Source organism: Gavialis gangeticus, unplaced genomic scaffold (genome assembly GCF_001723915.1).
Source record: "Gavialis gangeticus isolate Ggan-Ray unplaced genomic scaffold, GavGan_comp1, whole genome shotgun sequence".
Taxonomy (NCBI): domain Eukaryota; kingdom Metazoa; phylum Chordata; order Crocodylia; family Gavialidae; genus Gavialis; species Gavialis gangeticus.
The window spans coordinates 5,001,958-5,062,954 of NW_017729001.1; the positions used below are offsets into that span (position 1 = coordinate 5,001,958).

At 47.5% G+C, this 60,997-nt stretch overlaps 1 protein-coding gene across 1 annotated transcript; it reads left to right on the top strand.

Moving 5' to 3' along the window:
* Window positions 1-7,863: 7,863 nt before the first annotated feature.
* Window positions 7,864-25,069, top strand: CABP7 (calcium binding protein 7). Its single transcript, XM_019506624.1, has 5 exons — window positions 7,864-7,885; window positions 8,170-8,313; window positions 17,816-17,928; window positions 19,891-20,044; window positions 23,378-25,069. Exons 1-5 carry the CDS (start codon window positions 7,864-7,866, stop codon window positions 23,503-23,505), a joined length of 561 nt encoding a protein of 186 aa, XP_019362169.1. The 3' UTR covers window positions 23,506-25,069.
* Window positions 25,070-60,997: the final 35,928 nt, after the last annotated feature.

The window sequence follows — 60,997 nt, forward strand, 5'->3', positions numbered from 1 at the left end:
TGGGCTGTACTTGTGGGTGCCGCTTGGTTTAGTGGTCCAGTGTTCAGTGGAGAGCAAGTGCAGGGTGTTGAGGGATGGAGTTTTGTGCTTGTGGCAGTGGGCTGTTACAAAGCAGATAGGCAGCTGCATTGGTCCTGGTTTCTCAGTGCATGGATCTTCATCCTGACACCTACACTGCAACAGATGAGCTGGGCCGCAGCTGTGCAGTTTACTGTGGCCAAAACTGTGTCTGACAGGATGGGGTGTGGTGGTCTGGCCAGGCACAGAGGGAAGTGCTAGCATTTTGTTCTCCCCTGATATTTGGGGAGCCAGCAGTACAGAAGATCTGGCAGGATCCCGAGGCAGTAATTGAACTGGCAACTAGCAGGAAGTTCCCTCAAGAGCAGGGGATGGAGTAGGAGGGGAAAAATCTTCATAGCTCTTCCCTTCTCCTACCAGCATTGCCTCAGTCTCACCATGTCCAGCTTTTGCCACTTCCTCCAGGTTGGGTTGTCTCAGTCTGTGGAAACTGCTTAGTGCTCAGGTGGGTCTGCTCAGTTTAGGGCTCTAGAGAGTCTAGACATCTTGCAAGCTGGGTACTGCTTTTCTGGCCCTGCTGGTTCTGAGTAGGTTACCACATCATCCAACATGGGGTTGATTGTATGGGACCAGGTCTTAGGCAGTCTTGCCTAATGGTTATGCCACTGAGAATGGTGGGGGCCAGGGGCCGGTCAGATTTCAAGAGCCAAATTACTAGGTCTTGAGGGATATCCAGGAGTAGAGTCCATAATACAGGCCAGGGTCAGGATCCAGGTATCAGATGCTCAGTTACCAAATCAGAGGGACAATCCACAGGGTGAAGTCTGAGAACAGAGCCATATTGGGGTCAGGAGCCAGGAAACAGATCCTCAGGGAAATCCAAGGCCACAATCCAGAAACAAGCCAAAACCAGGGTCAGGAACCAGACGGCTGACCACAGCAGACTAGGTCAGAACTGTTGACTGGCTTGGAGTCTGCTGACACAGGTGGGACTAAATGGGTGACTGCACTCCAGCAGTCAATTGGGAATCCAGCCTAGGCTGCCTAGGCAATTAGCCCTAGCTGGCCTGCCTGATTAGGGATTGTGATCTTTGTGACATAAGAAAATAAACCCTGACAGTGTGGGTTTTCAGGCTGGGAGTCACCAACATGTAGCAGAGGGTCCTGACTTCTATGATCAGGTGATATATCACCTGGACAAGGGAAAAGAGATTGATGTCATATGTCTGGACTTTAAAAAAAACCTTTGATCTGGTGTCCCATGATCTCATGGAAAAATTGACCAACTGCAGCCTCAGCTACATCACAGTCTGATGGCTGGGGATTTGCTTCCGAGGTCAAACCCAGAGAGTGGTAATTGCCAGGTGATCACCAAGTATGGGCGCACACCACTGCACCCGGTTGACATTCCCTTCACGTGCTGACCCCAGTCAGCATAGTTGGGTCGGTTCTCTCTCTCTCTCTCTCTCTCTCTCTCTCTCTCGTATCTCACCTGCCATGACTTTGGTGGTTTGCATAAAGGTGGGGAGGGGTGGTGACTCCCTGACCCAACAATGACTGGCACCTAATTCATGCTGCCAGGTCCAGTTCCGGTGCAAAAACAAAAAAAAACAGGAATCAAAAAAAAGAAAAAAAAACTTGTCATCAATGCCAAGTTCCCTCCCCAACTGCAGGGACTCAAGGCAACCCCTCTCTTTACTTGTCTTCACCCCAGACATTTAGCTGCCAGAGTTGCGGATAAGTGGGGCTCTTTTCCTTCCTTTGTAACTGCCGCTGCACTGGCTTAATTGACCTCCCACAGCTATCAATTAGCACAAAAAACCCCCCAACAATGGAAGTGCCTCTCTTTCTTCTCTCTCTCTTTTTTTTTTGTGAGAGCTCCTCCAAGCTTCTAAGACCAGATCAGTCTCTTGCCCCATTCCTGGGGACTTCAGTTTTGGGCAGCAGATGGCTACCACCCTATCTGCCCATGTCATCCTGTCCATTCACTCACTTCTCACCTGGTTCCCCTCTCCGTCCTGGAAATAGATCCGGCCGCTTAATTATGCCAATTCTCCTCACCTGGCAAGGTGGTAAAGTCAAGCCGGGGCAGATTGGGAGCTCCCGCTGTAGCATGACCACACTGCGCCAGCTGGGCATGTGCTTTTGGGCAGGGGACTACCCTGCGTAAGTAGCCTCCAGTTCTTCACAGTAATCGATGGAAGTAAATCATCATGGTGCACTGTGACCAGTGGTGTCCCCCAAGGCTCCGCCCTTGAACCTGCACTCTTTAACAACTTTATTAACAATGTGGACATTAGTGTCAGAAGCAGGCTGGCCAAGTTCGCTGATGACACCAAACTTTGGGGTTAAATATCCACAACTGAGGATAGGCTGGTGATTCAGGCCAACCTCAACAGACTCAGAAAATGGGTGGATAAAAACCTGATGACATTCAACACCAAAAAATGCAAGGTACTCCACCTTGGGGAAAAAAACCCACATCACACTTATAGGTTTGCTAGCACCATGGCTGAAAGGGACTTGGGGGTCATGATTGAACACAAGATGAACATGAGCCACCAATGTGATGTTGCAGCTGGTAAAACAAACAAAAGTCTGGCTTGCATCCATAGATGCTTCTCAAGCAAATCTCAGGATGTCATCCTCCCACTGTACTCAGCCTTGGTGAGGCCGCAGCTGAAGTACTGCATCCAATTCTGGGCTCCACAATTTAAAAGGGATGTGGAGAAAAGCTTGAGAGAGGCCAGAGGAGAGCCACATGTGTGGTAAAAAGGCAGAAGAACAGGCCCTATGATGAGAGGCTGAGAGCCATGGGACTCTTCAGCCTGGAAAAGCGCAGGCTCAGGGGTGATCTTACCTTCCTAAGGGTGTCATGGAATTTCCATCAATGGGAGCCCTTCAGTCCAAGTGAGACATCTTTTTAAAAGCTTTGCTGTCACTTACACCTTCCCCCAGTCCCTTCAGCATGTAACTTTTACCAGTGTAGACCTCACTGAATGCAGTCCATTGAACTTTACACTCAGGTTCTGTTGCATCAGTTTGCTGCAAAGGGCAAGAATAAGTTAGACTGACCAGGAAGAGAAGGGTCAAGCCTTCATCCTCACAGCCCTCATCTGGTATGAAAATGATTCCCCTCTCTCTGTCCTGAAGCATAAAGGTTAACTTTGTGTTTATGTAGGTCATTCATGAAGATATTAAATGAGATCTTCATAAGATCACTGCCATGCTCAACCAGACACCTCCATGTGGTTCAGTCTAGTACCGTTCAAATGCTACCTTTGGCTTACAGTCCCTCAACCAAGTTTCTAGTCTATATCAGCACTCTTAACCAAGCCAAATTCATTTTACAGATAACATTTCATGAGAGGCTCTGTTAAACACTTTACTGAAATCCTTCTGTATTATAGGAGCTGCATTCTCTTCATCAACTAATTTGCCATTATATTAAAAGCAAACAATCAAGCTTACATAGCAAGATTTGTTCCTTTATAACCCATTCTGCTTAATTGCTCACAGTTTCTTGCTCTACTTGCCTTAGTGATTTTTTTTCTTCATATATGTTGTGTTTAGGATTGCAGACATTGATGGGTTGGTAATGGTTAGGATCACTCTTTTTTTTTCCAATCAAACTCAAATTCTGCTTGCAGTGATAGTGAGTGGGTAGGTTTTTTAGCCAATTCCCTTAACACCAAGGGATTGTAGCAAATGGAGCTAGAAGAGACCTCAAGAGATCTTTAGTCCAGGGCTGTCCACACCCCACTTCCCCCTCCAGGGTAATGGCAGGAAGCAGAAGCTGGAGGAAGGAGAGGAAGCCTGGAGACTCTGGTGGCCGGGGAAGGGGGTTGCAGGGTGTTTACAGCATAAACAGGAGGAGTCAACAGATGGCCAAGAGCGGCATCCAAACCTTGGAGAGGCCATGGTGGGAGTCTATGGGCCACCAATTGGACAGCCCTGATTCTAGTCCAGCGCTCTGCCTCAAGGTCACTGATGCCCACAATCTGCAATACTGGCTACTTACATTCATGAAGCCCTTTCATCCCTAGCATGAGTCTTGCGGCTCTGTGCAGCACTTTGCGGATGGGAGTGGAAATGTGTAGCTGCTATCCATGCTGTACCTGTTCCCTGGACATGGGCTTGGGGCTGTGAATCCATCATCTTTCGTCAGCACTGAATTCCTTTGAAAGAGGGAGAGCTGAAGGCTCACATTATGCAACTTCTAATTTATGTTTATGTTGCTCTTTATTTCAAATAGCCAATTTCTCACTTGATTTATCTGCTCTTTTCCTTTCTTTCATTTTTCTTCCCTCTAGAAAAGCCAGAGAGGGAGAAAGATGAGATCAAGACACAGAATAGCCAAGTGGTTAAGGCAGTCCCCAAAGCAGTGGGAGTTACAGGTCTGCTAAGAGGCCAGGATTTGAACCTGGATATCCCACATCACTTTAGCCACAGGGCTATTAGATCTGTCTTGGAACAATTCTTAGAGCTGTTTACATAGCGTAAACTCTTACATATTTATTGGGTAAATGGCAGTGACTACAGCCTAGTGAGCAGTGTACTCACCTTGGACGTGGTCACTCCCATGTGCTTACAATCAACAGCTTTAATCAGGGAAAAGAAGGACTTGCAACTAGCCCTTCTTCATCCCAAAGCAGCCTCTGGTCCCTGGCCATCCTGTGGTTATGGACCACCTTTCAACAGAACAAAAACAAAATCTGAAACCTCAACTGTTTTCATGAAACAGATGCCATTTTCCATTCAGATCTGTCTGGGCTCTTCTGGCTGTGAAGCAGGGACCATAAAGCTCCAGGATGCAATAGTGTCTCAGTGGTGGATGCTCTCCCGGCTTATCATGGATGTGATGTCATGCCTCAGTGCTGTGGTGCCTGGGTGTTGCACCGTGAAACAGTAGAGGGGATGCAGTCCTGCCTCAGTGCAGGAGGTGCCCAGGTGTTGGACTATGCTATAGCAGAGCAATGCAGTCTTGCGCTGTTGCTGGAGGCTCCCACATGCTGGGCTGTGACAGAACCAGGATTGCTGTTGTGTCTCGGTGGCAAATGAGACCAGATTCCCTGCTGTAGTCCAGGCAGGAAGGAGTCAAGGCAAAGACCTTGCAGTGTAGGTTGGTGTCTGAATCTCTTTCCCTGAGAACCTGGTATAATTCTTCTTATCGACATTTATGGTTATGGAAACAGTAATTGAGGGGAGTTATAACTGTGTGCACTCACTGGCCATGCCAGCATGTCCCCATTCCCACGTGCCCAGGGTCCTAAGTGGCCAGTCAGGACTGTCTCTCCCAGAGGGAGATCCTTGGGGTGAGGCTTGACTCATCCCTGGATAATCACCTGCTCCTTCCTCAAAGTCACTTTCCCAAGGGGGTGGAACTTCTGTAACAGGTGGGATCATGGCCTTAGGAGCACTCGGTGTCCCTGGGGATCCAGGCTGGATGCAGGTGCTGATGTGCTTGAAAGCCACTCAGCTGGATGAAGGTGCTGCCATCTCTATATAATGTATACTCTATACTCTGGGTATAGAGTTCCCAGCCCTGTACTGCAGGGGAGTTGCCTCTCAGACAGCTGAGTAGACAGGGCAGAGGGTGGGAGCTGTGCTGGAAGGCTACAGAGGAACTAGGCTGTGGAGAGGGCATGGACCAGCAGGCCAAGGGAATAAAAGCAGATGTGATGGGAGGGTACAGAAGGCAGACAGGAGCTAGCAGGAGAGAGAAGGAGGAAGGGCACAGAGTGAGGAAGGGCACAGAGGAGTATAGGGAAGAAGCTCATAAGTGTGCTGGTGTGGGTAGGGAGAGAGAAAGGGGCAGGAAAGGGGCAAGGGGAACCGCTACCTGAATGTAAGGGTGGTGTATCACCAGGATCAGGTGAGTGAGCCACAGGCAGGAAGAGATCTAAGGTGGTTGAGGGTTCCCTCCCAAGGCCCAGACTGAAATATCAGCCCCCTTTGGGTGCCTATAAAGCACCCTCTTTCCTCTCAAGCCCTACAAACTGGCAGGTGGATGCAGCTCTATCTTGTTCTGAGCCTATGTACCAGAGCAGAAGGCTCAAGGTCCAACAAAGTGAGGTGTGAGAGATACTATAATCTCTCCAAGGTGACTGACCCCACTGGCCTGGCATTTGTGGGGTGTGATGGCAGTCAGGGAGAGAAGGGAGGTCAGATGCCAAATGCACTGCTAGTGCCCATACACACACCCCTGTGTACACACCTTCACATGGGCACATGACTCCCTTGTGCACACAAAGTACATCAAAACACATACACCTCCATGCAAATATTCACTCGTTCTCACACATGGACACAGATTCATTCCCATGTCATGCTGACACCCACGTACAAATACCAGGCAGTCCCATTAATTCTCTTGATCTCCTGTGCACACGCGTGTATGCGCACGCATGCACACACGCACATACACACACACTCTCTCTCTCTTCTCCTTAGCAGATTCCCTGGGAGTCCTTTGGGCATGTCCCTGCTCTAGAAATGCAATGTCTAGTTATTAATTAGAATAACAGTAATGGGAAATGAGAGATAATTACAGACAAGTGCCCAGAGAGCAGCTGATGAGACAGGGAGGCTGATAGTTAAGTAAAGACATAACGCTGCCTACAAACTTAATCACCTGCATGGAATCAGGAGGGTGTCGTTGTGTTCACACACATTGTGTTTACAGCACAGCTCTCCAGCTAAGGCCAACTTCCTCCGAGCCTGAGAGCTCCCACAGAGCATTTGTGCCTTTGTTCTGCCCTCCAAAATGATGGGTCCTGTATGTGTCACATAAAAGCCTGGATGCTTTAGCCCCTGCTCTCCTTACAAATTAGGCCTTGTTACAAAGCCCTTTCTAAACCACAAAAAGTTTGGATTGAAGCCATCATGCGTGGCTAAGTGTTGAGACCTACAGGCCCCTCCCAGCTCTGCTATCAACTTACTGCACGACCTTGGACATGTCACTTTCCCTCCCGGTGCCTCAGTTTACCCATTTGTAAAATAGGGACAATGATCTGGACCCTCCTAGGCAGATGTTTTACAATTTATGCATTAAGGGCCTGCTCATTGCAGCTGAATGATCGGACCCAAGAAGCTGCTCTATACTGCTAAAAATGATGCAATCTAATTCCCTTTATTAGTCCTATTTTTACTTTCCTCTAAAATTTACAAAGAAGGACACCTAGAGCTTGGAATTGGTAGCCTTGCTGTGGGTCTGATATATCTGTTTCCTATCAGTTCTCATGTACATAGAATAAAGGGTTCTGTGGGTGAGAGGCACCCTTTCAAAGCCAGCTGGTACAGGCTGTGACTGTTGGGTGCTCATGGTTTGAAAATTCACATAGACTATACTTTTCAAAATGTTGTTCACTCATCATTTAAAAACTCCACCAGGTGCAGGTGGAACAGCATGGACACTGCTCTATGGTTTTAAAAATGAATCTATTAAAATGTGATAAGACTGTTTCAAAGGTCTGCATCTAAATGGCAGGTGCTGGCTGTTGGCAAAAGGCAATGAATATACTAAACTACCAGGGAATCCAACACTTGCAAGAAGATTTGCCAGAAATCATTGTGACAATGCTACTATTGTGCCCAGTTCAGCCAAGTCATGGCTGCCGGAATAATTTTTAAGACTGGTGGCTTAGTTCTTTAGAAAATGGTTTTCTAATGGCATGTACTTGCTGTAGACAGAATACCATTCAAAGAAGAAGGGAGGTTTAAGGGCACTCACCTTGGACTTGGTTCAATTCAGGACCTCAGTTTAGTTCCCTACTCTGCCACAGACTTCCCTTGCCACCTGGGAGATTCCCTTCACTTTATTTCCCCATCTGTGTAATGGGAAGAATGGCTCATTCTGCACAGAAAGGTTGGGAGGATTCAGTCTATTAAAGGCTGGTATGGGAGTTGAGTGAGAGTCCTCTGTGAATAGAAGACACCAAGCTGAAGCTGTGCTCTCCCACTGGGAGATACTACCCAGGCAAGGCAGCTGATTCTTCCAGTGAGTTTGGCAGGGGGGTCTGATTTGCTTTGGGGAGGAGGAGGGAATCTTGTTTCATGTCTATGCTTATTCCTTGGGGTCAGAGCCAGGACTATCGTGCATGATGGGGCAAACCAGCTGCTGAGCATATTTGCTCTCCTCTCTCCCTGCAGAAATCCGGGAAGCTTTCAAGGTGTTCGACCGTGATGGGAATGGCTTCATCTCCAAGCAGGAGCTGGGCACAGCCATGAGGTCTCTGGGCTACATGCCCAATGAGGTGGAGCTGGAGGTCATCATCCAGCGGCTGGATATGGATGGTAAGGCTTGTCCTCTCATTCTTCCTGGGATTGTCGTAGGTCTTGGGATCTTTCTGGGACCCACCTCTGTTTCAGGCAGCATCTTCCATGGACCTATGGGTGGCAAGACAGGACAGAGCTGTGCTGTGCAGGGCAGGGAGCTTCGTATGTCCTCCAAGATCCCCCCCATCCCCTCAGGTTCCTTTCTCTCTCCTCTTTCAGCCCTTTCCCATCACCCTTCTTTCCATCTGTGCTGCCTCTGATCCTATCTCCTCTGCTTTCAAGTCACGTGGTAAATTCAACCCTGGGTTGCAAGTCAGAAAGCCCACCAAAGGGAGGCAGCCAGCACAGTCCTGCTGGGGCTATACCACATGGGTACTACCTCCCACTAATGGATGCAGCAGGATTGTGAGCAGGTGTGGTCAGCCTGGGAGATCAGGAAAAGGGGAGGTGAGCCCAGAAATACCTTAAGAGTGATCCCCCAACCCAAATATTGAGGCCCACCATTGTGTGCAATGTGCACTTCCTCATGTCAGCCTGGAGGAGGAGAAGTAGCAGAGCAGGACTCTGCCCTGCACAAAGTGGCGCTTCCCTCTCCCTCTCCATTAAATGACTCACCTGCTCTCAGACCAGCCATCTTTCCCTCTCTCCCCCCTTTTCTCTGCTGTTTTTCTCCATCCTTCTCTCTCCCCATTCTCATGTTTGCTCTCTCTCCATTACCCCTCTTTCTTTCATTTTCTCCCTCTTTCCCCATCACTCATCTTCCATCTCCCACATTCACAGTCTCCATCTCATCCCACAGTATGTATCTGTTTCCCGCTGCTTTCTGACACCCCCTGCCAAGCCCCTCCCCAGACATACAGGCAGTCCCCATTGACAAGAAACTCCCACAGATGCATCCTGCAAAAGAATTATGGCCTTTATCTCTGTCCTTCTCCTTATCTGTCTTGTTCCCTCCATCTCTCTCTCCCTTGCGCTGTGCTCCATTCTCTCCCCCTCTGCTTCCAGCTTAGCTTGTATGGGAATGAATATAATATCACTGCTGTAAAAGGTGACAGCACCATGAAATACACTCAGGTGCCCGAGTAGGGCTGTGATTGTCTAGGATGGGACGTGCTGTCAGGGCTGCCTTCCTCTGCAGCCACTCACTACCTCTGCCCTCTGCAGAGGAGTGTGCTGTGCTGTAGGCTAGCTAGACCTTGTCTCTGAGTAACTGGACCAGCGTGGAAGAAGAATGCAGCTGATCTGCAGTCCGTGGGGTGCAGCTCCTTCCCAGTTTTGTTACCATCTCCTCATTCCAAGCACATGATCTGCTTTTACACTGCTATATTTTAAATGCTTGTTAAAGAGACAGGAGGTGGCCAGTTTAAAATCTAGTATTCAGATTTTGCAACAGGATTTACAAAATCCTAATAGGAATAGAAACATTTATATAACATACAGCAGATATGTGTGCCTTATCACCCTCCAATGACTCATCCATCACTGGATAAGTAGCCTACTATGGCTACTAGCAAATGTTATTACTTCTTGAGAGAGAGAATAGTAGAGAGCTGTGCAGTAGATCTGAAAGGGCTCTAGGTGTGCTGAAGAGCCATGGCAGGGGCAGCTGCTTGTGTACAGGTGTATGTTTTTATTTGAATGAAAGTGATGTTTGAAACCAGACTTCCTTTTACAGTATATGGGAAACACGAGCATCAGCATGGTGTGCTAGGGCATGGGAACCAGGATACACCGATTTCACAGTCAAAACTGAGTGCAGGGAAGTAATAAGTCACACGAATAGTAGAAAATAAAAGAGTTCAAAACCATTCACAGTTAATCTAATCTTAAAAGGGTTGCTAGTAACAGGGGTAAAGGGGAAAGTGCAAATACCTCTATGTGCTTACAGGGACTGTGCTCAGGAAGTCAGCCGCCTGAGCCAGCTGAAACCATTTAGTCTAGGTTTGTTAGTGCACAGTACAGAAGTGGGGCAGGGCAGCTGGGCACCAGGGTCAGAGGCCATGCAGGGGGGTACCAATGACTTCTGGCTGCTGATGCCCATGATGTGACTGTGCAGCTGCATGGCAGCTGCTATTTTTCTGCCTCTCCTTTAAGTCAGCATCCAGGGCTACAGCCCTGGTCACCTGCTTTCATTTTGTTACCAATGTAATAGCTCCCTCCTGCCCACACCTCTCAGAACAGGATCTGTCATGCAGTCAGCATCCCGCTCCATGACAGCTGGGTCCAAGCGGGGACTCAGAGGGACCTGGTTAGTAGCCTCGGGAAGCCAGAAGGAACTCCAGGGTCTGTCTGCACTCAGAAGCCTCTCTGCAGCATTCCCTTTTCAGTCCTTATGGTTGCCCTCTGTCCTCCTGTGAGCACCAGGAGGCCTCTCACTTCCCCTTGTCTAACTCCGCATACCAGGCAGCACAGTGTCAAGCGTCTTGTGCTATTATCATGGCTGAACTCCTCCCAGAACTTGCCCCCTCTCCTTCATCACTGTAACTTTCTCCCCTGAAGACTATCCCATGGGTGCCTGCTCTAATGGCAGCTCCACCCTCTTCCAGAAGTCTTCTCTTTTCCCCTACCCCACTGCTGCAGAGGCAGCTCTTCTAGGTCCAGCATCTCCTTCCCTACCTTTACCTTTTACTGCAGCTGCCTCCTCAGCTCCTCATATTCCTGTCCCCAAACCCTGAGACTCTCTCTACTTCCTGCCTTCCAGGCATCTTCTCACCTGCTGCAAACCTCTCCTCGCACCCCAAGTCTTCCCAAAAGCCTTCTTTCACCCTCTCTTCTCCCCCAGGGAGAAGGAATGTCCTTCCGCTCATTCTCCAGCCCTGGGTCTTGTCTCTTTCTCACCTCCACTGGGCAAGGCAGACAGTATCTCTGCTGCTGCATTTGTACTAAGCCGGTGTCCCTACAATGTTCTATGAATGTCTACTATAATTATTAATCATCATCAACATCATGTCCGCTATAATGCTGGGCTGTTACCAGTGTGCAGCCTGGTTCTCACAGACTGCAGATAATCAGGTGTCCTTTCTCCAGCCCAGCTCTACCACCCGGGCTTTGCTCTGATGCACTCCTGACAGCCCAGCCTCTCTGGACAGTCAGAAGTACATCTGGTGTCCCAGTCAGGGCCCAGGCTGGCAGGTGTCCCAGTTAGAGCCAGGGCTTGACTTCAAGGTGAGCAGCCATATGCCTGAGACCTAGAGCTGTCAGATATGTTTCCTTGCAACAGCTGATAATGTTACTGATATAAGCTGCAGGGAGTTTGCTGCCAGCAGCGCCCCTGCTAGCAATACCTATAGGAGGAATAGGAATATGAAACCCTGGTCTCAGGTCTTGGCAGATATATAAGGGAGGAATCTTGGGGTGCGATATGGCAGGTAGGTAAAGGAAGGACTTGGGGTTGCACCTCCGGAAGTCACAGCACTAATCAAAGAGGTCTTAACATAGTTTTGAATTCTCTGTGCCCTTCAGATTCTGGACCCTTCTGGGGTTGAGTGGCCCCTGGTATAAATTACAGCAGCTGAGGGGTTGCTTTACTTTATAGCTGCATCCTCACAGCCACCTCCATGCTCTTTAGTGGTTTGGACCCTGCTATTAAATAGAACAGCCCAGGTGGTGCTCTAGTTTACAACTGCTTCCTAAGAGCTGCTTGAGGGCTCCTCCATTGCCTGAAGCATCCAGCGTCTGCACAGCAGCATGCTTGTGTTATGGATATTCTCTTTCCCTGGTCTCAGCATCCTCACTATGCCAAGGATTGCAGTGTGTGGATGCTTACAGCAGCCCTATTCCATACCTGTAGTGGGAAAATTCACCCTCAACCCCTTTGCTGCACAGGTCAGCCCCTGTATGCTGCCGCAGCATTGCTTAGGGGCTGGGGAGAGGGACAGAACCACGCCCTTTACTTTGCCCACATGGGATGGGATTCCTGTCTCACTGATACAGGTGTAAATGCAGAGCAGCTCCACTGTACAAAGAGAGAATGACTGCGAGCAGAACCAGCCTCCCTCCTTGCTGAATCACATTGGAGCCTATTCCCATCACTCTTTACTGATCCTCTTAAACAGCTTGTTAATTTATTGGATTTTTTTTTCTTCTAAAAGCCTTTTGGGCAGGGCTGCCAAGTCATCAGCTCCCTTCATTATTCATTTTTAGTGCTGGCTTGACAGCCCTGGAGACCAAAGTCCTTTTTATCCACAAGACAGATCCAGCACAGGCAAATGCAGGGCAAGTAGCACAGTGCATTTGCCCCAGCCATGTAGATCAGCCATGCCACAGGGACTCTGGCTCCAGAGAGAGTTGACTTCCAGGGATCTTTGGTACTTGGCTGGTGCTACAAAGTAGCTTGTTAATGCCAGTCATGGGAGAAAGGGAAGTTATGCTGCAAAGCCCCATTCCCTTGGATCTAGTGTGAGAGCATTTCCAGGCCCAGTGCAGCCCCACCCGCAGCACCACAACCTATTCATCTTCCCTCTTCCCAAGATCTTTATCCTGCAGAACAGAGTCATCACATGATGATACAAAGCTGTGTTCAGTCAAGCCCACTGGAGGTGCAGGCAGCATGAAGTTGCTGTGAAGATTTCAGGTTAGGACAGCAGCATGTATAACCACCCTTCTGGTCTCTCTGAAGGAAGAGGAGCCCAGTCGAAAAGTATGGCTTTGGTTTCTTATGCCAGACCTCATCACACAGCCTGGGGAGGATCTTGACCCACCAAGATAAGACCAGAACGTGACCCCTTAGAGTTTGGCGTGTCCTGATTCTAGCTCTTTATAGGAGCCAGCTAAGTTTGTTCCAGGAGCAAGGGGCTCCACCCACACGAGCAGCCAAGCCACGACAAATACAGCCATGCACTTGCGGTGGAATGACTGCGTGCACAAATACAAACTGGGGAATGGCTGGCTAGGCTGCAGTACAGCAGAAAAGGGTCTGGGGGTTACAGGAGTCCTTAAGTTGAATATAAGCCAACAGTGTGCTCCTGTTGCAAAAAAGCCAACAGCGAGCCTGTCTATGTGTGCTGTTAGTGCATGGTAAGGTTACTGGGCATCAAAAAAGAAGTAGTAAATAGCCTCCAGGGAAAGGGTCTACATGTGCACTGGCTTGGAAGCAAATTTGTTCTCAACTGGAGGAGGTAAGACAGGGATGTTCCTGCCCCTTTGTCCTGTTCTGCCCCATTGCAGCAACCAGGGGGAGCTCCAGGCCCCCCAGGTGCTAGCCTGAGGCTGGCAAGGGGCAGAGGGCCAGTCCCAATCCCCACATGGGGGGAGAGAGCTGTCCCAGCAGCTGGGACTGCTGCATCCCAGCCATGTGGTGATCAGACCCAATCCACATGTGACTGGGTGCCTAGCAGCCACGTGGGGATTGGAGGGGATCCCAATCCCCACATGGTGGTGAGAGGCATACTCTCCTGATCCCCATGTGGCTGTCCCCACCAGACAGGGACACCTCTCTCTGCCACATGGGGATCAGGTCCTGACCCACTCCCCACCTGACTGGGATGCAACAATCCTAGCTGCCAGGACAGCTCTCCTGGCCACGTGGGGATCAGGATGGTCCCAATCCCCATGTGGCAGAGTGACAGCTGCCCCTTCAGCTAGCACAGCTCCCACCACATGGAGCTTAGCCAGGCAGCAGTAGGTCCCCTGCTGTCTGGGCCAACCAGGAGCAAATTATGCCTGGCCAGCATCTACACATGCACTGCTATGCAGTAGCTAATGGACAGTTAATCTACTACCTGTATTTTCAGGTAGTAGATAACTGTGCATTAGCCTATTTTACTGCACAATAGCCTAGCACACAGTTAAATAGTGATGCTTTACTGTGCAGTAGATTAGTCTACTGTGCAGTAAAGCATCTCGTGTGGCCACAACCAGTGATTCTTCCACTCTGTTCATCACTTGGTGAGGGCCTCAGCTGGAGTAGTGTCCTGTCTTGAGCTCCACACTTCAAGAAGGATATGAACAGTTTAGAAAGAGTCCAGTGCAGAGCAGCAAAAATGATTGTGGGCCTGGGAAGCAAGATGCATGAGGAAAGGCTTAAAGACCTAGAATTATTTAGTCTGGAAAAGAGAAGACTGAGGGGGATTTGCTAACAGCCTTCAAATACCTGAAGAGTGATTATAGAAAGGATGGAGATAAACTATTCTCTGTACACATATGGGGACAGGACTAAGAGCAATGGCCTCAAGCTGCAGCAGAGAAAATCTAGGTTGGAGATTAGAAGGAACTTTCTGACTATGAAGGTGGTCAAGCACTGGAACAGGCTGCCTAGAGAAGTTATAGCATCTTATCTCTGGACATTTTCAAGGGCAGGTTATCTTGGCTGGGATGCTTAAGTCAGGGAATGGGATGATCCTGGGGCAGGACTAGATGACCTCATGAGGTCCCTTTCAGTCCTACTTTCCTGTGATCCTATGATGAAGAATGGCTAAGAGCTGGGGTAAAGATGGGACACGTGGTATTGGGAGCCAAACACCACTCCATTTCCAGTGGAGATTCAACCAAAGCTTGTCAACTTCTTTCCCACCTTATCTGGTTAACCTTAGTGGTGTCCTGTTTCCCCTTGTAGCAACATTTCTCCTGCAGCATTAGAGGTGCTGACTGGACTTTCCATCTTCCCTGGTTCCTACCCTGGGATGCTGATCTCTGGCTCAGCCCTTGCTGTGAGGCTCAGGCCTCACTAGTGAAGTGTGACTAAATTTCTCATTACCTTTTGCTGGCTGTGGTTCACAGAGCCCTCAGATCTATGGTTTATTGACTATGAGTGTCCCACTTACTGTTGGATCGGGCTGCTGGCTGCAGTTCTGGAGAGGCCCAGTTTCCCCCTTGACAGCTGAACAAAGTTATCATCAGCATAAAGGAGATAATTAACTCTGGCATCCCCTAATAATTACCCAGAGGCTGCTGACTCTTCTGGCAAAGGCACCAGATCACAGGGGTAGATAGTTACAAATGCCAGACAGAGGCTGCAGCCCAATCTTGCAGGTCTCTCATGTCCCAAGGTATCAACTTTCCTGCTGTGTTGAGCCCATAAGCAGGGTATCATATCATATCTTCTTGGATGGGGTGGGAAGGAACAGAGCAGGGGGAGGCAGTGCCAACAGAGGCTTTCTATAGTTTTCATGGCATCCAGGTATGTATGTCTGTCCTGTCCCCCTTGCTACAGTACTGCGAGGCAGACGGTGAGGATTAATTCACATGGGCATGCCAAGCACTTTAAGAAGGTTTGCCTGGAAGGCAGTAGAGATGGGCAGAGGGTCACAGCTGTTCAGGGACACAGGTGAGGTTGATGATATAAGTGTCTCTCCCCAGTTCAGGATTTTCACCCTCAGTTGTGCTCACGTGTCTCCCACTCAGATCTTTTTTGCCTCCCTTTTCTCAGCTCTCTCTGTCCTTCTCTCTCCTTCATCCTGTTCTGTCTCTCTGTACCTCTCTTTTACTCTTTGAGTCCTCAGATATGGAGACTGCACTCAGGTCAATGACTGACCATGCATCTCTGCTGGGACTGGTGGCTTAATTTGGCGTGTCCTTGTGGCACACGCAGTCCCTGCTTCCAACTTGCAGGCCACCTGCCCTTCCTGGCTACACAGAGCAGGGGCAAGGACACTTCAATGTAATAGAAATGTGGGGCTGGAAAGGGCCTCCTGGACCGCTGAGTACAGGCCTCTGCATTCTCAGGCTGTTTTTAACCCCCCCACAAAAAACCCAAATCACCACTTTGTTTGCTCACCCACAACTACATGGAACTATGTCTGCAACACCAAGAACACTCCATAGTGTGCTACAGGAACGGGAGATGAGGGAATTGCCAGTGCCCTGCCACTGCTATGATGGGGAAGTAGATGGTTAATATATATGTGACAGGCAAGGATTTCGGTGGGTGATATCTTTTATTGGACCAACTGCATGATTGAGATAGACTTAGACAAGCTTCTAGATGCAGTGCATTCTTCATGTTGGTATAAGGCCATAAGATCCGCTACAGAGGAAGGCAGAAACCCCTGCAGTCTTTGCCAGTCTGACCTAGGGAAAAAAAATCCTTCCTGACCTCAAGTGGAAGAATAAGATTCCTTAGCCAGGAACCTCTGGGCTTCTGGCTCTTGCAGGCTTATCATCACACCCCAGTCAAACCCCCATAGTCTTAGCTGTGGCCAATGACAAAGGAAAGTAAAATCTCCCCATCCAGAGGTGGATGGCATTTATGGAGCCGGGAATACCTTTCTGGCCCCAGCTGGCAACCAGCAAAGTCCTAAAGCATGGGATTAGCAACAGCTTCTATGCTACAGAGCTACCTTTATACCCCAACCTTGCATATAGTTTTCCCATATGGGCCCTATGTGGAAGCCTCTATTTCCAGAGATCCATTAATGGAAGACCTCCAGGGCTTTATTTTGAACTCACAGTGCTCAGTGTTGGCATCCTGCTATGCAATTGATAGGCAGTACTCCAGTTGCCCCAGCACCCCCTGGGCCAGAAGGGGAGGGCTTGTGTGGGGACAGGATCATCAGTTAACACGCTCTTAGACCCTCTCAGAACTGCCAGTATTATATTGTCAGTTGGAAGGATTTCAAACAGATCCTTTTCTGCCTTTTCTAATTCTTGCATGGATTTGCATTCTGATTCTTTCAAACTAATTAAGCAAATAGGCCCCAACCACCATTACCAACATTTCATCTATTTTTTAGAGGTATACAGAAACTCTCAGTAATGTGTTCAGGAAAAAATTCAAAGAAAAGTATTGAGGTAGGGAAGAACAGGCACAATTTCCTAATGACAGAAATAGATTATGTGGTTAGGCTCTAACTTCTCACTCTAAGCTTCTTGGATCAGGGCCCATGTCTTGGTTCTGTGTTTGTGCAGCACCTGATATACATTGGGGTTCTTGGGTTTTTTTGAAGGGCTGAGGCTTTGGAGAAAAATTGGCAGTGGATTGGCACTTTGACAGAGGGAGAAGGCAGGTCCCTCCTGTGCGTTCCACCTCCATTCATTCTCCAAAAGCTACCTGGAGGGCTTCTGGAAGGCTTAATCACTCCTTCAAAGGATCCTGCACAGTTCTGGGTGGATCTGAGCTAATGCACCCAGGAGAGGGCAAGTCACCCACGGGAGGAGGCGGGGAAATGAACCAAAAATCAAAGCAAGTGCACTGTGACTGGAAAAGTGACTCCAAAAGAGAAGGCAGGGAAAGCACTCATACCACCCGGCAATCAAACAGAAGGGAGAAAAAATGGGGAGAGAAGCTACAAAAAGAGAAAAGAGGGAAGTGATGAATGCAAGTGAGAGAGAGATGGAAAGAAGGAAGGAGTTAAACAGAAAGGAAAGGGAAAATGGGAGGAAAAAGGGAGAGATGAACTCAGAAGAGAGGTGGAAGAAAGGAAGAAGAGAGACAAGACAGAAAGAGGAGGGGAAGGATAAGGTAAACAGCTGATGCTCAATGCAAAGGGAGGGAAGGAGGGAGCCAGCCTGGCTCCACTGGCCCAACCAGGGGCTGCTGCTCTCCACGCTGTGGAGCAATAACTCCAGTCTCTTTCTTTCTCAGGGGATGGGCAGGTGGATTTTGAGGAGTTTGTGACGTTACTGGGTCCCAAGCTCTCCACCTCGGGGATCCCCGAGAAGTTCCACGGCACAGACTTCGACACTGTCTTCTGGAAGGTAGGAGGTACCCCTTGCCCAGGACTGTCTCCATGCTCTCCCTTCTCCCTGACACCACTGCAGCCTCATCCTTAGATCCCAAGCCTTGAGCTAGACACAGTCCTCCTCGGAGACAGGGAACACAGAGGAATGGCAGTTCTAGACATGACTCTAATCACAGAGGTACAAACCACTCCTGGTCTTTCCCTCAGATCCCTGGGGATCTGCCTGGGAAGGAGCAGCCAGTGCAGTGAGGGGATGAAGAGAAAGACGTTACTCATAAGAAGGAGGTCTTGCTTAGCCCAAACCTCACCAATGCTCCTCATCTATAGAGACCCACCAAAAGCCATTGACCCTCTCAGCTGCAGTGTGCTCCCAAGTAGATCACTGTTATCCAGAGCACCAAAGTGGCTGCTGACGATATCGGTGGGATCAGGTCAGCAGGCAGCATGAGCACTGGAGCAGGATGGATAAGAGAAATGTTGTCCCTTACTACAGGAGTGAGGGCAAGTGAGATGCACAAGAACAGCTGACATGATGGAAACTGGAATGTGTGCTCTTATCACACTTAGTAGGGCAATACAGAAAACATCACCAGTGGCAGCTGCTGCAAAGTGGACCCAAATCTCACCCCAAATCCCCCACCTCCTGTGCATACAGATCCCCACTATGTAGCTATTGATAGTTCAACACCAATATGCTAAACACATCCCAGCTGAAGCGACATCACTGTTGTGCAGTTAGCAGACTCACATGACAGCCTGGTCTGTTCTGAGTCTTAGGGAGCAGTTGCTTAGCATCAAAGGCTGCATTTCACTGAGACATTTCAGTTTTCACTAGCCTGACCAGAGTATCCTAAAGGAGCAATGACCAATGACCAGCTCCTCCACTGTAAGGCCTTGCCCCAACACCTGTGTCTGCAGCTACCTAAGCCTCATGGACAGCAAAGGCTTGACAGTCCTGGAGGTGATCAGTGAGAGGGAAATCTGGCTTGGACCTTGCCTCCTTTATCAAAGGCCCCGCCAACTGTCTCTGTGCCCCTGCATTACACTGCAACAGGAGCCTCTTTGCAGATGTAACTTAACATGTGCTCTTAGAGGACCAGGAGTAGCTGATAGCTGCTGATCATATACATCCTTGACCTAACACCACTGATCTAAACTGAGGTGCAGCAGGTTAAATTCTGGCCTCTTTCTGAGCAGTGCCATTCCCTGGGAGCCAGATTCTTCTGGTTTTTGCACTCCCCTGGCACTGACAGTCAGAGCAGTGTTCAGCCTGGCATCCCCTCTGTTTTACGCAACTCCTCGGGCCTCCCTAGATGGGTCTCCCCACAGGCTGTTGCTCACAGCACAGCTCTCCAGGCAGGCGCTGGTTTGAAGTTTCCAGTTTGGGGCTAATTTTTGGATCATCTTTTTCCTCTTGGTGCATTTTGCACTCCAAAGCAGGGATGGTCAGAAGGGAAAATGGAGCTCAGGCAGGGCATTTGTCTCCAGCTCTCTGGGAGCCTGGTGTCACTAAGTGTGACTAAGGGTGTGGGGGTGGAAGGGATGGCAAATAGTCATCTTGTGTTTGCAGGCAGCACAGTCCCCTGCCTGAAGCACCTCTGTCACGTTTGTATACAGTGCTGTGCCCTGTTGCTTTGTTCCTTCAGCTCATTCTGTTCCCCGTAGCATGACGTAGTTGTTGACCATGTGACAGCTCTGACATGACTTGTGACAGGCAGCAACTCTTTGATAACTATGACCCATGCATGATGGGGACCACTGTGCTGAAGTGTGAGTGGATGGTGGCAGTGACAATCTGCACCCCTTGTGAGAAGGGGGCTGGTGCTTAAGGGTTGGGCAGCCCATGTGAGGGCAGCCCTGTAACATGCAAAGAGAAGTCACACGATGCCCATGCAAGTTTCCATGACAATAATGCCAGGGTTGCATTCCCCCATGAGAGAGCCATAACTTCTTCGTGATCTTTCCCCCTCCACCACAGTGCGACATGCAGAAACTGACAGTTGACGAGCTGAAGAGGCTGTTGTATGACACCTTCTGCGAGCATCTGTCCATGAAGGACATTGAGAACATCATCATGACTGAAGAGGAGAGCCACATGGGCAATGCTGAGGAATGCCCCGTTGATGTAGAGAGTAAGTGCCCCCTTCCACCAGCAGCTGCAGACACAGGCAGAGCTTCTCCTTATTGGTATTTGCCCTACAGTCATGGACCTGAACCCTATGGTGCAAGATGCTGTATAGATACGGGACAGAAGGATAGTCAGGGTGCCCAGGAGATCACAGTTAGATCAAGGCAAACAGCCATTTTTTTCAGATTTTGGGAAGTTCCAAAAAATGTAAAAGAATTCTTTTTCAGGTCAGCCTGAACTGAAATGCCAAAGAAATGGCTCTGTGCCCCATTTCGCGTGGTTCTGAACTTTTTTTTTAAAGAAAACAGAAGGAAATTTCAAAAGCTGTTTGGAATAAGAAGCTGGAACTGTTTGTTTAGCAAATGTTGGAGCAAATTGTGTTGATCATTCTGTGCAACAACTCAGTGAAACCAACCCAAATTCACAAAAACATTTCGCTTGTCAAATCTGCATTTTTTGCTGAAAAAAATTGTCAGCCAATTTTCCCCCAGCTCCCTTCACAGCCTGCCGTGCAGGGGCACCCAGCTCCATATGTGGGCAGTCACAATGTGCTGTCTCTGCTCCCACTGTGACACCAGCCCTCACCAGCCATGTTGCCCCTAACAAGCCTTACCTGTGGAAGAGGCATGACTGACTCCACTGGAAGCAGGATCTGGGTTTGCTTTGATACAGCAGAAGCTAATGCAGGGCTGGGTAACTTCAGGGAGATGCACCATCCTCCTTGACCAGCTACCCTCTCTTAGCTGAGGGACTGAGTGAAGTGCGGGTTGGGACGGCCAAGTGTTCTGAGGGCAGTCCTGAGATGTATGGCTTGGTGCCATGTGCTTTGTCCCATGCTCTGACCCAGGGTCAGTTTTGTGCATGCTGTCTGGGTGGCCAAGTGATGCCAGGATGTGTGGTGCCACCCACGGGAATTTACTGATCTTGAACAATTTCTTGAGTAGGGCCTCTGTCCTCCCTGCTGCTCACATGGTACTCTGCAGCTACTGCACTTGGGATTATGCCTCCTTCTCGTGTCCCAAGCAATGTGACACAGCCCTATTGGGTCTTAACCTGAAAAGAAACATTAGTAAGTTGTAGGTGAAAGCCATTTGTGATCCATTAAAAGGAATCAGTCGAACATGACCCCCAGGAATGCCTAAGTCTGGGAGAAAAGTCCTGGTTGCCCTTCCACAAGGAGTGGCACTGAGTGCAGGTGGTACTAGGTCCTATGCAGAAGGCAGTTTCCCATCTTATACACATCTGTCCATCAAACTGTCTCATAGGATAAAAGTGACCCTAAGCTGACAGTGACAACAATGATTACAGGCCCAGAGAGAATGACCTAGGAGGAGAGACTGAAGGAGCCAAGACTGTTCAGTTTAGAGAGGAGAATAAATGAGAGGGCTCACCATAGTTGTATCCCACTCCAGAGGTGGCTGCATTTTGGCTTGAAGTTATACTGCTGCCGTGTAAATGCCTAAGAACATTAACTGGTCTGTAACTTATTTTACTGGGTGATTTCCTGTACTCTGATTGGCTGCATTCCAATTTGTTTGACTGCACTGTTATTCTGAGGGATGGGGGAATCTCACTGAAGCATGAGCTTGAAATCCACTCTGTCCTTGTGCCAAAGGCTGTCCTCAGTGACCCAGTTGCAAATGGGTACCTGTTCATTCAGCCTGGGGAACTGAAGGCAGCCAGACATGATGCTAGTCTTTGTGCATGTCCCTGGCATGCCTTAGGCACTGTGAGCTGGTAGAGTTGGAGGACATTTTCTTGACAATTATTTACCAAGAATTGTTTTCTAAGCAAATTAGCTCATTCTAATTAACTGATAGCCATTGTTAAGCAACACACACAGGAAAGTGCATATTCAGTTCAGACTTAGTACACCAAAATTATGTGACTATATCTACTCTGATAGGCTACTATAAGCTCTTCTGCTCTTACTGGCTTCTGTGCCTAATATCAGGTCTGCAAATAGGACTGGTTGATACCAGGCTTCTTTGCCCCCATCCTACTCCTCATCAAACTCAAAAACAAGTCAAGTCCCCATGTTCTGGGCACATGGGCAACACACAGACCACTGAGCTGCCATGATCTGTACACACCCCCTTCATGTCACTGCCTTCTGTACATAAATCTCCTGTCCTATACTCTCAAATTAAGGAGCGCTGTTCTAGTCACTCCCACATGCACACACCACAGGCAGCACAGTTGCTAGTACATTTTATGCATAAGCAGTAAAGGCCTCTGTATTCCACATATGCCTGGATGGTGGAGATAACTACATTTGGTGCAAATGTGGAGCGAACAGCTGTGCTCATCCCATTCTGGGCACATGTAGCCGTGCTTCACACCACACTGGCTGTTGCCGTTCCCGTTGACACAGAAGATTGCTGCAATTCCTAAACACGTTGACCGTGGAGGTCACAGAACTCCATGCATACACCACAAGTCCTCTGCCACTAGAAGCGGCACATTTTCTACACTAGTTCACTGTGGAAGCCATGGGGATTTTCATTCATAGAAAATAGGTTGACAACCTGTGGCCCATGGGCTGCAGCCATTAAATCCAGACCCTGGAGAAGGGGCTTTGGCAGTGTTTGATGACAGGGAGTTTTACCTATGCCACACTGAGACTGGGTGTCAGGGAGAAGTGGCAGCAAGAAGTGGTGGCCAGGTCCTAATGGTCGCCCACCCTCAGCCAAAACAGGGTCATTCCAGCCCGCTGCCAGAAAACATTACCAATCCCTAATATAAAACATAGTGAGTTTACTGAGTACTCTGGCACCACCAGCCTTGTGGGTGAGGAAGATGGTGACACACCATCTTCCCCCACCTGTCTCCCAAGCATTCATGAACCAAGCAAACCAGATCAACTGAGTCCTATTACCCCAATTTTTTTTCTTTTTAATTAAGAAAGTGGCAGTTCTGTTCTGGCTCCAGGTTGCTTCGAATGTTAATACAGGAAGGAACCACTTGGTGCCGTGCAGGAGAGCTGCTGCTCGGCATGCCAAATGGCAGCGGGCTGTGGCAGGGCTCCTTAGCAAACCCGTCAGCACCCGTCTCGCATCAGGGAGCAACCCTCAGCAGCACTTGCCAGACAAGCAGGATGGTGCTTCATGTACGAGGGTCTTCCTAGCAGGTGGGCTGCAAGCTACAAGCAGGGAGGGCACAGGGATGTCTGAAGACACCCTTGGGGTGCAGGTGGGGATGGATCCTCCACATCAGCCTGAGAATGAAGGGCTGCAGGGGACATTAAACTAACATGCGTCCTCTGTCCAATCCCTCCCTTCCTGTTTACCCCTTGTCCCTCTTCTGCCCCCAACCTCCTTGACTGCTTTCTCTGCAGCCTGTTCAAACCAGCAGATCAGGCAGACGTGTGTCCGGAAGAGCCTCATCTGTGCTTTTGCTATCGCTTTCATCATCAGCGTCATGCTGATCGCCGCCAACCAGGTGCTGCGGAGTGGGATGAAGTAGCTCAGACAGAGAGACCGTCAGCCAGAAGAACAAACACAGAGATACCTATATAAATATAAATATATATATATATACACACATATATATATATATATATAAAAAATATATATAATCTATACACCACGGGGGGAGAAAGCAAACTGTTTTCCTCCATGGCACACGTCTTGGGGACACCCACCGGCTCCTCACTGACATCCTTTGTTTCCCTCCTCCGACTCCGCCTCTGATGGGAATGCCCTTCCTGGAGACAGGGCCCTTTGTCTGCAAATCACCTGCCTTGCCCTGGGGCTGGAGAGGTCACCTGGATTCGCATGGCTGTTTGCAGAACATTTAAACTAAAAGTGCATGCAACGTGCATGGACCCCCCTCCTGTCTGAGTGATGCAATAGCGTGTGCTTTTATAACTGGGTACTAGGATCCTATCAGATATATAATATATTCTATATCTCTATATTTATGATAAACCAAATCGTCCCTTAAGCAATACACACTCGTCAAGATTTTCTATTGGAGATTTGGGTGTTGCATGGACCTCAGTAACAAGGGCTGGATTCCACCACTTGCTGAAGCATCACCACCCCAGAACCACCTCCATGCTTCTAACCTCCTCCTAGCAGGCTCCTTCCCAGAAATTCACACTCTTCACCATATCTACCCCCATCCTGTCATTAAGCCTGCTCTGTGCAAACCAGGGTATGCTGCCAGTGGAAGGAGACAGCAATCGCTGCTGGTTTATAGTCTATTCTGTATTGTCTAGTCTGTATTGCAGCTCAGTCCCTGCTGTCATCAGAGAACCCACACATGGGACATTCCCTAGCTATTCTTACCAGGTGTGACTGGTGCTTGATGGGCATCAAAGCACCCTGGAGGAGTTCACAGCAGGTGTGACTCACCTGATTTTGGCCTTGGAAGCACCCCTCTGACTCAAGACCTCACTGTCTCTTGGGTATGGTCATCATCACTGTCACTAGAAGCAGTGCCCAATCCATCGTACATTCCAGAGAGGCAGCGTGGACCACTGAGCAGAGGACTAGAGTGGGACTTAGGGCACCTGGGTTCTCTTCCTGCTTCTGCCACGGACCTGCTGGAGGACCCTGGGCAAGTCCCTTCCCCTCTCTGTGCCTCAGTTTCCCCATCGTAAAATGGGGGTGATGATACTGACCTCTGTTGTAAAGCACTTTGAGATCTACAGTTGATAAGAGGTGGGTTATTAACCAGCAGGAACTGCTGGACCCCACTGCTATTAATCAGCCATCCCCAAAGGTTGCTGGCTATAAGCTGCCTTTGAGCGCTGCTCCACCCCAGTTCCAGAGACGGCTGCCACCTCTCTGGTCTGGTAAATGAATGTCCTGAGGGAGCACTTCTGAACTGCCCTATACCCACACACACTCACCCTGGCTCCCATCACCTGTACCTGCTCCCTGCCCATATCTGTATCTGAACACTGTACATGCTCACACACCCTCTAGCCTGTATGTAGCATCCACCTGTTCATCAGACTGGTTTGGATTTTGGTTTTTCATTTTTTTCCCCCAACCCAAATAAAAATGTAATTTATAAACTGCTTTGGGCTCTTTTGGATCTGGCTGCGATGGGCGGCAGGTTGAGGGGAGGGGAGGGAGGTATCCTGTTAGATGATGAGTCCAGGAGTGGACCCCATGACATCCAAGGGGCTTTCTATAGGCTGCATCAGAGTCTGTGTGTAGGCACAAAGGCAAGTGGATGGAGAGAAAGTGAGCTTGGGTGAAAGGAAGGGCTGGAGAAAGAGGCTAGCTAGTGGGGCAAAGGGGTGGGAGATGGGTGTCTCAGGCAAGTGAGGTATTTTTGCATGGTTGCAAAGGAAAGTGACTGGAGTGAAGGTCTGCATTGATATGGCCAAACCCTGAGTGTTGCAGAGGAAGATTGGTGGGCATAGGGAGTATGCAGTTGTGGGTGAGGAGCATGGAGGTAGGAGTGCATTGGCAGTGGGAGGTAGGCTGGTTATCCAGGGTGGGGAGAGGTTATGTCGGTCCCAGTTCTCTGCAACTGGCTGTACTCTGAGCGACCATGCCTTTGAAAGCAGTGAGTGGTTTCTTAAGATAAGCTCATTAAGCAACCCCAGTGAGATTTCTATGCCATCATATCTCAGAACAACCTCATCCCATCCCCATGTGGCAGCAACATGTTCTGTAACACAGAGCTGCCTTTGCCAATACAGCATCTGAAATCACTCTGATCAAACTGCACTCCTGATTGCCCTTCCAAGTTGACTGGAGAACAGTGTCTCTTATCTACATAGGGTTTGTGCAGTCAGATTAGACAACTGGCTTGAAAACAAGTCTCATGATGACATCATTTCAGAACATGACATCAGCAAAGAACAACCAACAGCTTGTTCTCCCCAGGCATGTCAAAACTAATAAATAAATGAGAGCTAATAAATGATACTTAATAAAGGCATCAGCTAAGTAACTTTCAGGACCCAAAGTATGGGTGCAGATCAATGAGGATAGCTGCAGAGCCCAGGGATCCCAACAGCAGGTATCTGTTAGAAGCTTCTGCAGCATTTTCTTTCTCTGCCCCACTCTGCATGAGGGACAGAGAGAAAGACCTTTGAGTGCCCCAATACAAGGGCACATAACACAGCCCCATAACAAGTCCTGCAGATCTGCTCCCGGGATTATTCTGAACGTGTATTAAAGAAGTGCAGTATGACTCAAACCAGTCCCGGGAGAAAAGACTAAATCCCAGGACTCCTCTCCACAGGTAAGTGTCCTAACTACCAGAATAGAAAACAGGCCCTCTCATGTGCTCTCTCTCCCTTGGGCCCAATGGATGTTGAATCCTTTTCTATACAGTAGCCAAACTCCAACATGTGGGTGGTGCCCCCATCCTGTTAAGGCCTAGTGGTTAGGACCTGCCCCTGGGGCATGTGGGTTGGAATCGTTTCAAGTAGAAGTGAGAACTGACCCCATGTCTCAGTTCCTGGGGGAGAGATTTAACCACTAGCCTTTGCCTCCAGCCACATTTTAAGAGAAATCAGTGGCATCAACTGCATTTTGGAGGGAGCCCAAAGCTGTCAGCACATACTGGGCTTGCTCTGAGGATGCTTACTAAGTCAAGCCCTCAGGGGACTCAGGCAGAGAACACGTCAGTCCTGGATCCTCATATGGCCCAGCTGTAAGCTTGACACCAAGGAACTCAGCTCAGCTCAGCTCCATCAAGACAGGGGCAGTTTTGGACAAATGCTGGGGCATCACTGAGAGGCTTGGGGACTTTGCAGGTCACACAGAAAAGCTGTCTGGCAATCATCTGCCTCCAGGGCGTAGCAGCAGCAGAGCAGGGGTCTCCAAGATTGTAGTTTTGGACTTAGACACATTCCAGCTAGTCCCACTTCCCACTGCTTCCCCAGGCTGTGTTGGTCCCAACACCTGAGCTGGCTCAGTCAGAACTAGCTTAGGCCTCTGCACAGCATTGTGCCTCTGCTCCCCATCTGCGCAAAGAAGATAACAGCACTTCCCTGCCTTGGAGGGTGGGGGGCTGAGAGGAGACGTACATTCGATGGAAAACTCTTGTACAGCAGTGATGGAGCCTGTAGATAGATTCCATTATTGAGACCCGTTAAGGCAATATGCTTATTCATAACAGTACCTCTTGGGTGCTATTCTCAGTTTATAGCCCTCAATCATCCCTAGAGGAAAGCCTGCTGTGGACCAATGGCAGTATATAGCCCTTTCACTAACTATTCTCTCAATGTACAGCATCCTAGTCATTAAGCTTTGTTAATTTTCTCTCCAGCTGCAGATTTCACCCTTATATAGAAAACTGGCTCATTTTCACCATAAAAAAAGAAATCATTTGCAATAGCAGAAGTGCCTTAAATATAAAAAGCACAATGTGATTCCAAGGGTCACAGTTTGGCTGGGACTGCAAAATTCCTAGACTCCAACTGAAGGCATTTTGGTTTTTGAACTAGCTGAAAGCAAATTGGAAATCTTTTCCTTCTGGTATGAAAGAAGAGCTGGGAAACTTCATGGATCAGGGGCAGAGGGTGGGGTATGAAGTACGTGCTGCTGCCAGTTTGGTTCCAAGTAGGTCCTTGGAGAGCATAAACTGCACCATTTAATGATCCAGAGCAAGCAGGTGAAAGAAGCTGGTAGGTCTCAGCCCAATTCACTCCATGACAATAGACATGTCAACAGAAAGACAAAGGGTTTAAAAGTACTGTGGAAATTGAGCTGCACTCTTTGTGTTGTGTCACCTCTGGTCAGGACTGAGGCACTGGCAAGGGACAACGTTATTAAATCATGCATTTACAACAGCAAATTTTGAGAAGGATATTAAATGTGGCACTTCAGGGTTTAATAATCTCTAATTACCAGACATCAGGATAAGGGCTGATGCGGGGAGACATATTACCCCACATCTGATCCTGTAGGGGGTGAGTTCATGGACCTTCCTCAGGAGCATCTGGTGCTGGCCGCTGAGTGAGATGGGCATTGGCTCTGATGCATTCTGGCAATTCCTCTGCTGACCATACTGTGAGTAAATGGAGGATTTCAGCTTCTGCAATGATCAGTGGTTGGGTATGCTCCACCAGAGTGAAATTCAGTGTGAAATGTAATATGTTTATTTTAACTAGATTAAATGTTGATTCCTACACTAAAGGGACTAGATATTACGTACTAAGATTGTAAGTATTACAGGGATCATTTGCTATGCAGCTAAACAGGCCCAGGATCTCCCAGATATAAACACATACATGCACCACAAGTTTGTAGGGGGTAGCTGCTGACTGTACCTGATATAACACACCTTATGTACTGGTTGTTGTGTCAACAATAGTTTAAGTAGAGGCTACTAGCTTAATATACTATGCCCTTTCTGGCATAGGGACTCACCATGCTCAGGAACGTGCCAGGTAAAGCATGCTAACCTGTGCAACACACCAGGTACAATGTGTCCGCTGAGCTGTTGAATGTACCTGGTACAGTCTGGGTATGCATTGTATGCTGGTCAGTGAGGAAAGTATAGCCATGTAGGATTGACCTGCTGTGCTTACCATACTGAGGTACTCCAGTCACAGCATACTTGCTGTGCTGCCCAAATCCCCAGGGTGCGTGAACCCAGACATCCCACTGATTGTTCACTTCCCAAGCAAGGAGCAGCAGCAAGCGCATTGATGCTCCAGCTCTCATCTGCTCTGCTATCGATCCCATGCTTCCCTGTGTAATACGCAAACTGTGAAGAATCTGATTTTTCCCTAAGCCTTGATATTTCATGTTCATGTTTGATTAATATTTTAGGGTTATTTGCCTTACAAAGTACCTAAAGCCAGGGAACATGCACTGCAAGCTACTAGAGAGAGGGAGCATTTGCCAGAGCTAATGATAAAATCGTGGAAATGGAGGGAAGGTGAACCCAGGTGTCCCAGCACAGTTGAAAAAAGGCAACAAAATATGGGGAGCCTGCCAACCAGAAAGGGATTCTTAGCATGACTGGGACCCCAGACAGGCCTGGAATTAGATAGACAGAGAAGCCTGCAGACTGCTTGGGGCCACCATATGCATACTTGGGTTGGGAGCTGCCACACCAAGGCAACTGTTGCCCAGAAAACTAGTCCTATTGTCAGGAGATCTATCCATTTAAGAAGGCACCATTCCTCACCCAGCATTACACATATCAGAAGTAGCTGCCAAGTTTACTTCATCAGATTCTTACCTGGTTGTCCTTCTTTCCAGCAGTGTGGGCAGTTTTGGGGGAGTAAGGGAAGATCTTGGGGAGCCAAGGCCCCAAACCTAGGAGAACTGAAGCACTCTCATGCTCGCCCTTGTCTGTGTACCCACTCAGCAATCCTAAACTGCCAGGCTAGTGTCTCTAAGCACCCTCCCTGACTGGGGACCTTCAGTGCGCATATCTGCTCTGCAAATCCTGGCCTTAATGAGTCAGTGGCTCAGTAGCTCTTGCCAGTTGAGGTGACAACACGGGATCAGCTGCTCTAAGGCCCCTGTCTCAGCATTTCTTCCATAGAGGATGGATTTCAAGACTCCTGTATGGTCCTGGTTCAGTGTTCCTAGCTGGGTAGTCAGGTCAGACCCCAAGCTCAGACATGGATATGTAACTGGATCCTGGACATAAAGGCATGGACATACAACTGCTCGTGGCTCAGATATCTGTTGATTAGCTCCAAAAAAACAGAAATCCCAGAAATGCAGGCACATGCCTGCTGTGGCTCAGGATAGAAGCTAGGGGACCTAGAGCTGCCCTCCCTTCCCCTCCATAACACTGGGCTGAGGGGGGGTGGGGTGCATGGCCAGCAGGATACTCCGATTAGGGAAGAGTGCCCCCTCCCTCCCACCCAGCATCCCGGCAGGCAGTTGATATAACACAGTGTTTATCACCCCTAACTCAGTGTTTATCAGCCCATCAAGAAAACAAAAGTTTCTCTCCAATAGTTCAAGCTCTTCTTAAACAACTTTTTCCAAGGAATGAATCAAAGGACATTACTTGGGGTGCTTCCTTTAGCCTGAAGCACAAAAAACAGCCTCCCTTGGTCATCTGAACAAGGGGAATAGAAAAGGCATGCCCAAACCCTCTCCCATCAAGTCTGCCACACTTGGTACAGTGGAGAACTTTATTGGTTAGAGACAGGAAGCTTGGGGAAGGGTACAGGATAGAGAGGTATCACAGAATAACTTTACAGGAAACAGTGTGGCTAGGTAGCCTTTGAACACACTTCTTCTTTATAGCAAGCTATATTTTTAAATAAGGTTTGAGTAAGTTACCCACAAGTATCATTCAGAAGATGATTGAGCTTTCCTCTGAAGGCAGGCAGTTCATCGTGTGTCAGTGAGTTTCCAGAGAGATCCCCATCTCTCTGCCTAGTCAGTTGCTCACATGTGCCCCAATATGGCTCTCTCCCCTTCTTCCAGGAAGAAAGGCTCTTAAATAACTTTTTGTGACCTCATCGCTAAGGTCCCACCAGAAGCAGCCCCACTGGCTGATGTCTGGTGCTTTCAAATGACCTCACTTTTGGGGCTCAATGAAGACCAGGTGTTAGGTGTTACCCATGAATGCCACGTGCCCCTGGAGGCTGGGGACATGGCAACCACCCACAGGCGGTGGTGTCAGCGGCAAGCAGGGTGCTCCCGCAGGTGGCCATGGTGGTGTCAGCAGGGGAATGGGTGCAAGCATCGACCAGATGCAGCCAGCAGTGTCAGCAGTGAGGGGTGGTGGGGTGGCGAGTGGCAACTGCCCACAGACACTGCCAACAGCATCAGCGGCTCTTTTCACAGGGAGTGCACTGCCAATCTCAGGGGGTGCATGTGCACCCATGTGCACCCCCTCTGCATCACCAATGGTGTTACCCAATCAATTTAAAAAGCATCACCAGACAACTCAGAGATTGACAAGTCTTGAGCCACTACCACCCCTCTGCCATGAGGTTAGGGCTGAAACAAAAGAGACCAGGTTTACTCCCCCTGTACCTGCTTGAGATCAAGCTTGAGAGAGTCCAGAGAAGAGCCACGCGCATGATCAGAGGTCAGGAAAGCAGACCTTACGATGACAGGCTGAGAGCCATGGGGCTCTTTAGCCTGGAAAAGTGCAGGCTCAAGGGTGATCTGTTGGCCACCTATAAGTTTATCAGGGATGACCACCAGGATCTGGTGGAATGTTTGTTCACCAGAGCGCCCCAAGGGATGACAAGGTCAAACGGTTATAAACTACTACAAGACCGTTTCAGGCTGGACATAAGGAAGAATTTCTTTACTGTCCAAGCCCCCAAGGTCTGGAACAGCCTGCCATTGGAGGTGGTTCAAGCACCTACATTGAACACCTTCAAGAGCAAATTGGATGCTTATCTTGCTGGGATCCTATGACCCCAGCTGACTTCCTGCTCTTTGGGCGCGGGGCTGGACTCGATGATCTTCAGAGGTCCCTTCCAGCCCTAATGTCTATGAAATCTATGAAATAGTAGCCATAACCAGGGGCAACCAGATTGACAGACAGGTGAGGAGACAATGGCAAGCAGAAACCTAATAGCAGGGTCTGGGAAGAGACTGAGATGGCATTTTGCCACAGCTAACTGTGGAGCAATGCAATAGTTGAGGATAGTCCTGCCTTAAGCAGGGGGTTGGACTAGGTGACCTCCTGAGGTCCCCTGCATCCCTAATTTTCTATGATTCTAAGACACCAGGAAGCTCCATGTGTTTGGAGAATTTTGTAATAGCTCCGAGCACATGCTGCACCTCATGGCTGCAAGCAATGGCACCGAGCACATAGTTCTTCTAATAATCTGACCCTTGGGGAGCCCTGCAGGTTAGATGATATGTCCCTGTGCATTAGATCACACCAGCATGTGGGGTCAGGCAGGCACATGGCTGGGCCTGTGTGTGGGTTTGCACTTACAAAACAACCCTGCATGCATTGTCCTGCGTGCAATCTGCCCCACAGACCATCCCCATGCCACTCATCTGACTTGCAGAGGCAGAACATTGAGCATCGCTGCAGTAGTGAAACAGTTAATTTGTTTGGGATTGACCCACATTTCCCAGGCTGCTTCTTCCAGAGCCACTGGTTGGCTTTTTTGACTTGGGGGGACAGTGCTGAATACCACTAATATAGTCAAGAGAGCCTGCCACAGGGGAGTAGACAAGATGCCATAAAGGGAACTATCTTTAAAAAAACAAATGGAAACACTCTGGTCAGTGTTCAGAAGTCACTTAGCTCTGCCTTGGAAAGGGATGGGAATAAAATGCTGAGGAGCCAAGGCTCCCCATCCAGACTGTTAAATGCAAAATAAACCAACATAAGGATTTTTAAGAAGAAATATATAAAGCGAAAGAGCAAGAGGGAGAGGGGGAAGGTGGGAACACAAGGCTGAATAAATGGAATTTATAAATCTTCTGGATATTGTAAGAAAAGTGAGCTGGATTCTGCTCACAGTCCCAGAGATGTAAATCTAGTGCCACTCTATAAAAGTCAGGGTGTTATATTCGTATTCTTCTTCCTCCATCTTGGTTCAGCAAATCTGCCCAGCTAGGCATCTGCTGGAATCCCTGCCTGGCTTAGTGCTGGATTAGCAAACTCTAAGCAGTCCCTCTTTCAGCCATCTGCATAGAGAGTATTTTCAGGGGGGGAAGGGAAGCTATATCACTTGTGTTCCAGTCATTCCTGGCTGCTGGAAAGGTCTCTTGAGACAAGGTCAGCTGGGCATATTTTAGAGCATCCTTAGGCAGCTGTAAATTACGCTGGGATCAGGAGCACATCTCTCCTTCTGGTGTCAAGTGTGCCTTGGTTGCAACTGAGAATCAAGCCCAAAGATATGACTTCAGATCTGGGGCTTCTTTTAGCAAAGCACTTGCTTGATTTTCAACACTTGAATAATCTGATCTCTGTTTGGAAAAATAGACACATGCTTAAATCCTGTTGATTTTCACTGGAACTGACACACGATGAGTGCTCGTTAAAGAGCACTATACACTTAAGAGTTTTGCTGAATCAGGGTCCTTGGAAGTAGAATTTGCCCCATCCGATCAGCAAAATTACGTCAGATTTATGTCTGTCTAACGAAGATGATAACACGGCCCCTTGATGTCAACTTAATGTCCAAACTTAAACTGTTGTAACCAATTTGGAGTCCCTCCCGATGCCTTTGCTGTATAACAATTCCACCCTTGAAACATGTTGCGTTCAAGCTGAGCAGCAACATTTCACTAATGAAAATTATGTCTTGTTTATGTAAAACACCTAAAAAAAATCATTTATACATATACACCAGGGGGGGCCTCCTCCTGCAGCCTAATGGATAATCTTCCCTTAATCCCTCAAATAATGTATTTTTAATGGAAAACAGATTAAAATAATAAATATAAACATGGTAAACGCTACAAGCAGTTAGCATAAGTCAGTGTTAATTCCTGCTCCCCTGTGTCTATACTCTGGTCTCCATGTATATTTCATTTATGGGATCGCCATTAAAATGTTGAAGAGGAAAGAAATGGGAAGTGCAACATGCTAGCTTGGGACTAGGTTTCAGCACACCAGAGAAAGGAAGATATTTGTGGCTTATTAGGTATCTGGACCCAGATGCTCAGAAAGCCTTAGGCATCTAATCCTTATGGATTTTAAGGTAGGATCTCAGTGGATTTCAATGGGAGTAAGGCAGGTAAAACTTTTAAAGTCCTGGGCTTTCCTATTTTGGCCAATTAACTCACTAGACTAGCAAGGGATATTGCCAGTTAGGGCAAAGGGGCATTATCAGAATTATGGTGCTAGGGCTAAGTGGCCCATGAGGCAGCAGAACAGAATCGAGATACACTGGCAGAGATTTTGGAGCCCAGGATTGCAATAAAGGGAGGACTGGGTTATATTGGCAGACCCAGATTTTGAATAAGATGAAGACACTGGTAGTCAGGATTCAGGGGCATCAGTGGATTTGTGTAGGGAGCCCAGGACAAGAGTAGCAGGAACCACATCTAAGGATTGAGGAGCACCTCCAGGGGAGCCTCCAGACTGAAATATCTAGAGCCATTACAGGTCAGGATTTAGAAGTGCTGACACAGCAAGCCTCCAATGGCTTGCCCAACCTGGACACTAAATTAAACAGCGAAGAAAAAAAATCTCTCACTGTGTTATCATGTGCAGGAACAGGAGGAACTTGGATACAACAGCATTCAGCATGCATGTCCCAGCTGCCTGCGGAGGGTTCGGGATTGAGAGTATGGTCAAGGGTATAAAGGTAAGAAAGTTTTATTGACTTAACAAAAACATGAGTACGCATAGTATACTAAGACAGATAATGACAGACAATAATAATTTGCGTCAGCAACATATTGGCAGTACCCTCTGATGTACGACAAGTTTCTCTTCCACAAAGCTCAGTGAAGGCAGGTGTCCCTGATCAGCACTGTCTGAGAGGTACCGGGAAGGACCCTGGTATTCAGTCCTTGGGCTCCTTGAGATCCACAGGCCCACTGATCCAGGTCACCAGCTAATTAATAGTTCCTTTCACAGAGCCGTATCTTCCTTCTAAATGATTTCCTGATGTGCCAGCCAATTTATAACTTCTGAGCTATGCTGATAAGTTACAGCCATTCAGATTCTTTTTACTTTAACTGTCCTTAGACTGACCAATAGCAGTAAAAGCCTTGAATTCTTCTGATAAGGTTAATTTTAACTATGCCACAGGGCCTACCATCACTTCTATAAGGCTTTGCTAAATTTACTAGGCCTTATACTACATTCAAGGCTTCACTACATCTTAGACTTTAATTAAGCTCTTGACAACAGCATATACCTTAATATCTGAACAAATGACAGAAAAACACTTCGTCCAATCTTCATAGAGCCTTCAGCAAGCACCTTTATCAGACATAATTTTCAGCTATCACACATGCAGACATCCCACCTGCTATATGCCTGGCTCTTTCTAGTCTGTGCTGTCTGAGGCAACAGAGAAAGAGAGAAGCAAACACTGGTAGGACCCTGGAAAAAGAAAGAAGGCCCCTGACATTTTGTTCCTCCTCTTTCCTAGTGTGTTGAACTGCAGTATTTCATCCATTCACTACATGCCTCTGTATGCTGTACAGAGGTCCAGCTAGGGCAGGGTGGGCAAAAGCTGGCCCACCAAGAGATTTTGTCTGGCCCACGGCAGGTCCCTCAGCCCTGCTTGGATTAGGCATGAGAGGCAGTCCAGGCTGTGACACAGGCAGCCAGTCCTGCCACCCCTGGGCACACAAAGGGGACTGGCACAGCTGGGCTTGCTTCCTGGCAGCTCCTGCAGTGGCAGCTCCTTTCAGCTGCTGCTGCCAGTCTCTACTGCTGCCACTGCTGGACCTGGCTTCACTGCCTGGACACCCCAGCCCATCCACCCTGTCCCTACCACAGGGGGCACCAGATGAAGCAGGAAGATGGGGTCTCCATGGAGACTGGCCCAGGACCCACATGGGCAGGGCGCATGGCCCAGCATATGGAATGCGGCTGCAGGCAGGTAGGGAGTGGCATCTGGGAGCAGGACAGACAGACAGGGCTGGAGCTGGAGCCAGGGTCTTGGGGCGGTGACAGTGCAGGGCTGCTCCAACTTCTTGCAGCAGGGACAGCATGTGAATATACTTTGTTAGGAGCAAATTCTGTGAAGAGATTTTGTCCTCACCTCTGACCAGACCATGATTTTAGAACAATATTCTGCTGTAGCAGTATTTTAATACAACTCTTAATCCAAGATTTTCAAAGCTTTAAAACCATGTATATGACAGATAAATGCTCTAACTTGGCATTTTATTTTTACTTAATTCACTTTACCCATCACTAATTTCCTTTTTCTATGCCTGCTATGAATCTATGTCTAAGCACTTCATTGTACTGGAGAGCTCAAGTGCATATCAGACTTTGTACATGACATACAAATTACTCCATGATACTGAAGATTTCAAGTGATATTAATTCACAGTAATTGGAACTTCACAGATCGTTTTCTTGGATATGTGGCAGCACTTTCTCTGCTGGTGCAATTCTTCTTGGCCACAGTGTCCTGGCTGTCCTTGGGCCGAGACATGATTGTGTCACTGCCAGCATTTTACACAAGCACTATCAATGCATAAGACACACACATACATGAAGAACCATAAAAAGAATTGTGCCAAGAGGCCATTTAGGATTAATTTAGACTGCAAGTACCCCAAGGCAGGCACTTTGTTCCACATGTGTGCAGCACTTAACCAAATGGGTCATGACTGAGGCCAGTAACGTAACTAGGGCAGGAGGGGGACTGGGTCATGGGTGGTCTGGCTTAGCAGTTAGGCCACCAGAGATGGGCCAGAGACTGGGGCAGGGTCCAAAACACAGACTGAATCAAATTTCAGGAGCAAGTCAGATACTAGGTTACCAAATCCAAGGAGAAATCCAGGGGCAGTGTCCAAATCACAAGCTGAGTCAGAGTTTAGGTGTCAGAGACCAAATTACCAGATACAAGGGAGAATCCAAAAGCCAGGGTCAGGAAACCAGAAAGCACAAGATCAGGCAGACTTACTGTATGAATACTTTTAAGAGTGCTATATATAAGTTGTTACATTGGCGTGGGGAGGGTAGAAGGGAACAGCAGACCAGTAGGCTAAGAAGGCTCTCTGAATAAACAAGCTTTATTGTTGTATAAGTTTAACTCTTTGGTCTTTTGAGAATAACACATAGTACCAGGAGTGGGGTGTGATGAAAGACAGAAAAATGGAGCATCTTGGAATTCCTGAGGAGTTGAAGCTTCCTAGCAATGCAGCAGAAAACTTGGAAGAAATTTAAGCACAGCTTCATATATGGCAACCAGTGGAGCTACAGAGAAGGAGGACCTACTCAAGGTAGCTATTTTTTAAAATATAGCAGGCCCAGAAGCTCCATCTCTTTATAATTGCCTACAACTGTCAGAAGCAGAACGGAAAAGCCGGGGCTCAGTAATAAAAAAGGTTGAGGAATACTCAAACAAAATGAAACTTTTGAATGATATTATTTCCACATGAGACAGCAAAAAGAATGTGAGACAGCAGAGAAGTTTGTCAAAGACCTCAGATTGCTGAGCCAGACATGCAACTTTGGAGACCTAAAACAGCACATGATCAGAGACCAAAGAGTATTAGGTATATGGGATACAAACCTCAGGAAAAGACTGCTAGAGAATCCTAAGCTTAATTTGGAAAAAGAAGTTAGAATGTGCCAAGTGGCTGAGATGATAAATGCCAGACTGCAGAATCTGCATGAAAAACCAAAACAAGATGAACTAGACAGGATTACAAGACTGCAAAAACCTAAGACAACACAGAAACAATACAGAAAGGAGGACCTTACTATGAAGCAGGCAACTGGAGGCCAAAGAGAATTGCATGAAGAAACAATGGTCAGCTGCAGATGCTGTGGGGGTTATCACAAATCCATGCAATGCCCTGCATTTTGTAAGTGCTGCAACAAGTGCAAAAGATTCAATCACTTTGCAAGAGTTTGCAGAAGGGAGCAGAATGCACCACACAAGAAACAGCAGATGCATGCTCTATGCAACAAGGAAGAGGAAGAATTCCTCATTGGTACAATGCAAAAAGAAGTTCATTCTTCTGGTGATTGGAAGTCACCCTGGACACCAATGGACTAATGGTAACTTTTAAATTAGATACAGGAGCACAGGTCAATGTAATACCAAAATACATTATTCAAAAAATGAAAAATTACCCATGTAGTATTAGAAGAAGAAAGTGAACTTAGAGCATATAATGAGAACATGATTGTAACAAGGGGTGTTTGTGCACTGCTTGTTAGACACAAAGGTAATATAGTAAAAGTTCAGTTTGTAACAGTCCAAGGAAAGCTGGTGACAATTACTGGGTTGCAAATGTGTAAAACTCTAGCTTTGATTAAGAGAATGGATACCATTGAGGGACTAGAAAGCAAGAACATAGAAGAAGAGTTTTAAGATGTGTTTCAAGGCATAGGAAAACTGTCAACAAGACAGAATTAAGAGAACCAAATACTCCCACCATACATGTTCCACGAAATGTTCCCCTTGTACTAAGGGAGAACCTGAGAAAGGAATTAGATAGATTAATTAACATGGACATAATAGAAAAAGTAGAGCAACCAGCTGCTTGGGGTCATTCACTGGTGATAATGGAAAAAAAAAAGATGGATCCTTGAGATTGCTTAGAAGCCAGACACAAATGAACAGATACATCAGAAGGGAGCATTTTCCCATTCCCACCAGGAAAGAGGTTTTTGGCAATGTGGAAGAAGCTAAATATTTCTCCACAGTGGCGATGTGTAAGGGGTGCACAGGAGTGCACATGCACCCCTTAAGAGCACCCCCGGACTGGCTGTACTTACCACTTAGGCAATGGGCAGGGGGGGCAGGTGGGAGTGCCAGTGCCCCCCTTGCAAGCACCGGCCAGGGAGTGGAGCACCATGGCGCTTCCAGAAGTGGCTGCAGTGATCAGCTGCAGTGAGTGGCCAGCTCATGATCAGCTGTGGGGGAAGCACCCCCTCCCTGGTCGGCAGGATCAGCCCGAAGGGTATCGCCCCCCAGTTGACAGGATTGGCCGCAGGGGGAACTCCCCCCCACTGACTGGTCGCTGGGGGGGGGGGCGTGGGCCCCCCCCCCCCCAACTAAGGCAATATCAGTCGCTCACGCTTCTCCATTTTGGATGCCTCTCCTGGGCTTTGGCAAGTTGTCCTAGAAAAGAATAGCACTAGATAATGTGCTAGAAGATCTGAGTTTTTAGTTTATCATGGAAAAACATGGAAAACGTGATACCACTTCAGTTAATAGGGGCAGGGGCAGGGGCAGGAGGCGGGAATCATCATGTTTCTCTGCATGTGCATGCAGACACAGACAGCCAGGCAGGGTACGGGAGCTTCCCCAGAGGTTGGACTTGCTCCACCACCACCCGCAGGAGCCAGAGCTGCTGATGCAGCCGCTGCACTTGCTTCAGCCGGGATGGAACAGGGGGCTGTGGGTGGCAGCTGAGGGGCACCAGCAGAGCCCAGAGGGGAGTGGGGAATTTGGATTGGGACTGAGGGGCACTGCCATAGGCAGCGGCAGGGCCCAGGCCCTGGTATATCACTCAGGGCTACTTGGTGCTACAAAACATTAGTGGGGCAGGGGGAGGAACACAGCCACAGCTGGACCCACAGCTTGTTGAGCCAAGGGGGCGGGGGAGCTCTGATTTTCTGGGTTTTTTAAAAAAGTTAAAAAATATAGGTATTTAAAATTTATTTTATTATAATGATTGAGGCACTGGTAGGCTTCCAAATTGCTTTAAAATTGTAAATAAATCAATAAAACATTGTGTTAAATTGACAAGTGTGTGTGTATATATATATATATATATATATAGTGGCATTTCAATTTAATCATGGAAAATGTGAGTTCGGGGGTTTTTTAATCAGTGCATTCAGGCTTTTTAATCAGACAATTTGCAATTTTTTGACTGAAAAAGAAAACCTAGTGCTTACTGTAGTGATGGACCAGATATTGCGTAAAGCAAGAGCACAGTCTGCCCTCTGAGGGCAGCTTCAGCATTTACTTAATGCTTTTGTTTCTCATTAAATTTCTGAGGCAATAACACTTGTTATTTACTGTAACTGTTAGAAACTCACCCCCCTCCCCACCTCCATCACCCCCTCCCCTTCTCCCCACACTTCCCAGACAGGTGTCCTCTTTTTTGGAACTAGAAATATGGTAACCCTAACCTACCTAACTTAGCAGAGCAGAGCAAACACCTTAGCTCATTCCTACAAAAGAATGCTCAGTGGATATGAGAACAAAAACATGAAGCTGAATTTAAAACTTGAAAGAAAAAATAATGAAAGCTCCGGTACTAAAATACTATGACCCTAAAAGACCCATTAAATTGTCAACAGATGCTTCTAAAGGCACTGGGGCAGCTTTGCTTCAAAAACATGGGAATAGCCAAAGACAAGTAGCATATGCTTCAAGGGCACTCTCTAAGTCAGAGTGTCTATATGCACAAACTGAGAAGGAAAATTTAGCTCTGGTATATGACTGTAAGAAATTTCATATATTTATCTATGGGAAGCCTGTGATAGCTGAAACTGATCACAAATCTTTGGTAACTATAGCAAATAAAGGGTTATCAGACATACCACCCAGATTACAGAGACGTTCCTTTCAGCTGCAAATGTATGATTTAGACATACATGCCAGAAAAACCATCTACTCATTGCAGATGCGTCGTCCAGAGCATGAGACAATGGAAAATGACAAAATTGCAGACTCAGACATAGTACATGTTAATCTAATCAAGAGTGATTCCTGTGACAGATAAAATGTGGGCACTAATTGCAGAAGCTACTGCTCAGGACACCACATTATAAAAAGTGATAACAGTTACTTGTGCTGGTTGGCCTGGAAAACATATCCTTAGCCCCTACTCTCATTTCAAGGAAAGGCTGTCAGTACTGGATGGCATTTTGTTCAAAGGCTCATGACTTGTTGTTCCAGCTGTGCTGAAAAAAGACATTTTAAACAGAATACATGAAGGGAATCTAGGCACTGAAAAATGCAAAAAGAAAGCAATATGTGCTCTATATTGGCCCAAAATAAATGATGACATACAAGATGCTGTAATGGCTTGTATAATATCCCTAAAGTACAGATCAGCGCAAAGAAAACAGCCCGATGATGGTCATGGAGGAGCCCATAGCTCCATGGTATCAAGTGGATATTGACTTATTCGCGCATACAGGAAAAATTATGTATTAGTGCTTGAGTTTTGTTTTCACTATCCTGAAATTGCATTGCTCGAAAGCACGACAGCAAACCATATCATAACTCACATCAAATCAATTTTTGCTAGACATAGGATTTCACAAATTGTGAGAACAGACAATAGACCTCAGTTCAACTATCTTGATTTTAAAGAGCTTGCAAACAAATATGGATTCTGTCACAACATTTTGATTCCTAAATACCCGCAATCCAATGGTGGAAAATGGAGTATAAATAGTGAAGTAATGTTCCCCTTGTTGAAAAAAAAAGCTACAGATTCACACACAGATGTTTACCTGTCACTCTTAAATTACAGGGCAACACCCATGAAACAGAGATTGTCCCCAGCACAAATGCTGTTTTACAGGAAACTCAAAACCAGGCTACCAAATCTGGTGGATGATGCTCATCAGAATGAAAAGCAAAATGTGAAAACACTTTTTTTTAAATCAACAAACTCAAACAAAAATGGTATTATGACAGGGGTTCCAGTGAGTTATCACAACTGTACAACAAAGATATGGTGCTTATTGCAGATGGATGAATTTGGAAATAAAAAGTACTAGTTTCTCATCAAGTAGCTCCCAGATCCAAACAAGTAGTCACAACAGAAGGACAGGTATTAAGAAAGAACAGATGACACTTGCAGCTTGTAAAGGGGGGAAAAGAAGCAGCATGATGAGATTCACCAGAAGAAACAGAGTTAACAACAAAGCAACAAGAACCAACAGAGGAGATTGAAAATGACACAGAAGTAAAGACGTCTGAACAAGGAAACCAAACAAGAACTAAACCAATAAGGATTGAGACTACAGAGAAACTGAGAAGATCACTTAGAGCTAAAAAGCCAACACAAAGACGAACAGAGACTTGCTAAAATGTGCTTTAATAATGGGTTCAGCTAAACTTCCAACGTTAGTATCACATGGGGATATGTTACATGTAAAGGGGGAAGATCTGTAGACACCTTTAAAAGTGTTATGTGTAAATTGCTACATTGGCCCTGGGATTGCAGGAGGGAACAGCAGATCAGTAGGTTAAGACGACTCTCTGAATAAATGAGCTTTATTGTTTCATAAACTTAACTCCTTGGTCTTTTGAGATTAACACACTTACCACAGCAGATCTTCAGAGGAACAGTTAACTGGTCTTCAGCCTGCTGCCACAGGTGGGACTAAAAAGAAAGGCTGCTCTCCCCCGCAGCCGCCTGGGAGGTGCAAACTGTGGCCAGCTGGAATCGTGGTAGGACTAGGGTAGGGCTGCCAGTCAAAATCCCAGGCAAGTGTAGCCAACTAGGCAGTTAACCCAGACTAGGCTGCCTGTTAAGGCCGCTGAGACAGGCGGAAGCCCCAGGTAGTGACTGCAGGGAGTGAGGGCACAAAAATAGCTGCCACCATAGCTGATGGCTTGGCCACACACTGCCACCAGCAGCTGGTGCTGCCCATGCACAAAAGCTGCCTAAAGCATGAAGCTGCTCTATTAGGGCTCTGACTGGGGCTCCTAGACAGTACAATAATACCAATCAATGAATTATAGTACTGTTGTAAAGGAACTGTGTCTATCCTTCCCATGAAAAACATAATGGAAATTTAGCATTATTTTGGACTCCCCATTTGCCAAGGAGGAAGCCAAAGCAGGCAAGAATTTTTGAAAAAGCACCTCTGTGAAATCCAGGGAAATAGTAGGATGGATCCTGGCCCCAAGAGCTGAATCAACACGGAACAGGATGAGTCAATAGAGACAGAAGAGCAAGCAGCCAACTAGATGACAAACTTGTGGGAACTGAAGGAGAAACCAGAGCCTGGGCATCCAGAAAGTAGTGAAGGAAAATAGTATCCCATATTTTTCTTCTGTCACTAGGGCCATCTCTCTAAGGAAAGAGAGAGGAAGGATGGCCAAGCAGATTGAATGATTGACTCCATGCTCAGCCCTGGACTTTCCTTGTTATTATTAACCTCTCTTTTACTTTACCTGTAATATGAGGATAATAGCATTTCCTTCCCTCACAGAACTGAGCTCACACAATGCATGTGAGTCCTCAGAGAGCACAAGAGTGATATAAAGACTTAGAAATAGGCAGATACTTGGAGGAACTATCATCAGCCCTACATAATACAGAGAAATATCCCACTAGTGACTATTCTATATAGGAAGTTAAAAAAAAACAATATCACTGCCAGCTATGGGGACCTTTAGCTCAAGCATAAGGTGTCTTTTTAGTGCAACATCCTGTACTCAGTTACTGCTGTTACCCATGGTAGGAGCTCACCATTTGTTTACATTTCAAGATGTATGCCCAGCCAAAGTGGAATTTGTAGGGGTCAGGATATCAGATAATTTGATATCAAAAAAGTTGCTCAATCCCCTCCCCCTCCCCCTGCCAACACACACAATTTTAAATCATTATCATACCCAAGACCCACATAAGGCACAGCAATTTTCAAGATAATTCAAGTAAGAATATGAATTTTAGAGCACTTAGAAAAACTGGCTATTAAACAATAAGCCCATATCTATATGGTAAGATCACTGTGTACTAGGCACTGGCAAATGGTAGGCATGAGAGCCCTGGGTTTCCCAAGCACACTGCTTGTTCTAGGCTGCCCCTCAAAGCAGTATAGTTGTGTTTACTTAGTGCCACAGGCAGGATGATTAGCCCGACAGCAGGCTAATTGACACTGACATTCATTGTGCTAATTAGCTGCCCAAAGCACCACACAGATGCAGCTACACTATTTACAGTTTAGGAAACAATTGGCCCAAATAGTTAATTAATCCCCCAAATAGGAAACTCTATAATGGGTTTACTAACAACCCACAAGAGAAGAACAAATCTATGTGACCACAAAAATTCCATAAAGTTTTTATTAGAAGGCAAATTATTACAGAAAAAGCTGATCAAATCTGGCACTTCCATTCTGCAGGAAATTCTGATATTTTCAGATGTGAGTATTCTGAAGCGTCTCAAAACCAGACACATTTGCAATTTTCTAAAAAATGATTTTTTAAATAGTTTTTTTTAAATTAGCATAAATGAAACTATTCCATTATGACAAAAATCAAGAGTTTGGTTTGGTTTTGCCTATATTATTTGTAATATAATATCAAATAAAACACTTTTCAAAAGGAAGAGTTGAAATGTTCCACTCCAATATGATCATCTTTCAACCCTACTAAAATGCAGTTTTTCATATTTTTTAAATGAAAAATCTGAATCTCTATAATCCTGCAGAAAGTTTCAGTCTCCGTGTCATGGTATTTTCCAACAAAAGCAGTTTTTGGAAGTGTTTTGACCACCTTTATTCTAGGCACAGTTAATAACCAAAAGGAATCAGAAGAACTATTCAGTTTGCCAGTAAATGTAATACAGTAAAGAAAAAAAACATTAAAGCAGCAGCAGATAAAAGGAATAAGATGATCCTGCAAGCTCAGATTTTCAAGGCCTTTCAGTTCAAGTTAATGGGGATTGGAAGTACACATTTCTTCAGGCATCTTGGAAAATCCCAGCTCCAGACTCCAATGCATAAGCAACTGCAAGGAACTGGAAAGGATCTGGGGTCCCTAATTTCTGCTGCTATACAATCTGCTCCCTTGTGTATCAACAGGAATTCTATTACAATAATAAAGCAGGAATGCTCTTTGCTAATTCAATTAAACAGTAACTAGAAAAAAACACCTTGTGATTAAAAAGAACATTTAAAAAACTAGAAAATCCTGAAAATATACCAAAAAATATGGATTATTTTAATTTGAGTAGATAATATCCAAAACCAAAGATGATGCGTAAGACCAAAGCTGGTAGAGAGCCAGGACCCACAACAACCACCTAATTTAGGTGGGGACAAGTGAGGGGGGAAGGAAGAGGAAGAGATCCAAAACCACTCTGCATAGCAAGATGGGGCACCTAGGCTAGTTTCCTATGGGATAAATCAGTAACATCGAACATTTTGTTATTGCTATCTATTTATTTACACTCTCTACATAAGGGTTGACCAAGACACTTAGCCCAAGTGGATTGCATTAAGTCAGCAGTAGTGGAAACTAATGTCAGTCCAGGACAGCAAGCAGAGAATCAAGACATGAACATGGTCAAGGGAAGCAGCTGATGCAGACCAGGAGATTCAAGACAGACACAGGAACAGGCAGGAGATCCAGAGCATTGGGACAGGTTCAGGTAGGCCAGAGGCACAACAAAGTGATATGCTGCCTAGACACCTCTTTGCTAGCTGGTCTGAGCTTATATAGGCCACTGTGGGCAGGTCCTTCTTCCTGGGGGATGACAGCCTGATTCTCTGATTACTTCCACCTGGGGCCTGAGACTGGCTCTGCTCCAGCTGGGCCTCAGCTCATTCCACTACACAGAGGCTGACCTTCCTTTAGCAATCTTAGGCCCAACCTCAGTCAACGTGGGTTTATCAAGAGCAAGTCATGCTTAACCAACCTACTCTCCTTTTACATTGTGGTGATGAGCTTTGTGGATGGGGGAAAGCAATGGATCTGATATAACTTTTAGTCAGGCTTTTGACACCATGTCTCATGACATTCTCAGTAGTAAGCTAAGGAAATACACTTTAGACAAAATGAAGTAAAGTACGTGACTGGCTGGATCATCATGTTCATGAGCAGTCATCAATGGCTCAATGTCTAATTGGAAGCAGGGTTCACCAGAGGTCTGTCCTGGGTCTGTTATCATTTATTTGCAGATGACACTAAACTGGGTAGCACTGCAGACACTTTGGGGGGATAGGATTAGGATTCAGAATGACCTTGATAAATTGGAAAACTGGTCCAAAATCAATCAAATTGAATTCAATAAGGACAAATGCAAAGTCCCACACTTGGGCCAGAATAATCACCTGCACAAATACAGATTGGGGAAGGACTCATTTTCTGGGAAGGGTTAGAGGTCATTGATGATGCCTCCAAAGAGTTCACGCTGGGGGCTGTAAGTGATGATTAGAGGGATACTGTTGTCCTTGTCACAGGGTTGGTATTGGAGCGTGTTGAAAGTCTAAGTTGGCGCTGTTGATTTGAGTGTCTATGGTTTAGGGATTGTATTGTAAACCCTATTGTAAACCCCTGCGGAGTGCATCCTAGCTGATGGGATCAGAACAGACACAGCTGTAACGCAGAACTTGGCAATAGAGGATGTTGCTTAGTACAGAGTTTGACATATAGTAGTAGTGCTCAACTTTTTCTCCTGGCAGGACAGATGGGCAGTGCCAAGTCCATCCCCAGACTGGATCCAGCCAGTGGCCCTGATCCAGAGCCTGGGGTGGGTGTGGCAAGGCCCCATCGAGCTGTGAAGCGGGGAGCAGGGGGTAGCCTGGCCCCAGTCCAACTGTGTGGAGGGAGGGGGCATGGCCCAGCCCTGATTCAGCCATATGGGGGGAAGGGGGCATGACCTGGCACTGACCCACCATGTGGGGCTTGGGACTTTAGCAGCTGGAAGAGGGGGGTATTAATGGCCACTCCTCTCCAGCTGCCAAATTTCTTGCCACATGGGGAGCCCTGTGGGCCAAATGCAATGGCTCCATGGATGTCATTTGGCCTATGGGCTGGAGGTTGAGCACCCCTGACACAGAGGTTGGAGGCAGAGGATTCTCTGTAGCCACAGAGGACAGGACTAGGAGCAATGGTCTTCAATTGCAACAAGGGAAATTTAGGTTGGAGATTAGGAAGAACTCTCTCACTGTAGGGGTGCAAACATATGTTGCCCTCGTACTGCCACAGAAATTTTTATGGCGGCACAAGTTGTGAACCAATAGATATCCCTGCCTCTCATCACGGCTCCGATTGCCCAAAAATGTTGTATAACCAAACCTAGTCACAGTTTGTGATACCCTGTAGGGGAGGATTTCTGTTTGATTATTGTATGACCTGGGAATTCCCACTGTTGTGCCCTCACTGCCCTGACCCTGTCTGCAACCAGGGGAATGCCTCATGCCTCACAGGCGTGCCTGAGTGGGTCAGCAGCACACCAGAGGTCTCCACATCACACAGCAAGTAGACCAAGAAATTGAACCCAGACCTTCTGTGTCCACAACGTAATTCAGCCACAAAGTTGATTCTTTGCACACAGGAGAGTTCAGTCTTTGCAAAAATTAACAGAAATATATGTGGGAAGATCTGAGTTCCGCAGCAAGCTTAACTGCAAGAAGAGAGCTCCTAATTGAAAGAGAAACTAAAGATAACTTGACATAGTAGTGCTATGGCAGGTCTCCAGGAGTTGATGGCTACACTGCTGATTGCACTAACAGCTTTCTGATCAATTACTCTGCTCTATCTATGGAAAATGTATTTAGGCTCATAATTACTTTAGTCTTACGTGGCCAGAATTTCAGTCCAGGGGATCCCCCAGTCTGTGATTTTTGCTGGGCTTCATTAATTAATTTGGATGTAAGTGCTCCAGCTAGAGTGCTTGCCAAGGGCTAGACTGTCTTCAGGTGGAGGTAGGGGCAAGGGGTGATGCATAAATTGCACTACTCCTGCAGCAGCCTCCAAGAGTACTCTGACACCCTGTTCTGAGGCATGAGTCCCTCCTTGCTGTATCTAAATTCTAAGGTACTGTTCTTAGCCAGTGGCCAAATTTTGACGCAAAAACCTTCAAAGGCTTAGCTTTCTGGAGCTGCTGCTGCCTGTCCCCGCAGCTGTATAGCAAGGGTGCTCAGACAGCCAAACCTGGAGCTCATGGCCCAGGTAGCCAATGCTGGAGCTGAAGGGGAGCGGGAGTTTTACTCCCCTGCATGGTCATTCAGTTCAAATCACAATCTAGCCCTATTTGGTTACAAATATTGCTTCTTAATATTAGACAGAGACCAAGAGGATGCTGCCAAGAGCAGAAAGGCTCCTGGTGTCCTACTTATTCAGAGTGACTCTGAAAAGGAATTGTGAGTGTTCCTCACATCTCCCAGATGAATACAATCATGACATGAGGTTTCAAAGTGAGGTTGTAAGATGCTAAGAAGGTTTTAGTCCTATTGGCCAACTGGTAACAGCAGTCCTGAGTCTCCTCATGTAGCACAGACAAGACACTCTGCTTGTAGCCCAGCCTCTGAGGCCTCATCTCCATGCACAGGGGTACCAGTGTAACTAAACTTGATCAGCATCATGACTTTCATTATACAGAATAACTTCTGTTTTCACAGGAGCCCTGAAAAAGTCTGGATGCAAAATGCATGACTCCAGTTCACACCAGGAAAAGCAGAGCTGATACTGTTGATCAAGGCAGCTGTGACGAGCTGGGGGCCATAGAGTTCTCATCCTTTGTGGAAAGCAGATGTCCTCTGACTGCCAAGACATTGTTCAGCCCAGGTTCCCACTGAACTCATCTCTGTCCCTGAAGTCTCAGAGGGTAGAGGTGGCCTTTATTCTGATTGTCAAACTGCACCAGACTGCTAGATGGAAACCACTCCATCGTGATCTTAGCATCCTCCAGGGTAGATTACTGTGATATTGTGTATCTCAAGCTGACTGTGAGGGCAAGTCTACACAGTGATTGCAGTGTAGGGGAGAGATACCCAAACCATCTTTACACAAGGTAGCTCAGATACCAGGAGGAGTTTAGCCATGGAGTCATGGAGCTCGGCACAATCAGATTTACTGCCCTGTCACTTCAGGGCAAATACAGCCCCAAGAACCCTGGCTTGTTTCCAAGAACAGATTTAGGATTATTAAAAGCAAGGGATAGAGCCCAAGTTTCTGCAAAAAGAGACAGGGTCAAAGCTGTGAATTAAAAGGGACAGTACTCTACTCAAGCTCCACCCACAAGCACAGAGTAATTGCTCCTGCTTAAATAATCAGCCCCTTCCAGCCATGTTCCTATGTACTCATGTGGCTCAATTGAGCCTAGCTATTGGGATCTCAGGGGAAAATGAGCCAGCTGCAGCCATGAACTTGACATTTCTAGACATACCTGATTTAGACTAGGCAAGCTGAAACATGTTCCAGGCTGCATCCTCAGAAGGAGAGGCAGAGTGCATCTCCTGGACATATTCCTGCTAATTGGCCTTTTTTTGGTTGCCTCCCACCCATTCATAACCCAATTCACAATCACTTCCATGAAAAAGCAACATTAGGAAAATGCCTAATGTATTTTTAACTGTCTTTTAATATCACTTAGCAGTGGGAAGCGGAGAGGAAAGCCAGCACTGTCTGGAAAGCCAGCTGTCGGCATGCCACCTGCACATGCACTGCACAGTCCAGAACCTCGAACTCAAAGGCTGGTAAACTGATGATCAACTCCTGACCTGTTCCCAGACTTTCCCCAGCCAATCAGGCAAGTGCTTACATGATGCTTTTTATACATTACAGCCCATAACAGTTTGCTTATCAGCTCTGCCAATGATACATGGCATCATTATTTCTCTAGACACCACGCTGTAAAATGCAAGCCTCTAAAAGCCAGTAATTTATAGGACGCTATAGGTAACTGGGAGCTATGAGACTAGGCACACGTATCAGCTGCATGGGCATCACCAGGGCCCTTAGATATATGTACAGCTTTATCCTGCATATACACTTCCTGTGGCTTCTGTTTTATGGGGAGAGTTCATGCAAGATTTTACAAGAAAAACATGTTTTTTAATTAAAATCAGTTCCCAGACACCTCTCTGCCCCACACCCTCCCACGGCTTTATTTATTTATTCTTTGTCACTTTCCATTCAGCAGAGACTTGTAGAAAATCTTCTGAGAGGGGCTGTTGTTTTTCACACTTCACACGGTGGTTAGGAGCTGGGAACAATTATTGCCGTGGCAAACTTGGGGCTGTTATGAAAGTGGTTCATAGGCTGCTGGGGCTGGGACCAGGGCAGTTACGGAAAGCTGCTGGTTGCTCCAAGCAAAGGCTCCAGCAAGGTGTCGATTTAAAAGGTGGATTTGGAGTCCACCCCACACCTCTGCACATTTCTCCACAAAGTGACTTTGTTCATCACATTTGGTAGGCCTGCTGCTCAGCCAACATAGCATTTGTTTGTGAAATTAAAGATACACCTGGCAGGCTGCTTTGGAGAGACAGCTCTGCTAGTTAGGAAGAGTCATTTATTCTTGGAAAGGCCTTATAATCCCCTTTCAGGCCCATCAGATCCCTCCTACAGCTCAGCCTGGAAATTCCAGGTTTGTTTTATCAGAGTATCTCTGGAAAAGTCTTATGCTTGGGCTGAGTTGGATTTTTGGCTAATTGGGGGGGGTGGTTCTTGTTTGGGAACTGCAGTGGGGTGAAGCTACCCTTCCACAGACACCTGCTGAGGATAGCTAGCGTCACCAGGAGCCCTGATGGACCAGGGGAAATTTACTGGCCATGGAGCTCCCAACATTACTTATGACCTCCCTAAAGTTAGGAGAGTTGGTGATGGAGTCCTAAGTCTTCTAGTAAAACAAGTTGAGCAAAGGATGGCTGTCCTAGCTCCGATATACTCTTCAGAACAATAAGGAGACCCTACCCTCACCTTCCAAACCAGTGGATTTAGCACAGGCCAAATTGCTGTGGTTTTACTATAGGATCAAGGCTTTTGGAGAGGAGCAGACATAGAGCTAGGATGGATTGTACCCTAGATGCTACCTATCTGAACAGCATGAGCATAGAAACAGCTATCATTGTGGCACTGCATGCTGGCAACAGGCGTTCAGACGTTACCAATCTGCTCTTAAACAACACTGAAAATTCTCAGGCTCAAACTCTTAGTGAAGCTGAAGTTCAAGACAGTAAATATGTCAGTGACCCAACAAAGAAAGAACCATTCTTTGAGTGTTGTTTAAAAGCCAATTAAATAGAGTGATGCGTCACTGAAGTTACACTGTTTAATGACGGGTGGAAACACAGAGCTCAGGTCGCCCAGATAACAGCAGCTCTGGCTTTGTTTCTCCATGAGCAGAGATATAGTTAGCTATATTAGTCAGAAGTCAAACAGAAGGTAAGGTAGATTTGTACCTTATAGAGTAATCAAAGTTGATATATTTTAAATGTGTGTCCTGTCTGAGAAGGTCATCAGTGGAGTGGCTCTACCCTGCTCCAGTTTGCCACTGGACCTGCCAGCTATTTGAAAAACACCAAAGATTTCTTAAAGAAACTGGCCTCCATTGACAAGCTTCCAGGTAACACTATATTAGCTACCATGGATGTAGCATCTTTGAATACCAGCATCCCCCATGAAGACAGATTATAAACCAGAAAGGACATTATTCCCAATTAGAAAATTGCTTCTGGTTTACAGGCAGCCTCCTAACATCAAACAGTGTCTCTCAAGCAACAGGCTACTTAACTCCTGTTCCTACTGAGGCACTAGGCCTTGCAGTAGACCCAAATGCCTTCTGTGCCCCAGTATCAATACTGACCCCATCATCACTGGGCTGGAAAACACAGATTATAGCATCTGAGGTTCATTCCCATGCAACTTTGCCAATGTCGTACTTGCCGTCATCTGCTTACAATGCCACTCTGCCGTGTACATTAGATAGACTGGATGATCCCTGCGTGACAGAATGAATGAACACCGCTCTGTTATCAGCTACTGAGAGACACGGAAACCTGTGGCAGAACACTTTACCTCTCCGGACACTCAGCTGACCTGAGGTTGGCTGTCTCAGACAGCAAACTTCAAAAAACTGATTAAACAGGAAATTGCAGAACAAGACCATCCAAAGACTGAATTGTATTAAGTATGTTTTAAACAGGAACTATAGAATCTTATCCCATTATCTGGAGTAGCTTTTGGGACTCCTTTGTCCCTATGGGTTTATTGCTTGTTTCTTTGTTTCTCCAAGCACTGTCTTCCTCTCCCTTTTCCTAAACCCCCCACAACTCCCATCTTCTCTTCCCACCTTGTCCTTTGTATTCAAATTTCTCTCTCCTTATACGCTGCTTTCTGCACGTCCTTATACAGCATCTGATGAAGTGAGCTTCAGCTCATGAAAGCTTGTGATACATAATATGCATGTGTATATATCTACAGATGTACGTCTATAGATATATATGGATAGATACATTTGCACCTTATAGACTCTGTGTGTGTGTGTGTGTGTGTGTGTGTGTGCGTGCGCATGTGTCTACACACGCTTTGGTTAGCCTACAAGACGCAACTCTACCTGCTTTCTGTTTGTCTTTCCACACACATCCAGAGACAAGCCCATGGCTGCATGTCATGATCCTCCCATCCCACCACAGTGCCACAGCCAGCCAGGAGAAGATGTATGACCCCTCTACTACCACCTGCTGAATTCACTTGAATTAGGCAGCTGGCAGCATTCAGCCCCCTCTTTTTCATACACACAGCAAAATATGTGGTCAGAACTTTTCCCCCTGCCTCTCCCACACCATGTATTGGACATTTTATAAACTTTACTATACATCCAGCTCCCTGCAACTTCAGACAGCTTCAGCTTCACTGATCAAAGCCATTAGACACTGAAGAATCAAGCTGCAAATGCTGTGAAATTGGATTAAAACTCAGAGCTTTACAAATAACCATTGCAGAGCTGATTTTATTGGCCTTCTAGTTTTTTAAGCCTTTAGGGGTCACACAAGGACTAAACTTTTCCCGTAATCAAATGACTCCAGGAGCTGGGGCTTTGAAAAAATATCCTAAATATTGTGAGACTAGCAATAAAAATCATGGGAGCTGGCAAAGCTATGAATCATTTTAATCCCTGTATACACCAGTGGCTAGGCCATTTATAGCAAGCTGGGGGAACAAAGGTGAATACGATTTAAAATACCTGCAGTGGCAGGAGAAAAGCTATTGGGTGCAGTACTTCTGATGCCCCAGCTGCCAGGATTTCATCCTGAAAGAGAGAGAGTGTCACAGGCAGGGAGAGAGAGAGACAAAAGGCAGCACACACAGAGTACGTTAAATGTAATTCATTGTTTCTTTTCCCTCAAACTGATCTGGAAAAATTTATTAAATCGGGTGCCATCTATCCCATTGCACCTAACCTGTTGTCGTGACAACAGCCACTCAACAATGAAAAATAATCAGTGGAAAAGGTGAAGGCCACGGATGTTTTATGCTTCAGTTCTGGGAATACAAGCTGCTTGTATCAGACTTTTGTAAAGGAGGAAAAAACCATCCAGCCCAGTAGCATCGCTATAAATTATGCACAGAATCTGCAAGCAAGCCGTGTGCACGCGGCAAGATGTGATGCTTAAGAATTCACTCTGCAGAAACACAAGCATAATGCGGCTGCATCTGCCACAAGCCACAGGCAAAGCACAATGGAGACAGCTTTTGTGCTGGGTACTGACAACCTCACAACAAGGAGCTTGTCTGAGCTGCAGGCTCCGCCTACCACGACTGCTTCCACAGGGGTTTCAGCACTGCAAAGTCAGGCTTTAGAGACTTGGTACCGGCTGCAGACAATCCTCCCATAGCCCTGGTGAGAACTGTGGCTCTGAACTGGGTCATGGCTTAGCTGTTCGTTTGCAACGCTGGCACACTTCCCTTCTACCCCTCAGTTCCAGCCCGCATAAAAGGAAGAGACTGATCACCACCTCCCTCATAAGGGGGAGGATCAATCCATTACAGGTGCAGACCACTCAATTTGAACCTGTCTGTCAGATAGGGTTATAGCCACGATCCTCATGCCCGTTTTTCTTTAGCACATTTCAAGCACATCATTTCAAGGATCTCAAAGCACATCTTTTTATTTTGCCCCCGCTTCTGTTGACCCTCATATAGTCTTTAATGGATTTAACCTCAAAAGCCCCATCCCTGTAGGATAAGTCAGGGCTAGTCCTAATTTGGAGATGGAGAAAAACACAGGACAGAAAGGTAATTGACTCACCCAAGGTCATGTGCCATCAGAGTCAGTGGCAGAGAATAGATTAAACATGGGTTTTCTAAATCCTTCCCTACCCACTGACCCTCCTTCCTTTCTACTGGCATGGGACCGAGGGTTAGTCCAAATGACTCAGGCCTCAAATGCAAGCAGATATAGGAGACTGGAAGAGGGGGCATGAGGGGGCACATGCCCCCCATGACAGAGCCGTCCACACTGCCAATGTTGGCTTCTGTGGGTGCTTGCCAGCCCCCCCAGACTCAGGAGGCACTAGTTGGCGATGCAAGCAGACCGTGGGCACAAGCAAAAATACTTCAAAATTGTGGCAGAGGCCATCTTTTTTAGTGGTGCGGAAACTCTCACAAGAACCCTGAGAGGAGAAGAGTTGCTTTTTCTACTTTGATTTGCACTTGTTTCAAAGGCAAATTCCATCTGCAGCCTCATCAGGAATTACTGAGTCTCTGCCCTCCTTTTGTATTTAACCGCAGTCTATCACCATTGTGCCACATGGGCTGCTTTGGTCAGAAGCTGGCAGGGTAGGAAGTCTAATTCCAGCCACTTCTCATACTGTAAAGTCAGGAGAGTGCAGCGTGCATGCACACACTTGCATACATGTGCACGCTAGAGCCTGGTCCTGTTATGCTCTGACATTATGGCAGCAGAACTAGATGAACTGATCTCATCCTCCTTGGCCCCCGTGGAAGTTTTGCCCATCCCCATCTCCCTGAGCTCCTCTCCCTCTGAAGCAATGTCTTGGCATGTCAGTGGCACATGAAGCCAGAGGGATGGGACATCAAGTCAGGCAGAGATCGCTGTCTGAGCAGTGGGATCAAGCAAAGATTCTCCAAAACATGCCTCAGACTAGACAGCTTTAGAGCTGTAGTTAGCAGACAAGAGGTACCTCCGAGCGGATGTGTGTCCCTTTTGCCCTAGTTATCCTTTTGTGATTTGATATCTCTGAATTCATGGGAGAAGGAGACACTGAGCCTGGTTTTCTATTGTATTCCCAAACACGAGGGTGAAGGGCTGCACAGCACAGCGCAGCCAGAACGAGAGTGTTTGGTGCTGCGAATTAGCTAATAGCCTGGGACTGAGGAACCTGGGTCTTGGTTCTGGCCCTGCTCCTGACTTGAGTGACTTTGAGCAAATTACCCTTTCTGCCTATTTTTAGTCTGTTAAGAGCGGAGGTGGGCAAAATGTGGGCCAGATGTGGCCCACCAGGCCATTTTATCCTGCCCGCAGGGCCCCTAAAAATTTAGAAAATTAATATTTATCTGCCCTAGGCTGCCTGTCGATGGCTTGCCAAAACTTAGTAAGCGGCCCTCCGCCCAAAACAATTGCCTGCCCTTGGTGAAGAGACTAATCTCTTGAGGGCTGGGATGATTTCTTACTATGTGTTTGAACAGCTCACTGCTCAATGAAGCCTTACGCCCAGGTGGGGTCTCAAGGCACAAGCACTACTGTTCATTTTATACTCACCTTGCGCTGTGTTCCCTGTTCCTTGAGCAGGGAGGGCCCTTTTAGGAACAGCCTGAGGACTGTTTGTCTCTCCTACTCTTCTCAGCTCTATTCACAGGCCATCAAGGCAGGCCTATTTGCTATAAACATGGGCAGTGGGACTAGGCTTACCAGGAGAAGTATGAGCCTCCCTTGATCACAGGGAGGCCACTAGCTGCATACCCACTGATTTCATGGCAACAAAAGCAGGAAAGGCAGGGCACCAAGCAGAGCAGCCCAGCCACAGGAATAGAAGCTGCCATGTGAAGGCAGAGAGCACAGACAGGTAAGACTCTATCCCCTTCCTCCCACCCCTCTTCACTTCCCAGTGGTTTGCATGATCACGTCCCCCACGCCTGCCCTGGGTACTGAAGGAGTTGGCTACACCTCTGAGCAGATTGGAGCCATAGGCAGTGGAAGGCCGGGACTAATGCCAGCAGGCACTGGGGGAGTCACTGTTCCCCCGAGCACTGCCAGGAGTGACCAGGAATAATGGTCACAAGCTGGCAGAGGGTAGGTTTAGGTTAGACATCAGGAGGCGCTATTTCGTGATCAGGGCGGCTAGGGTCTGGAACCAACTTCCAAGAGAAGTGGTGCAGGCTCCTACCCTGGGGGTTTTTAAGGGGAGGTTAGAAGAACACCTTGCTGGGTGTACTCTTTCCTGCCATGGCAGGGGGTCGGGCTAGGTGAGCTTCTCAGGTCCCTTCGAACCCTAGAAACTATGAAACTATGAAACTATAATGGGGCTCAGAACCCCCAGATATGGGGTAGCAGGTAGGGCCACAAGGCAGCCCGGCTGCAGGCTCTGGGCAGCTGCAGCAAGGGTGGGGAGATGCACGCACAGCCAAGCATGGCAGGCAAGTATCACTATTCTGTAAAAGTGAAGGGGCTGGGGGGGGGTAGGGGAGATCTGGGTCTCAGCGATGGGCAGGGTGGGGGCAAGGGCTGGAGTGCATGGGACCCCAGCCAAGCTGTGTGGTGGGATGGTCGGGGCCAGGGTGGTTCATCCAGCAGTGGGTGCTCCTGCCACTGTGTGCACCCCAGTGGGAGCCCGGGGGGAATGTGCCCCCCCCATATGTGCACAGGGCAGAGACAGCTGCCGCTGCATGCTGCACTTTGCTCCCTGCTGCAGCTGCCCCAGGAGCAGCACGGCACTGCATGTCTGCCATCATTTGGCTGTGCTGCACCCCATGCCCGCCCCATGGTGGGACACATGTGGCTTCGCGCAGCTCTTGGGGTAGCAGCAGTGGGGAGTGGGGTGTGGGGTGTGGAGTGAGCCACCTGGGCTCCAGTTGTCCAGCCACCTGGCCCAGCCAGGGCCCCACGTACCCCTGCCCCTGCCCTGCTCCCTCCCTCACCACTGCGGCCTCAATCTGCACCCCCCCCGGCCTTTTCTCCTCCCCCTGCCGCCTGTCTGTCACAGAATCCAGGGCCCTAGGGCCCAAGTGGACATGGCAATTGGTGGCAGAAGGGCAAGCAGGGGCTGATACAGCTTCAAGTCACCCTCCAGTTGCTTTGCTTGTTGCCACTGCTGCAACTCCAACTCCTCAGCCACCAGCCTCTGTCACCGCCCCATGCTGGAGCCAACACCACTGTTGCTGCCACATGCCCCATGCCAGAGCTAGACCTTTTGACATGGCATGAGGCACACAGCAGCAGTGGCAGATTCAGCTCCAGCACAGGACACAGCAGGAACCAGAGCTCTGCCACGTACCCCACAGAAGAGGTGGAGCTGCTGCTGCATACCCCCGGTCAGAACCAGAGCTACCATCAACACATGCCCCAGGTTGGGTCTAGCCTGCAAGCAGCCCCACAGTCCAGATCTGGCCCAGGGAGTAAGATGAGTTTGACATCCTGGCGTAGGTGATTGATGGGCGTGGGCTAAAGAGTGACAGTAACATCAACCTTAACCAGAAGTGTGGACATTGCCTAGATTCAGAAGTGATCCAGACCTTCCATCCATGGGATGAACACATTTGCCATCCTGAGGCAGGTGGGCTAGTATTGTCTCAGGTCTGGTTTTACTGGACCGTGAGCTCCTCAGACTTTTCTTGGTTGTACTGGCTGAGGTGAGTGATGCCCATCCCAGCCAACCTTGTGTGGAGCCAGTCAAACATCGAGGTGTTCTAAATGACTGAACTCAGCTGGCTCCTGGATTTCCTCAGCTCCCCAGACAGCCACCGGAGCCTGCATGATGGCTTCCAGCCAGCTGGCAGCAAACTCACAGGACAGACTCCTGAGATGTGCTAATGATAACAGCTGGATGAAGGCAAAAGCTGTCGAAGAAGTTAAAAGCTGGGAAAATACCATGCTACGGAGCTCTAGGGTGTCTGGGGATTTCCTTTTGTAAGTGAGTGGCTTCTGGCAAACATAACTTCTCATCAGTGGTATCCAGATTGTGGACCAGACAGGTCATTTGAGCCTTGGCTGGTGTCTTGTGGAATAGTAATGGGAAGACCCTTATGTTGGTGATCACTGTCCTCGTTGCACTGGTGAGGACAGGTGCAATGGTAAGTAACCATGTGGTGGTTACTCTGGCTCAAGGCAATTTGACTCAAGGGATTGGGGTGCCTGTATTGATTGCTTTGTAGCATTTTATATAGCGGACATCAGGGGTATTACAGGCAGGCCCCAGGCCTCAGTATTTGTCAACTTACCTGTCAGGGCAGGCTGGCCCTTAAAGAAGCATCAGCCTCATGTGGCTCAGAACCATTCCTGCAGGGGAATGTAAGAGCAGCCTGGGGCTGGGAGTTCAAAGAGATGCTCTCTTCAGTTCCCAGGCAGAGGGTTTGAGGATGATGTTACCTGCAAGGCATAGGAGCCTGCCTCAGCTGGGACAGAAGGAAAGATCCTGCAGCAAGGGTGCTGTGCTAGCCAAGGAGGCTGAGGTTGGGGAGGGGGATTATTTTGTTTCCTGGGGATCTCTAGACCAGTATACTATCCTCTAAGCCTCAGAGTCTAAGGAGTATTGGATTCTTGTGCATCAGATATGTGAAACAATTGGGGGGCTCAAAAAGGAGAAACCAAGGTAAAAGATTGGCTTTGTATCAGACACTGACTTCTGACCTAACTCCTCTAAGTTAGCAAGCCCTTGAGTCTGAGGACAACAATTGCTAAAGCTAAACCTACTGTGCTATAATATTAAAGGCCAAGACTCTTTCCTAAGTCTGAGACTCACTATACAGAGCAACACTGACTGCACCCCTGCCTCTAAATCCTTTCCCACTGCAAATCCTTCTTGACTGGCCTGTTTGAAAGGATTCAGACAAGCTCTTAAGAAAAAGCCTGAAAACAGAGACTGAAAGGAGCACAGCATGGGAAGCCCGAGTATCCCTGATAGGCAGGGTTACGGTTGTCCGGGTGCCATACCTGAGCCTGCCTTTTCCAGGTTTCTAATATGCTTCCTCAGGACCTAGTTCTTTACACAGATGTCACAGGGCAAGTTATTGATCCTTCCATTACTGATCTCAGCTGTCAAACGTAATGCATGTTTGTCCAGGAATTATTTCCATATTGATTCCCAGTCATAAATAGTTGCATTTATTTGTAACCTATTTAGTGTCTCTTAAACAACCCTTTCATAGCCTGACATGAATCTTCCAGGGCCTTTGCTTGCGTCTAAGCAAAGAGAAGGGTTTTATTTCAGCACTTCCAGCTGTGGCCTCTTTGTAGAAAGTACAGTAGGAGGCTTAGCCTTTGTGACAGCCAGCCTCCCTCTTTCCAATAATGGCTCACAGCAGATTTGCAGGGCAGGTGGAACAGGTAAGGCCAAGATTCAGCATTGTTTTAAATTTTGGGGAGATCATGGAAGGGGAGAGTGATGGTAAATGAAATGGTCTCAATACAAGGGTAATAGGATGGAAAGTAATGGCCTGTTACATGCAGAAGATCAGACTAGATAATCTAATGGGCTCTTTTGGCTTTAAAACCTATGAATGATATGAGCTGACCTGCCAGCTTTCTGACAGGCATGTTAACAAGGACTAGACATGGCCTCCATGCCTGTCAAAGCCTAGCAGCAGGTTGTCAGTGCTGCTATCTCTGTGCACGAGAGCTCCAAGCAAGAGCTAGGGAGAGGGGACAAGGAAGCAATTTTCTCTCCAGCAAGCAGTTTATCTGCTGCTTGCAGCCGCTTGCCCATCCGTTCTCCCTGCAAGGGAGAAGCAAAGTCCCGTCAGGCTCAGGAGATCCAAGGAGTGGCACCGGTTCCTGTCACCATCAATCCATGCTTGTGACGCAGCCAGGCTTATCGAGTTCAGCAGGAGGTCTCAGATGCCCTGGCAGACTAGAGTAAAGGCGGTGGTCCACCTTTCCAGGGCTGCAGCATATCCATGAAGGCAGATGCATTTGTACACAAGCCTTAGTTACACCCAGGTGCTCCAGGCTAAAACACAGCTGCTGCACCTCTGATGACACTAGCTTCTACCGCTGGAGGAAACTGGGCTTGTGCTCAGCTTGCTGTAGCAAGAGGTTGCTGCATGAGCCACTAGAGGGCAACATGTCTGGGTGTAAGTAAGCATAATGAATAATGATGTGCTTCACGGGCTATTCCATTTACCCCTGGCTCCCTATCCTGAGATCAGGCTTGAGGTATTTACAAGGCTCCCTGTGAGAGGCTGAGTGACTTGTCCAAGGAGTCTGTGGTAGATTAGTAGTTAAAGCCAGATCTTCCTCCCAAGTCCTTGGCTATTGCCCTGGCCACTGGTCCATCTGCCTCTTCCTTTTGGGGCAGGGGCGATTGAAAATTCAGGCAACAGACATTAACGGCCAGATCCAACCCTACCTTTTGAGTAAATGGACTGAGGTACTTGAGTATGATCTTATTCCACCCTCGTTCAGTCCCTGAAGATCCATCCATGCATCCACTTTGACGTTAAAACTAAAGTCACAAAAAGGTGGGGGGCACCCATTTCTTGTAGTATCAGGTTTTAGTGACTCAAGGTAGAATCAGACTGCATGCAAATGGTTCATAGACAGAGTAGGATCTGGCCCGGTGAGTTCCCTCAAGCTCAGATTTCCTCTTCTCTGTCTCTTCCTTGTTCCCTCTCTTTCTGTTTTCTGTCCACTCCCTGCAGCAGTTGTCAGCGGGATCTTGTCTCTCATCCACTAAAATAGGCTCAGACACACAAGCAGATGCAGTATGACAAAGTTCAAAGTCAAGTTATATGTGTTCATGTACCCCAAATCCCAAGAGAGATGCTCTCTTATTCTAGAGGAGGTGAGTGGGTGAGGCCATTACAGATCATTTCTGTGACTGCATGATCCAGACCAGGATTTAGGGAAGCCCTGAGAAGTGCCAGGCACACAGACTGTGTTAGTGGGTAAGTGAATGGAACAATAGGGTATACCTGTATCCCATAGCCTCTCTACACGTTCCCCTGTAGAACGGACGGGATTTATGGCAGGACCACAAGCTCAGAAAACTCAGCATGATGCTCTGCAGTCCTCTCTAGGTTCTTAGTCCTGTGTTCCCCTTAGCCCTGCACCCCCGTATTTGCAGTGGCCAAGCTCCTTTCAGGCCTGCAGTGGGACTGATGCCTGGCTTAAGTGGTTTGTGCGCTCGGTTACCCTGCTCTCAGGGTGACTAGTGTAAGCAACAGAGCATTTCTGTAATAGGGCTTACAGAAACTTGGTGGGATTCATCCCACGACTGGGCAGTTAGCATTAGGGGCTGTAGGCTTTACAGGTAGGATAGAGAACGAAGGAAAGGCGGGGGTGTGGTGCTCTATGTCAAGGAGCAATACACATCCTCTGCCAGCAGAATGGGGTCAGAGGGGCAAGCTGAAGTGCTCTGGGTCAAGATACAAGGGGGCCATGGGGAGAGGGATCCAATGGTGGGGATCTACTACAGACCCCCCAACCAAAGGGAGGAGCTGGACCGGGAATTTTCAGGCCAGCTTGCAGAGGCACTTAAGGCGAAGGATGTAGTTGTCATGGGTGATTTAAATTAACTGGACATCTGCTGGGAGGAACAGTCAGCCAGG

Bases quoted from the DNA above. Each gene is read 5' to 3' on its own strand.
- CABP7 (XM_019506624.1), top strand. From the start codon at position 7,864: ATGGCTCATTCTGCACAGAAAG. The intron at 8,314-17,815 runs GTAAGGCTTGTC...TTTCTTTCTCAG, and splicing joins CCAGCGGCTGGATATGGATG to GGGATGGGCAGGTGGATTTT. The intron at 20,045-23,377 runs GTAAGTGCCCCC...CTTTCTCTGCAG, and splicing joins ATGCCCCGTTGATGTAGAGA to CCTGTTCAAACCAGCAGATC.